Source organism: Hippopotamus amphibius, chromosome 1, assembly GCF_030028045.1.
Source record: "Hippopotamus amphibius kiboko isolate mHipAmp2 chromosome 1, mHipAmp2.hap2, whole genome shotgun sequence".
NCBI classification, from domain to species: Eukaryota; Metazoa; Chordata; class Mammalia; order Artiodactyla; family Hippopotamidae; genus Hippopotamus; species Hippopotamus amphibius.
In genome coordinates, this window is record NC_080186.1 from 25932546 (window position 1) to 25984194 (window position 51649).

At 46.4% G+C, this 51649-nt stretch overlaps 1 protein-coding gene and 1 long non-coding RNA gene across 6 annotated transcripts; one reads left to right on the plus strand and one right to left on the minus strand.

Annotated features, from left to right (window-relative positions):
- The first annotated feature begins 1772 nt into the window (after positions 1-1772).
- Positions 1773-39428, plus strand: AZIN2 (antizyme inhibitor 2). 5 transcript variants are annotated; one of them, XM_057706284.1, is made up of 10 exons: positions 1773-1914; positions 2007-2127; positions 4408-4581; positions 13550-13722; positions 14670-14804; positions 15592-15757; positions 16960-17122; positions 18294-18406; positions 35593-35694; positions 38945-39394. In XM_057706284.1, exons 4-10 carry the CDS (start codon positions 13556-13558, stop codon positions 39239-39241), a joined length of 1143 nt encoding a protein of 380 aa, XP_057562267.1. In that variant the 5' UTR covers positions 1773-1914; positions 2007-2127; positions 4408-4581; positions 13550-13555; the 3' UTR covers positions 39242-39394. The 5 variants fall into 5 exon arrangements, with proteins under 5 accessions (XP_057562267.1, XP_057562251.1, XP_057562249.1 ...); XM_057706268.1 differs by lacking the exon at positions 1773-1914 and adding an exon at positions 2770-2947 and having other exon boundaries at positions 2005-2127; positions 35593-35807; positions 38945-39428; XM_057706266.1 differs by lacking the exon at positions 1773-1914 and adding an exon at positions 2770-2947 and having other exon boundaries at positions 2005-2127.
- Positions 36887-38489, minus strand: LOC130835071 (uncharacterized). Its single transcript, XR_009048829.1, has 3 exons — positions 38382-38489; positions 37956-38300; positions 36887-36988 (listed from the first exon to the last, which is right to left on the minus strand). It is a non-coding gene; the product is annotated as an uncharacterized LOC130835071 (long non-coding RNA).
- Positions 39429-51649: the final 12221 nt, after the last annotated feature.

Genomic DNA, 51649 nt, shown 5'->3' on the forward strand with positions numbered 1-51649 from the left:
TTTTCTTGAGAGCTTCCTTTGAGGTTTCTGCCATGCCATCCTAGTCTACCCCCTCCCAGTCAGGAGATGCTTATTCTTAGGAGGACTTTAGTCACTGATTCATACTATGGTGCAAATGACCACAGAAATCTCAAAGAATGGATCTGCAAATGACCCCTCCTTTGGAGGTGACTCCCTCCTGAAAGGCTGTTCCTAGAGTAGAAAGCAAGAGTGTTCCAGGCAGAAGGACCTGGAGAAATCATTCAGTCTGAACCTTCTCAGATCATGGGGTGGGAATCAAGCCAGGCAGATGTGACCCTGCTCTCAGCAGGATGATCCAACCAAGGACATCCAGCAGTTATGTGGCCAGGCTGGGTGGGGAGCAGAAAATGGCTCTTCCAGATACCATAGTCACTGCTCTATACCATCCGTGTGCTGAGGATGCTTTGATTAGGTTGTGCAGGATGCCCTAAGGAGATACTGATGCAGAACAAGAAATGCCTCTGGCTTTCAAGAAATCTACAGCCTGACAGGGGACATGAGCACATACGTTAGCCCAAAAGCTCTTTGACCACACTGATTCAAAATGCTGCCTTCACTGTGCACCAAATTCTCCAATATGCACAAGACTGTTCGAAACTCTGTTCTGTTCTATCACTGCCTTTTCCTGCACCAGCACCATGCTGTTTTAAAGACCAGAGCTTTATAAAATATTTTGATATCTTGTAAACATCCTTTTCTTTTTCAAGAATGTTTTGGCTGTTCCTGTACAATTACTGTTTCAGGTGAACTTCTGAATTAGCTTTTGAGTAGCACAGATATTTAATCTTCCTCAGCAATCTTATTTATGCCAGGTACTGGGCACTCTGAGGAGCCAGGCACTCAGTTCCTGCCCTTGGGAGCTCACAGACTAGCTGGGAAGTGTAACCAAACAAGAGGTGTAAAGCAACAACAGAAATCTCACACTATGGGTAACAAAAGCCAAAAGAGTGAGGAGTCCACACAGATATAAGTGCTGCGAGTTCCATTGTTCCTCCAGGCTAGGAAGGTCATGGGAGGCTCAACAGGGGAGGTGACATACTGGACTTTGATGGATGTGCAGGGGCAGGAGTTCGTTAAGTATAAAAGAGAAGAAACGCTTTGAGTTGAAGAAGTCAAAGAACGCTTCTTGGAGAGGGAGACACTGTATTTTGAGAGGTGAGTAAAAGTTTGCCCGAATCAGAAGGGATGGAGGAAGGGATTGCTTCGAGCTGGGGAAGTCACAAGAAGGATCTTTGAAGATATTTCATCTGGGTTTTGAGTTGGAGGATACTGGAAGAGGCAATTAAGTAAAAAGGATTTTATTAGAAAAGTAAAACGAGATGACATTTGACCTACGCTTCCAGGGATGAGTGGGCAGTTCACCAGATGGGAGAAGAGAGGCACCCTCGAGCTGAGGTAGTCACAGAAAAAGCTCCACAGAGCAAATAAAAAACCTCCTGGCTTCCTGCCCACTCTCTAAGATCCAGGAGCCAAGCGTCCTACCGCGTAGACGCTCGGGATTCTGAGCTAGAGGCCCTGTAGTTCCGATTTCCCAGCTTAGCGCAGCCGCGGAGGGGTCTCGGTAGGACTGCGACTCAAGATTTGCGGGGTCGGCTAGCAGAGTTGAATGCTTTATGTCGGAATCGACCAATGGGATGGCGGCACCCAGTTGCCAGGGCTACGGAGGGGGCGGCCGAGCGGAGGCGGGGCCTGGGAGCCAGGGGCGGGGTCTGGGCGGGGCTTATATAAGTGGGCGGCGGGCAGAAGGCGGGGCGTGGGGGTCGGTGGCTGCTGGGCGGGCGGGGCGCAGGCCTCGGGGCCGAAGCCGGGGGGAGCGAGCGAGCGGAGGCGCGGAGGATTCGATTCACTCGCTGGGGAGACCTATGGGCCGAAGCCGTGTAAATGCGTTTTAAGGCGAGTGCTGGGAGAGGCTCGGGGAGCCTCGGGAGCGGGCGCCCTCGGCTCCAGCGCTGACCTGCTCCCTGGCCCCTCTTGCCTCCTCTCAGCAGGGGCCTCGGCTCCGCAACTGCCACTCCTCCTCGGGGTGTTGCACAAGTTTCGAGGTCACCGGCGAACCCCCCTAGCAGCGCGCCTGTCTCTGGCCCCCGCGAAGGAGCACGGGGCTTGGTAAGGTTTTGGGGGGGCGGGACCTCGGCCCTGCACTCAGGAGGGCTCACCGAGACAGAACCTCAGCTCTTGCCCGGGAGCCCGCGCCCCCCACCCACCATGTGGAGCCCCCATGCACGCTTAGAATCCTAGCACCAGGACCAGCCCGGCCCACCTTTACAAACGGTGAAACTGAGGCCCCGAGAGGGGACGGGACGTACCCAAGGTCACACAGCAGAGAGCAGACTCGAATCTCAGCTCTCCGGCTGAGACTTCTTGATGGGGTCACCTGCAGCCACTTTAGGTGGGCGTGGTCAGGATGGGGGAGGCACCTGGAAACTTCCCCACTCGGCTTTCCTGCTCCTTCTCTCTCATTCTTTCCCGTTTAACCAAAACCCTAATTTCAGAACTAGAAAGGATATCCAAACAATTCATCCGTTTTACAGATGGGGAAACTGAGGCTCGGAGGGGCAGTGACATCTAGGCAGATAATGCCTTGTCCCAGTCCAGGATTCCTGATCGTCCCCACTCTTCCCAGTAAACCTAAGCGCCCCAGACTTGTGCTGGGGGCCGGGTGCGACAGGACTGGGCGCCCTGGCCTGGGGAGGTGAGGGGCGCAGCCGAGGCCAGCTCCCCAGCGGCCCCCTCACTCTCCTCCCGCAGTGTGTTGCATACTTTCTAAGGCAGCCGGAGGCAGCCGCAGCTCCATCCAGCCCATCGGCTCCGCCTCCTCGGCATGGCTGGCTACCTGAATGAAACGGACTTTGTGATGGTGGAGGAGGGCTTCAGCACCCGGGACCTGCTGGAGGAGCTCACTCTGGGGGCCTCACAGGCCACTACGGTGAGGGTCTGGGAGCGGGGGTGGGTCCTCTGTTCTCCCAGCAGGCTCAGCTGCCCCCTAGGGCCCTCATCTGATTCTTTCACTTATTTGGTATTCAGTCCTTGCTATTTGCAAGAGACACAATTTTATCTCCAAATTCCTGGTCCTTGCCCCCAAACCTGTTCCTCCTGTGTTCCCTGCCGTCATGAACAACACTACCATCATCTAGGTCAGAAACCTGGGAGTCTTGGCTTCCCCTCGCACACCTGGGCACCACCAAGCCCAGTGAGTCCAGCCTCCTTAAATTACCCTTCAGTGTGCTCTTCTGGGACTTCACTTTGTAGTTTAGGCCTCATCTCTCTAAATCCCCCCTAACCTTTTCCCTGCCTCATCCCACCAGCTCCAACTTTATCACAGTCCTGCTCGAAATCAGAGTTCTTTGGCATTTTCCCATTGCCTGCAGGGTCTAAGTCAGAACCCTCCTGCCTTCCTAGCCCCATTTCTGGCATTTCCCACGGTGTATGTTATGCTGTGCTCCATTATCACTCCTTTGCCCATGCTGTTCCCTCTGCCTGGAACACCCTTCTCCCAGCCCCTCTGCCTCTTACCTATTTCTACTCGTTACTTATTACTCATCCGTGTCACCTTTTCCTGATTGCCCCAGGCAGATTTTGTACTTTCCTTCTCCATGGTCGCCTCTGCAGGTTGTAGGAACCCCTGCTTAGCATTTACTGAATGGACTTGTAATTGCTTAAGGGGTTAGTTCTCTTCCAGACCCAAGCGCCTTCAGGGCTAGAGCCCTGCCTGGTCACCTCTGTACCTTATGTAGCATATTTACATAGGTATGCTTGGTCAGAAACCAAGTGGGCATCAGTGAAAAAAGTGTTGCATAAAAGGGCAACTGAGTCCCAGGAAAGGTTTAAGTAATGTGGTCTCACCCATGGCCTCATACATGTTCAACTCTCAGCAAACAGTTGTCCACAGGCATGGGTTGCAGTGGCAGTGGGACTACCTCAAGGCTTCCTTGAGCACCTAAATGTGAAAGGCAGTGGCTGTAGGCGGTCTGCAAGGAATTTATCTTTTTCTGGAGAAGACAGATGTATGTAAACACACAGTTCTGATACTTTGGAATCATGTGCAAAATGCAGTAGGAACATTAAAGGCAGAGTTGCCTTATTGCTTTGGGGGAAGGTGGCATTTCAGCTGAAACTTAAGGGTAGATTTGGAACTTGCCAGATGCACGTGGGGGAAGGGTATTCTACATGGAGGGCATGGTGGGAATAAAGGCTGGGAGGTGGAAAATGATCTAGGATAGAGCTGAGGGGAGGGGAGGGACTGGAGCTGGATCACAGAGCCTCGAATGTCCTGTAGGCTTCTGGAGCCCCAGAGACTTTTAGAGCAGGATACTTGGGAAGACCATGGATGGCACGCACTAGGAGGGAGCTGGGTGCGGTCTCATAGTAACCCTTCTTGTTGTGCAGGACGAGGTCTCTGCCTTCTTCGTGGCTGACCTGGGTGCCATAGTGAGGAAGCACTTCTGCTTTCTGAAGTGCCTGCCGCGAGTCCGACCCTTTTACGCTGTCAAGTGCAACAGCAGCCTGGGCGTCCTGAAGGTCCTGGCCGAGCTGGGGCTCGGCTTCAGCTGTGCCAACAAGGTGAGACCCTGTCCCTTCCCTGCACACTGACCCTCTCTGCCTACTGAACACACACATGGCCTGGCTGAAGCTGCTGCCGTGGCCCTGGGGAAGCAGGAGTGACCTGTAATTGGCCCCTGTCCTCTGGGAAGGCCCACCCACTTGGGAGGGGTTTAAGGGATGAAGGAGGAATTTGCCAGCCTTGAAGTTCCACATTGGAACCACATGTGACCCTGGGTAGGTGGGTCACCTTTTTGATGGAGATTTTCAAACTTCTTGGTATAGAGCTTTATGAGGTATTTTTCTAATTAAAGCAAAGCAAAAACACCTTTTTATCATTGGTTTGATTTTTTTCTTTTATAATAATAACGTGTGACTGTACATTTTCTAGCTAATCCTTGTAGAGTTTTGTTGTCATTGCCAGGTCAGCTTCCTTCCTTTCTTTTTTTTTTAAATTTATTTATTTACTTTTATTTTATTTATTTATTGGCTGTGTTTGGTCTTTGTTGCTGCGTGCGGGTTTTCTCTAGTTGTAGAGGGCAGAGGCTGCTCTTCATTGTGGTGCATGGGCTTCTCATTGTTGCAAAGCACAGGCTCTAGGCTCACGGGCTTCAGTAGTTGTGGCTCGTGGGCTCTAGAGTGCAGGCTCAGTAGTTGTGGCACACAGGCTTAGTTGCTCCGTGGCATGTGGGATCTTCCTGGAGCAGGGATTGAACCTGTGTCCCCTGCATTGGCAGGCAGATTCTTAACCACAGTGCCACCAGGGAAGCCCCCCTCTGCTTCCTTTCTGATTTGATTAATGCCATTGTCTTAATTCCCTCCTGTTCTCTTTAGATTTGTTTATTTACTGCCATTCTCTATTCATTGAACTCCTCCAATGTGCAACTGTAGGGCTAGCAATACCGTGTTGAGTAAAACAGACTCTGTTATCCTTGAGTTGAATGCATGGCTTACCTGTTTCCATTCTGTTCTTACTTGATAAGTCTTTTGGCTATAACATTTCATCAGAGTACAGCTTTGGACATAGTTATTCTTTCAGCAAATATTTATTGAGCACCTGCTGTGGGGTCAAATACCTTTCTTGGTGGGGATTTAGCAAGTGAACCAAACCAAAAAAAGGCCCTTTGCAGAGCTTGCTTTCTAACGAACCAACAAGTCAAACAATGAAAATCTATGGTATTTTAGATGGTAAATGCTATGGAGAAAATTAAAGAGGGAAAGGGAAGTAGGAAAGAGACGTGGATGTCGGGAAAGAGGATTGTACTTTTAGGTGGTTTGGCCAAGGAAGGCTTTACTGAGATTTGAACACAGATCTGAAGGAAGCAAAGGATCCGAGTCAGGTGGATAACCAGGGGAAGAGCATTCCAGGCAGAGGGACCAGCAAGTGCAAAGGCCCTGAGGTGGGAATAAGCCTGTGGGCATTGTTTTGTTTTTTTAATTAATTAATTAATTTAATTTATTGGCTGCATTTGGTCTTCATTGCTGCACATGGGCTTTCTCTAGTTGATGCGAGCAGAGGCTACTCTTCATTGTGGTGCATGGGCTCCTCATTGTAGTGGGTGGCTTCTCTTGTTGCCGAGCACAGGCTCTAGGCACGTGGGCTTCAACAGTTGCGGCACATAGGCTCAATAGTTGTGGCTCATGGGCTGTAGAGCACAGGCTCAATAGTTGCTCCGCGGCATGTGGAATCTTCCCAGAGCAGGGCTCGAACCCATGTCTCCTGCATTGGCAGGCGGATTCTTAACCACTGTGCCACCTAGGAAGTCCTGGGCATTGTTTTGTGATATTGTTATTACTGTTATTTTTTTTTTTAATGGTCAGTAATGATTGTTTTGAGGGCAAACCCCTTTTAAACTCTTGTTAGAATATGGCTGGGTGTTGTGAGGAGGATTCTAGAAAGGGATCTGGAGGAGACAGGAAGAGAGCTCACTTGGGTAGAATGACAGAGCTGGAGGGATTCCAGGTGGGAGAGAGGTGCACACCATGGTGGACAGTTGGAACGAATAGGTTCACCTTTATCAGAGACCCATGTTAGTGTACTTAGTGGTAGATGAATCTCCCTTGTGTCACCTGCGAAGCCCTTTGCATCAGCTCTTGTTTTGCACACCTAGTTTCACGCATGCCCCACCTAAAGCCCCATGAGGTGCCCAGCGGGGGAGATTGCCATTTTGCAGTTGAGGAAACTGGGAGTCAGCTGTACACAGCTTGCTGGTGGCAGAGCCAGGATTTGCCCCCTGCAGCACACCAGGTCTCTGCTCTGACCAAGGAGGAAGGGGACCCTTTTCCAGCTCCCTTGGTCTAGGGATGAACAACAGGACCAAACCTCACTGACTAGAGTCCTCTGCTTCTAACGCAGAGGCAGGGCCCAGTGCTGGCCCTCAAGCCTCAGGACTGGCCTCCAAAGGCTGGAGTTGTGGGGTGTTGGGGCTTCAAAGTCATTGGGGGATGTTAAAAGCATCTACGATTTGATGCGGGCTCCTGTTGTGCCAGGCGCTTTGCCAAGCGTTTTCTGTACATGATCTCATTTGATTCTCGAAACAACCCTGTGAGGTAATTATTATCACCGTGATTCTGGCAACAGCCCCATGAGACAGCAGTGAGCGTATAAGGAAAGGAGGCGCAGAGGTTTGAGGGATGGGGCTGCTTGGGGGTCTCTGACTTTATCACTGCTGTCTTTGCCAAGGTCCCCCAGGAGGGGATGGCAGAGCTGGGACCCCTCCCGGTAGGTGGGATCACATAGCCCTTAGGTGCAATTACTGAGAGGTGGCACAGCTTTTCTTGGAAGGCCAAGGCTGCCCTCTTCTGGTTGGCCAGAGCTGGTGGCCACTCTGTACAGCCCAATGCTTTGGCGGACACTCACCTAGGGTCAGGTGTGAGCTGGAGCTGGATGTACAGATATGCATCAGACAGGCTCCAGAGTCACGTGCACCAGCCATACCTTACATGGGGCTCTGGTCCACCCACCCACCTTCCCAAGGACCTTATGTCATCTCTCCTGCCCCATCCCTTGCCCTCTCTGGCTGTCTCCCTCGGCATCCTCCTATCTTAAAAAGCCTTCTCTGGACACCACATCGTCCCCCATTCCAATCCCTTGCTCCCACTTCGTGACTAAACTGAGTTGTCTACACTTGCCTGTCTACACTCCCTTGTCCCTTTCTCTTAGCATCCACTCCTTAAGCCACTGCTTCCTGACCTCCACTCATCATTCCAAGGACTCTCCTCTTACCACTGTCCCCAGTGATCTCTAGGATCCAGTGAGCACTTTATTTCAAACATTCATGTTGAATTATTCAAATAATACATTGACTCATCTGCCAAAAAACATAGAACATCAGCTTTATGTCTCCAGAGATAATCAACATTCTGAGTTTGAGTTTGGTGGCTATACGGAATTTGAAAACTACTTACAAATATGATCCATAGAAAACATACAAAATATCTTGTGATTTTGTAACAAAATATAAGATGTTCATGGGGTAGGTACTCTGCCACAATAGCTTTAAACTCAGCAGGTTTTGGAGATCTGTTCGTGTTGATGCATTTGACCTTGTAGGGGACACTCCTTGGTCCTCCTGTTTTTTGTTCTCACCACAAGAAAGGTGTGTGTGTGTGTGTGTGGTGAGAACACTTAACGTGAGATCTACCCTCACAAATTTTTAAGTGTTTAGTAAGGAATTGTCAACTCTAGGCACTGTGGTGTACAGCGGATCTCTAGAACTTACCTTGCAGAACTGACACTTTATATCCATTGAAACACATTTCTTTTTAGTTTTTTTTAAATTTATTTTTAAAATTTATTTTTTCTGGAAGTGTAGTTGAATTACAATGTGTTAATTACTGCTGTACAGCAAAGTGACTCAGTTATACATATGTATACATTCTTTTTCGTATACTTTTCCATTATGGTTTATCCCAGGATATTGAATACAGTTCCCTGTGCTATGCAGTAGGACCTTGTTGTTTATCCAGTCTATATACACCAGTTTGCATCTGCTAGTCCCAAACTGCCAGGCCTTTGCTCTCCCACCCGCCCTCCCCCTTGGCAGCCACCAGTCTATTCACTATGTCCCTGATTCTATTTCTGTTTCATAGATAGGTTCATTTGTGTCATATTTTAGATTCCACATGTAAGTGATAATTATATGGTGTTTGTCTTTCTCTTTCTGACTTACTTCACTTATCGTGATAATCTCTAGTTGCATCCATTGAAACACATTCTTTTTAAAAACACAGGCATAGCTTAGCGATATTGTGGGTTTGGTTCCAGACCACTACAGTAAAAGTGAAAACTGCAGTAAAGTGAGTCATATGAATTTTTTGGTTTCTCTGTGCATGTAAGAGTTATGCTTACACTATACTGTAGTCTAGTAAGTGTGCAATAGCATTATGTCTAAAAAAAAATACCTTAAGTAAAATGGACATACCTTAAGTAAAACATATTTTATTGCTAAAAAATGCTAACCATCTTCTGAGCCTCTAGCGAATCATAATCCTTTTGCTTGAGGAGGGTCTTGCCTCGATGTTGGTGGCTGCTGACGGCTCAGGGTGGTGGTTGCTAAAGTTTGGGGTGGTCGTGGCAGTTTCTTAAGATAAGACGCTTCCTTTTACTTGAACACCTCGAGGTCATTGTAGGGTTATTAATGGGCCTAATTTCAATACAGGTAGGTTGTTGCGTGTCAGGGAATAAGGAGACCCAAAGAGCGGCAGAGTGATGGGGAATGGCTGGGGGTGGAGCAGTCAGAACACACATTTGTCCATGAAGTTCACCATATCATATGGGCATGGTTCGTGGCACCTCCAAAACAATGACAATAGTAACATCAAAGATCACTGATCACAGATCACCATAGCAAATACGGTAACACAGAAAAAATCTGAAATATCTCAAGAAATACCAAAGTGTGACACAGAGATGTGAAGTGAGCAAACACTGTTGGAAACATGGTACCAATAGACTTGCTTGTTGCAGGGTTGACACAAACCTTCAATTTTTAAAAAAACCGCAATATCTGCGAAGCACCTCAAAGTGAGGTGAAATAAAATGAGGTAGGCCTGTATTCAACGGGGAACATGTGCTCTTGGTTTTAATGACTTTGGAAGCATTTCAGTGAAAGTGGACACTGCTGTGAGCCCGCTCACCCTCCTGGGGTGCCTCTGACAGTGGAGAGCTCTGCACAAGACATGAATTGCAAGACAGGGCTTGCCCGGACAGGAGTGCCACAATAACCTCTGCGTTGTTCAGACAGTCTCCCCTCCCCTCTCCGCCCGTCCTGTGCTGGGCTTTCCAGCTCTCTCACTTTGTAAGAGTTCCTCTGGATTCCGGCTCAGGCTCCCTTCTCTTATAAACTCTCCATCTTCGTAGGGGATTTCATCTCCTCCCATGGCTTCAAATACCTCTAATATGCCACCACCTCCTCCGTTATGATCTCCAGCCCAGACTCTATGTATCAGGTGCTGACTTGATACCGTAGGACACTGGAACCCAGCGTGTTCCAACACACTCATGATCTTCCCTTCAAGAAGGTCATGGGTCTGCTGGGCGAGGAGTCCCCCTCAGACATCTTACTGCACATCCCCATGTACAGTCCATCACCAAGCTTGGCATCCCCGCCTCCAGATCACACCCCCCTTTTCCTAGCGCAGCCTGGCATGTTTCCCAGGGAGCTTGTGTCTATCTCCCAGAATTCTCCCAGCCCCGTCCTCGGTCCATTTTCACATGGTAGCTCGAGTGACATGCATGTAGACCTTGCATTCAAAATGCACATCTGATCATGTCCTTTTCCCTCTTGAGACCCCTCAAACTGTTTCCCACCACCTGTAGGGTCAAATATAAATCACATCAGCCTTTTTTGGTCTCCCCGTTGGCTCGGCCTGAGTCCCTCCAGCCTCATCGTCCCCGACTCCGGTCACCTTGCCCAGGCCACCCCAGTGTTCTCTGTTTCTCCATCAGGCTGAGCACATTCTTGCCTCAGAATCTCTGCACAGGCTACTTCTTCTCCTGGAAACATTCTTTCCTTCCTTTTCAGCCTGGCCCAGGCCTGCTGTGGGGTTCAGCTTAAATTTCTTTTTTGTTTTTTTTAAATTGAAGTATAGTTGATTTACAATATTGTGTTAGTTTCAGGTACATAGCAAAGTGGTTCAATTATACATATATATGTATATATCTATATTCTTTTTTTTAATTCTTTTCCATTATAGTTTATTACAAGATACTGAATATAGTTCCCTGTGCTATATAGCAAATCCTTGTTGTTTACCTGTTTTACATATGGAGGTGTGCATCTGTCAGTCCCATACTCCCAATTTATTCCTCCCTCCCTTCCCCTTTGGAAGCTATAGGTTTGTTTTCTATGTCTGTGACTCTGTTTCTGTTTTGTAAATAAATTCATTTGTATCATATTTTAGATTCTACATATAAGTGATATCACATGGTATTTGTTTTTCTCTGACTTACTTCGCTTGGTATGATAATCTCTAGGTCCATCCACATTGCTGCAAATGACAGAATTTCACTTTTTATGGCTGAGTAATATTCTGTTGTATGTATATATGAGGGTAAGTCAAAAATTATCTGCATTCTGGCTGTAGAATTTATAGAAGTTTTAATATAACTGCAGTGAGGATAATTTTTGACTCACCCTCGTGTGTGTGTGTGTGTGTGTGTGTGTGTACACAGTGTGTGTATATATACACCACATCTTCTTTATCCATTGATCTGTTGATAGACACTTAGGTTGCTTCCATGTGTTAGCTGTTGTAAATAGTGCTGCTATGAATATTGGGTGCACGTATTTTTTTCAAATTAGAGCTTTTGTCTTTTCCGGATATATGTCCAGGAGTGAGATTACTGGGTCATATGGTAACTCTATTTTTAGTTTTTTAAGAACCTCCATACTGTTTTCCATAGTGGCTGCACCAATTTATGTTCCCACCAACACTATAGGAGGGTTCCCTTCTCTCCACGTCTTCCCTCAGCTTAAACTTCTGACCCTGAGAAAGCTGTCTGTCACCCCTGACACCGAGGTCTCCCCATCCCACATTCTCTAGTATCCTGTACTTTTTCTCTGTGGCTCTTATCCAGTTGTAATCCTATCATTATTCAGAGTTCATTCATCCCTCCCCTCCTTTCCCGTCTGCCTGAAAGCTCCACAGGGGCAGAGACCCTTTATGCTTTACTCTTTACTTGTTTTCATTAGCACTTGTCACAGAGCCTGGCAACTCAGTAGATGCTCTAGAGACACTTGCCAATTCAGCATCGAGGTATCTTCTCTATTGAAGTGCTGTGGTTAAGAGACGGTGTGCTAAAGTCACACTGTCCTGGGTCAGAATTCTAGATGTGCCACTTGGAAGCTGTGTGATTTTGGGCAAGTCACATAAGGCCTTTCTGAGCCTACTTCCTCTCTCATAAGATTATTATGAGGACGAAGTGAGATGTCTGTAAAATATTTAATGCAATGGCTGGCATACAGTAATCCTTCAATGAATGACAATGGTTATTATTCAAATAAGTATAATCAAAGCTAAACCACAGGTCCCCAAAGGGCTACCATTGCTGCTTCCTCTCACCTCGTGGGTGAAGCAGGGAGCAAAACCACATTTTCGTATCTGCTCAGACGTGGGGTCTTTGGAAGTAAGCTGTGATGACAGCAGTTCCAGCTCTAGAGGTGGACCTTTGCGTCTCCCTCTGCTACTCACTGGCTGTGTCACCATGGCAAGTGGGCTTCTTTGAACTCAACTTGTCCTCTGTAAAATGTGGCCTATAAATACTTCATAGGATAGTTACAGGCATCACATGAGATAATGCACATAAATACCTCATGCTGAAACGTTGCTACATTAAAATGCTAGTCTTATTACAAACTCGGGATGGCTAAAGATGGCCCGGTGTCTCCTACCGTGTTTCAAAACTGCCGCCTTCTTAATCATGGAGAGTCAAGCTTGAGTTTGAGAGTTCGTTCTGCCCCCTACTTGGTAGATAGCCTCTCCGAGCATGTTTCCTTCTCTATAAACTGGAGCTAATACCATCTGGTGGGGCATTTTAAGGGGTAAATGAAAGAGTAAATCTAAAGCAAGGGTTGGCAAACTATGGATGGTGGGTTTTGCTGAGTTTTATTGGACGACGGCCACACTCATTCACTTACACATTATCTGTGGCTGCTTTGGTGCAAAGGCATTTGAGTTGTTGTACAGGACCTATATGGCCCAGAAAGCCTAAAATATTTACTCTCTGACCCTTCATGGAAAAAGTTTGCCAACAATGATGTAGAGGGTGCCATTCAGTGCCTGCTTGTGGTGGGTTCTCCGTGACCATGGTTTACGCTCACCAGCATCATCACAGTTGTCTGGATCCTTAACGCAGCATCAGGTGGAACACTGTTCTGGAAAGGGGAGGAAGAGGAGGCCCTGTGTGAGAGGGCCTTGTTGGAGCCACCCAGCACCGCACCAGGCACAGAGCAGGCCTTTGGATGTTGGATGACCTGTTCAAAAAGACTCTTGGTCTGGCGAGCTTTCTAAGACATCAAGTGATATCCTCTAAACATTTAAATCTGCCAGGAAAATGTGTCAGAAACCTGTTTTCAGGGCCACCATGAATCTGTATAGTTGCCTTTGTGTGACTTACAAAATGTATCCCTTCCTTAAGACACTTAATTGTTATAAATAAACATACTGATTTTGTTAGAGCAAGATGCTTTACTGTTAGGAAGTTGTAATAAGCATACAAACCTACCATGTATTCTCTGAATGGGACCCCTCCCTCCCCAGGATTGTGCAGTACACTGCCTGCACGGCTGTACGTGGCAGCCCTCCCTGTCAGTGGTGAACCAGCGTGCATCCTGATTTTTGTATACCTGTTGTCTAAAAGTGAGGCCCACTTTTTATGGACCTCCCCAGGCATAGCTATGACTTTGCCCCTCATCTGTGCTTCCTTGGCCTCCGTGGGCCCAGCAGGCTCTGGCGCTTCCTCACCACCACCTTTGGGACCCCACAGGCAGAGATGGAGTTGGTCCAGCACGTTGGTGTCCCTGCCAGTAAGATCATCTATGCCAACCCCTGTAAGCAAATTGCACACATCAAGTATGCTGCCAAGCATGGGGTCTGGCTGCTGAGCTTCGACAACGAGATGGAGCTGGCAAAGGTGGTAAAAAGCCACCCCAGTGCCAAGTAAGCTGAGAACCACTTATGTGGGAGGCTGGGCTGTGTGTGAGGGTGGAGGGAATGGGTGGAATGGGGTTGGGGCTGAGGACCCTGCCTTGGACCCAGCCACAGTCACAGGAGGTTGGGGCAGGCGTTCTTGGACTGGACCTAGGATGCCAGAGCATGACTAGGACAGAGGTAGAAATGATGGATTACAGCCCAGGCAGAGCAAAGCCCACGGTAATGTGGAGGTCAAAGTCGTGGCAGAGGGAACAAGATGGGGTGGTTGGGAAATTTTCACAGAAGAGGTGGCATTTGACATAGGCTTTGAGGAGTGACGAGAATCTGGGGAGGGCATAAACAGTGTGTCAGAGTGAGCCAACGCATGGAGGCAGAAGCTGCATGGGGCATTTGAGGGATAAGCAGAATATACCATGTGCAAAGAGAGAAGGAGAAGTGAATGACGCTGGTCACGGGGCGGAGACTCCAGTGCACATGGGCTTTGGGAGGGGTCAGGGCTGGACATTTTGCTCAGGCTGTGCCTCTCACCTGGTCACTGGACACCCTGGGGGGCCACTCCGGTTCACCCAAAGCAGCTTCCATTTTGATTGCTTTACATATTGGGGACATCAGGGTTCTCAATAAAAACTGTTTAAAAATGGTTCCCCCCATACAAGAGAAGTTGGAAAAGCCTGGCTGGTGTAAAGGCTGATTTGGAGAAAATGGGGCTGCCCAGGGGAGACCTGGTGAGGTCAGGATCACGGCAGGGGCCCCAGGGATAGGCCCAGGGACATTTAGGGAGTGGATTGGATGGGACTCAGAAGCTAACTGGCTGTTCAGGGAGCAGAAGGGGTCCAAGGGCTTGTGGGGTTGGGTAGCTCTGAGCCATGAGAGTTCACACCCCCTGACTTAGAGAAGACGTGGCTGGGTGGGGGAGGCAGGGCCCCTGGCAGAGGTGCTGCGTATCTCTGCAGGATGGTTCTGTGCATTGCCACCGATGACTCCCACTCCCTGAGCCGCCTCTGCCTCAGGTTCGGAGCATTGCTGAAATCCTGTAGACACCTGCTTGAAAATGCCAAGAGGAACCACGTGGAGGTGGTGGGTGTGAGGTGAGTGCCCGGAAGCCCTGCCATCCCCACCCACGCCCACTTCCCACTGCCTCTTTCCCAGGGCTTAATTAATTCTGTGTGAGACCCTCAGGGTCTCCAAGGAGGGCCTGTCCCTGGACCTGGAATTCTGCCATTTGAGAGTTTTGCCCCTTTGGAAAGAAGGTTTGAAGTCTCCCACTGCCCCAACCCCACAGTCTGCAGAAGGTCCTGTCCCAGGAGGTTCCAGGAGGGACCTGGCTTTGCAGGAGTTTTCCCAGCCTGAGGCCAAAGGTCGTCTGGGCACATCTTGGCTCTGCCTCTTTCCTGGTGGGGATGTGGAAGAAGCAAGAGCAATGACCTAACAATGTAGCTTTCCTTTGTTCTGGACTTAGGATGGCCAGGCACTGTGCTGAATGCTCATGGACATTATCCCATAATCGTGGGATCTTATCCCCACTTTACAGATGGAGAAACTGAAGCATGGCAGGCCCCACTGCTGAGTGAGATGTACATCAGATCTGGCTGACTCTGGGGCCCTAGCCCTCCTCCCAGAAGGCTCAGCCCCAGGGGCAGCATGGAGGGATGGGAGGGGCACCAAGTGCCAAAGGACCTTGGATCTAGTCTTCTGTCCACTCCTCACTTGCCACGTGGCCCTTGGCAATCCATTTAACCTTTTATGCCCATAGTCACTGCATCTGGAAAATGGGCACAGCATCCAGTGTTCTCGGCCAAGGTTGCTCCTGGCTGGGACTGAGGTGGTGGTACTTGGGGCCCTGCGTGTAAGCCGAGGCTCTTCCTCCCTTCCCAGTTTTCACATTGGCAGTGGCTGTCCTGACCCCCAGGCCTACGCTCAGTCCATCGCGGATGCCCGGCTTGTGTTTGAAATGGGTGCTGAGCTGGGCCACAGGATGCACATCCTGGACCTTGGTGGCGGCTTCCCTGGAGTGGAGGGGGCCAAAGTGAGATTCGAAGAGGTAACCCTGGGGTCGCAAGCGTCACACTGGGCTTGGTGGGGGTGGGGATGGGGCCGAGGAGGGTTATAATGATCCTAGGAAGCCCACTGTGAGTGGGTCCCCTGTGCTACATGCTGTGCTTAGTGCTTTGCCTGGATTTTCTTGTTATTAACCCTGTGTTACAGCTGAGCAAACTGAAGCTCATAGAAGTTACTTCACTTCCTGAGTCCACGGCAGAGCCGGCTGTATACCCAGCTCTGCCTGACTCCGGACATGCACATATTTGAGGCTTACCCAGACCATATTTGCATAAGTCATAAGGATCTGTGAGGGTCAGGGTGTGCCCTCTTCACCCTTCGGTGAAGTGATGAGAAATCAAGTTGGGCAGAGGAAGGAAAAGTCAACCTTCTGTCCTTTCCATTGGGAAGATGAAATCAGGAAAAATGTGTCATTGCAATCCCCACTTCAACCACTAGGAGTCACTTTTCCTTAAATAAATGCCTTGTCCTGGAATATTCACATCTCAGACCTGAATTTAAGAATATAATCCTCAATGGACACTAAGGATTAGTTTCAAAGATGAACATTGCAGCATTCTTCATAGAAGTCCAGTGGACTTCCGTGGTCCATCTAGCACTCAGGGATTGGTTAAATTATGGTATATTCTTATGGTGAAAACATTTCCACACATGGGGAGGTCATTCAGTTTATTGAGTGAAACAGGTTATAAAAACATATATACTTATAGCCCTATCATGTTTATAATAAAAAACCAGGTTTTTGGTTTGTATAAAAAGGAATGAAAGGAGCTACTCCAAAAAGTTAGCATTGATTAGGTTACTCTGGGTGATAGAATTAGGGGTGACTCTGATTTTCTTTTTCCTTCTCTGTATTTTCTATAAAAAATGTGTCATTTAGCATATTGGTTATTTAGGAAAGAAAGATCCATGTCAGGGCTTCTGCATTCTGAGTGCCAAGTGTTAGATTAAGAGTGTCTTCTCCCATCGTGGGGGCATTGAAGGGTGAATTGCACAAGTGTGAGGGGCTTGAGGCAGCTCTGGCTCTGCCTACCTTCTTGTCTGTGGTTACCAGCTGGGGCCTTAGCAGCTGCCAAGTCCTGCTTCCTGAAATCAAAGAGCCTTTCAAGAAATAGACTTGGAGCTGTAGCAAGTCTTCAGCATAAACGCCACATTTCAAACGTGTAATTGTCCCCCCATCCTCAGATCGCTTCTGTGATCAGCTCAGCCTTGGACCTGTACTTCCCAGAGGGCTGTGGTGTGGACATCCTTGCCAAGCTGGGCCGCTACTATGTGACCTCGGCCTTCACCTTGGCAGTCAGCATCATCGCCAAGAAGGAGGTTCTTCTGGAACAGCCTGGCAGGGAGGGTAGGTGTCAGGTGGGCAGCGGAGCCCCACGCTTCCCTAAAGCCAGTGACAGTAGCTGGCTGAGCCGGGTCTGATTTTAGTGGGTGGGGGAATCTGGAGACTGGGTCCTTGCTTTAGGAAAATTTACAATCAAGTCTCCTCACCCCCAAGATACTCTTTTAGCATCTTTTTTTCCTATGCATGTTTATATTCTATGAAGATTGAGATCAAAGCAACCTTAGGGAGAATAGATATGTTATTAACCCTATTGTACAAATGAGGAAATTGAGAGCCAGAAAGAATACAAGTGAATTGCTTAATAGCTAGTAAGTGGTAAAGCCTGCCTTTGACCTGATGTTTGTCTTCTCTCCAAAGTACAGGCTCTTACTTGCCCTACTGCTTCTCACAACATAATGAAAATAATTAAGGACAACTTATATTTGTCTAAGCCCACTTTACGGATGACAGAACATAGGCATGGAGAGGTCGAATCACTAGCCCAAGGTCACACAACTGATAAGTAGCAGTGCCAGAGTTCAAGTCCAGGCTGGGCTAACTCAAGCCTTCTCTGTCCACACTGCCAACATCAGCGCTCTTCCCTGACCTTCCAGATAGATCAGTCCTCCAAGCAGACTCTTGAGTGAGAGGTCTGACTCTGATCTTGGGGCTTTTTTCTCTGCTCTGGGACCCCTGGGCAAGAGAGCCTAAGGTCTATATGCTTTTCCCCAGAGAGGGGTGGTGGGGCTCCAGGCTTGTGTGTGTGTGTGTGTGTGTGTGTGTGTGTAGGGATGGAATTCTTCTGGCCTCCATTACAGATCTGGGGGATTATACTTTCTAGTCCAGCCAGGGGACCTGGCTTCTCATTCCAGCTCATGCACCGCCCCACCGTGTGCCTCCAAGCAGGTGGCTTGCCCTCTTGGGGTCTTGCGTTTGGGGGGCTGCTCTTCTGCCTTTGTGGGGGCATTATGGGGTTCAGAGGCAGGCAGGGAGTGTGTCCTGGGCAGGGTTGCTCAGCTGCAAGGTGTTTCCCACACAGCAGGGAGCCAACCTCTTGACTCCAGAGGAAGCAGGAGCCGCAGGTAGTTGAGGAAGGGGCAGCCCTCGCTTCAGGAGCCTGTCTTCTTGCTGAGCCTGCCTTTGTTCCACCCCTCACATGCTGTTTGTGCCACCCCGACCCCTCCCGTCCCTGCAGAGGAAAACGGTTCCGCCCCCAAGACCATCGTGTATCACCTCGGGGAGGGCGTGTATGGAATCTTCAACTCAGTCCTGTTTGACAACACCTGCCCTACCCCCATCCTGCAGAAGGTAAGCCTAGCCTGCTGGGCCTGTTTTCAATTGTGTGGGTGCATTTAAATAACATTTGTGTGTGTGTTGTTATCTAATTTTAAAAAAGTAAAACATATTCATTGTAGAAAACAGACAGTAAGAGTGAAGGTTATCACCCATAATTCCACCACATAGAGATCGACCCTTGGAACATCAGATTTCTTTTCAATCTTTTAAAAAATGTATTATGCTTTTTTTAATAAAGTTGGGATCATATCTATTTGTAACCTGATATTTTTCACTTAATACGGGGTGTAGTTCTTTCCATGCCATTAACCAATCTTTGACAACATGTTTCTTGATGATTAGATACTATTTTAGCTAATCTAACTCTAGTGATGGTCCATTTGGTTTCCTGTTTTTGAGTTTTGTGAGTCTATCTTGACATCCATCTCTGATCTGGGGTAAATTTCTAGAAGTAAAAATTCATTTTCAACGGGTTTTTCCATGTTAACAAGGGAACAGGAATAGACAGAACATTTCTTCCTAGCCTGCAGAATGCAGCCCAGGGCCTCTGGCAGCTTTCGTGGGCATCGTTAAGAGGGGAAAGAAAATCAGACGCACTTGTATTTTCACATCTCCAGGCCTTTGTGTGGTCCTGCTTCGGGAAGGAGACTTAAGTGGCTAACCAGCACCTAGACCATCTTGAGCTTTCAATACGTGTTTTTGTCTTTCTTTCCCTTCCCACACCGACTGGCTTTTCCAGAGGCAATCAGATGTCGCTCCTGTTTGTTGCTCTTCCTGCCCCTCCTCCACGGCAGGCAGAGGGAGCCCCTCTCTCCTCCAGGCGCCCCGACCCACCCAGGACTTGACGGGTCCTCATTCCATAGCTGCACTGTTTTCTGAGTAAGCCTCCCCGCAGTGCTCAGGAATTTGGTTTTCTATGGTGATGCACCAGCATTGCCTGCATTCCTGTGGTCTCCCACATCCTGCCACACGGAGGAAGGACAGGCCAGCCTAGGCCAGCCAAGCCCCAGGTTACACAGCAGGCAGCAGCCGCTTCCCTGTTGCTCTCCCTTCCAGTCCGCCTCCCCGTCCCTGTCCCTTCTTCCTGCTGCAGGCCGTCCCTGACCCACTCCCCACTGCCTTCATCAGCTCCTCCAAGGAGCAGGGCTGTGGTCCCAGCCCAGCCCCACACCTGCTCCAGGCGCTCTGGCTGATCATTCTCCAGTTGGTATTCCTGACTTGGCACCAGGATGTTACTGACCCTCTCTGTGGTCTGTGCTGCTCCTCCTCTGGTGGGTGCTGAGGTTTCTTCTTTGGGCTGTCAACCATGTAGAGTCCTGCCAGGTGACCATACCCAGGGGGGGACCCGCGGTGTGGCCGTGCAGGTGACAGCACACATAGTCAGTTAGCTACAGGTGTGCTGGGAGTATTTCAGAGGGACCCAGCCTGTACTTTTTTCCCCAAGGAAGGTGTGCCTCACTAGCCAGGATGGCAGTTTTGTACCCTGCTCTTTGTGCCCAGAAACTTGGACCTCAGGTAGAAAATGTTGTATTAAACATAACCCTTGGTTCAGGGTATTCCTCTCATCAATTGAAATATGCTTGGCCCTTTTTTGTTCCTTTTCTTTTCTTTTCTTTTCTTTAATTCAACAAATATTTGAGCACCCTCCACATGCAGGGTGTTGGGCTGAGGTCTGCAGAAGATAGTCTGTGAGGAAGAATTGCCTGTGCCTTGGAAATACTGGGTTGGCCAAAAAGTTTGTTTGGGTTTTTCTGTAATAGCGTAGGAAAAATCCGAATGAACTTTTTGGCTAACCCAATACAGTCCTGCTGGGTAGAAACGTGTGTGTGTGTGTGTGTGTGAGAGAGAGAGAGAGAGAGAAAGTACACAAACTACAACAGTGTCATGAGAAAAGTACAAAAACTACAGAACAAATGTTACTGATTTTTTTTCAAAAATATTTTAGTTGTCCCTAAAAAGATGACTTAAAAAAAAAAACACAGTACCATCATCAAACTAAAAAACGAGCACGTCCATGGTATCCCCTGTCATCTAGTTAGTGTTCAGATATCCCCTCATAACTGGTTTTTACAGTTGATTTTACAGATGAGAAAACTGAGGCATAGGGAAGTGAAGAAACTTACTCAAGGTCACACAGTTAATAAAAAGTAGAGTTTTTAAACTATAGACCCTTGGAACAGAGTTCGTGTCTTATTCATCTTTGATTACCTGTCTGTTGCCAAAGAATAAGCTCTTAACTACTTTCCTATAAAACGACTGCCTCCCTATAAAATCACTGCTTCCTTGTAAAATCTCTCCATCATTGGGCATTTAGGCTTTGCTAATTTTTGGTTATTCTTATTCATGTTTCTATGAGTATTCCCTCTGCCTAGAATGCTCTTTGTTAGTCTCTTTGCATGATTGGCTCAACATACATGCTTAAAATATGTTCCCATTTTAAAACTATTTTCTTATGGTGAACCTCTGGAATAGGATTACTGGATACGAAGATCTGAGCATTTTTGTGCTTCTTGACACGTATTGTCAGATTGTTTTCCTCAAAGCTTGGACCAACGTGTATTGTTACCAGTTGTGCCATTTCACCATAAGCTCACCAGCATTACGTGCTGTGATGTTTTTCTTGTTGTCTAACTTATCTGAAATGGTATACCTCAGTATTTCTTTCATTTTTGTTTCTTTGACAAGGATAAAGCACTTTTTGGTTTATTTCCTTTGATGTCAATGTCTTTTTACATCCTGTGTTTGCCTAATTGGGGAGGTCTTAAAGTTTTCTTTCTTGCAAATGAAGATGAGCTTGCATATGCATGTGTCTATGTATTTAATATAATATTTGATACAAATATTGTTTCTCAATCTGATGGTTTATTATTATAGTTTTGTGATTCCTTGTTATTCTTTCATAGAAGTTTCAACAAACTATCATATGTCTTAACTAAGTGTGCTGCAATTAATAGTAAGGAAATTTGTCTCTTTCTACCTGCTCTGCTGGTTATACATTATCATATATATACATATGTATATATATATATATATATATGGTGTGTGTATGTATGTGTGTGTATATATATATATATATATAAAACAAATAGAACCTTTATTGGAGAAAATTTAGCACAAACAATAAAATAAAATAATCCACTAATCCCACCATTCAGAGACGACTATTGTTAAAATGTATTTCATTCCTTTTTTTGTGTGTCATAGTGTACATTGTTTTTTTTTTGAGTTACACCAAAGTGAATCAGCTGTATTTATATATATATCCCCATATCCCCTCCCTCCCACCCTCCCTGTCCTGGCCCTCTAAGGCATCACCCATCATTGAGTTGATCTCCCTTTGTTATACAGTAACTTCCCACTAGCTATCTATTTTACAGTTGGTAGTGTATATATGTCTATACTGCTTTCTCACTTCGCCCCAGCTTCCCCTTCGCCCCCTGCCCCCCCCAACCCAGTGTCCTCCAGTCCATTCTTGTGCACATTGTTTTTAACTTAAAAAAATTATATACTATGAGACATGGTTTTCTCTACTGATATGTTAGGTGGACTTTTTATTTATAAACATTTTAAATGTTCACTGAGTGGTCTAAAATGACATATATTTAGGGTATAAAGATGCAATTCAATAAATGTGTATTAGCACTTCGTAAATGCACGATATAGTTAGGTGTAGGGAGGGACCTAGAGGGGGCAAATACCATGGGAATTTTATGAGAATCTTGGGAAGCAAAATTCAGGGTACGAACTCTAGTCACCCTACTCGGTACAGAGATACCCTCCCTGTGTTGCCAAGATTGGATTTTCTTACTTGCCGTTGTATTTTATTCTAATTATTTATGGTTTAAAAAATGTGACTCAAAAAAAAAAAAAAAAGTATGACTCCGTCTGGAATGTATTGCAGTAGTACTTGTCAGGTCTGGATCTGGTTAGTTCTTGTCCTAAAAATTCTTAAGTAATGATTTCTAACCTTTTTGTTTGTTTTATTTCTGCTTTGCCATACTGTACATTAATTTTATTTTTTTCAGTGATCTCTAGTTTTTATCCTGTTATTTTAAGCACAGCTTTGTGCTGTTCAGAAAACTGGTAGGGTGCCTTCTATTCCAGCAACGTGGTAGACTAGATACTCCAAACAGCTTCCCCGTTGACAGCAAGGGAAACTTGTGTCCTAGCTTACAGGCTATGAGGGAATCTCCAGAGGTCAAAAAGTAAGTGAAAGCAGGAATCTCCATTTCACTTAGAGTAAAAGCCAGTCAGCCCACCAGCCTGAGGGATCTTTTTAAAATGTGAGTCAAGTCATGTCTCTTTTCTACCTAAAACCCTGCTTTGGCTCCTGTCTCACTCCAAATTAAAGCCAGAGCCCTTCCAGTAGCTCTCAAGACCCTTTGCCATCTGACTCTGTTTCCTCCCTGACCACCTCCCTCACTCTCTTCCCCTTGCTCATCCCACTCTAATCACACCAGCCTCCTTGCAGTTCCTTGAACTCACCCAGGCAAGCTCCTGCCTCAGCACCTTTGCACCAGCTTTTCCCTCTGCCTGAATCACATCTCTTCTAGGTACCTCTTCTAGAGAACACTGGTTCACTCCTCATCTCCTTTAGGTCTTTGCTCAAAGGTCATTGCCTTAGTGAGGCCTACACTGACACCTTACACCTTATTTAGTATTACACCCCCTATCTGATCTGGTTTTTTTTTTTATTACTTTATAACAAAGTATATAATTTACTTCTTTGTTTTCCTCCCTCTAGACTCAAAACCCCATGAGGACAAGGATCTTTGTCTATTTTGTTCACTAGTGTGTCCCAAGCACGTACAACAGTGACTATTCAAATATCTGTTAATTAATTAATCCAGAGAGAAAACCTAACTTTGAAACTGGCTTTCTCTTGGAGGGGCTGAATCCTTTTAGCACTGATCTTCAGTTTTGATAGCTGTGTGTATTCCTGGGTACTAGTCAAGATAGAGAATCTGATAGGATCCCTCACATAAAGCTGGGAACCCTAAAAAAGTACATCATCATTAGTGTAAGAGAATATTAGGGAAAAACTCCCACAGAGGAGGACAGTAAGGAAACTTGTCTGTTTTGATCTTATTAATGGTTGGAAGAGAGCAAAAAATTGAGAATTTGAAATCACAAGCCAGTCTTTTCTTGGATTTGTTGCCCAAATTCTTATTAACTGTGTGGTCAGAAAAACCTCAAGCCTAGAATTTATTTTATCTTGCAGAAGCAAACACAAATTCTGGAGGAGGAATCTTCAACCTAGGCTTTTAATAATTCTCACAGATAAAGTTCCAAGGTACATGAGCTCACAATAAAAAAAAATCACAAAACACAAAGAAACAAGTCACCATGAAGGGAAACAGCAGAAGCAATAGACAGCAGATTCAAACCTGCAATACTTCATGTACTGGAATTATTGGATGCTAAAAATAAAATTTTTAAAAATTTACAATGTTTAAAGAAATAAGAAATTGAAAATATGACCAAAAGTAAATGAATAGAAAATCATGATCTAGCAGATTTTTAAAAGGACTAAATAGAACTTCTAGAAATGAAATATATGAAAATTGAAATTATGCACAGGGTAAGCAAGGTATTAGAGATAGCTGAAGAGAGAATTAGGGAGTGGGAAGATAGAGCTGAAGAAACTATGCAAATATAGCACAAAGAGAGAGAGAGAATAAGAAAGGCAAAGGAAGTGGCAGATAAAGTGAGAAGACATAAATGTTTATGATTAGTTTCAGGAAGAGATTGTATCAGGATACAGAAACGAGACAAGTAATTTGAGCAGGAAAATTTTAATATAAAGAATTGCTAACTTTAAAGATGGTTAACTACTAAAAAGGATAAAAGCAGTTACTACCCTTGGTAAGGGAGAATGAAAAAGGAGCTCCTCCTTCCAAGGCTGAGATTGAAATCTTTGAGGAGAGGCTGTGACTATTACAAGGATATGCTGCCTACCAGGGGCAAAGAAACTTTCAGAGGGTTCCCAACACAACTGAACCACAGAAGCAGCCTGCTGCTGAGTGGAGGGAAGTTTGTTGGACTGCGAAGGCCAAAGTTGAGCTCTGAGGGCCACTGAGGTGAATGCAAGCAGACTCTCGTACCCTGCACCAGAGGTGACCACACAGAAAACAGGAGGCTAAAAGAGGGAAAGTCCCTCTTCCTGAACTGTCCTTGAAGTGTCTTTCCAGCAACTTCTATTGACAAAGCCTAACATAAAGCCGGCTAGCAAAGAAGAAAAGTCTCACTCCAGTATCACAAAGCAGGGCAAAGAAGGATGGATTTGGAGCTGAGAGGCAAAATAAATAAATTAAAATTAAAAAAATTAATAGCTGGCAGAGAGTTAATAAATAAAATAGAGGAACACTTATTCTCAGATTCAGGAAATCCAACAAATTCCAAGTACGTTACCTAAAAATAAATCCATACCTAGACAACATATTAGTGAAACTGAATACCAAAGACAAGGAGAAGATGATAAAACTAGTGAGAAAAATGAGACAGATAGAGGAATACCTGTAGAAGAATGTTAATTAGACTTACAGCTTATTTTTCTTCCGTAACAATAGAAGGCAGAAGACAGTGGAATAGCAGCTTCACACTATCAACCTAGAATTTCATATCCAGCAAAATTGTTTTTCAAGAATGAATATGAAACATAGGCATTTTCAGAGAAGCAAAAACTGAGAGATAGATCTTCACTAATGGATATTCTAAAGGATATAGTTCAGGCATAAGGAAAAGTATTCCAGATGGATGGTCTGGGTTGCAGGAAGGGATGAGGAGCAAAGATTGGAAATATGTGGGTATGTCTAAAGGATCATGGACTGTCAGTAACACCACCACCACCACCACCAATTACATGACTAGAATAAAATATTGAAGTTTATTTTTTACTCTTATGCAACTGTCTGGATGCAGGCAATTCAGAGCTGGTATAGTGGTTTCTTATTGACTGATTGATTGATTGGCTGTGTTGAGTCTTCATTGCTGTGTGCAGGCTTTCTCTAGTTGGGGAGAGTGGGGCCTACTCTTCATTGTGGTGTGCAGGCTTTTCATTGCGGTGGCTTCTCTTGTTGCAGAGCATGGGCTCTAGGTGCATAGGCTTCAGTAGTTGTGGCACATGGGCTCAGTAGTTGTGGCCCACGGGCTCTAGAGCGCAGGCTCTATAGTTGTGGTGCACAGGCTTGGTAGCTCTGCAGCATGTGGGATCTTCCCTGACCAGGGCTCAAACCTGTGTCCCCTGCATTGGCAGGCAGATTCATAACCACTGTGCCACCAGGAAAGTCCTGGTATGGTGGTTTCGTAGTCACATGATACCATATGGCTTCTAGTTGTACCTATTTCTAGGTGTTATCCCAGTCTTGGTAGATATAGTTTGAAGTGCCAGCCATTATAGGCAATAAGTCCCTGTGCCAGTTGTCTTTTTTTTTTTTAAAGACCTTTTATTGAGATACAGTTAACAGACAATAAACAGCATATATTTAGAGTGTACAATTTGGTGTCCCAATCTCCCAATTCATTCTCCCCCAACCCTCCCCGCTTTCCCCACTTGGTGTCCATGTGTTTGTTCTCTACACCTGTGTCTTTATTTCTGCCTTGCATTTCCTCTTTCATAGTTGTTAGCATTTGCCTTATGTATTGAGGTGCTCCTATATTGGGTGCATATATATTTATAATTGTTTTCTCCTCTTCTTGGATGGATCCCTTGATCTTTATGTAATGTCTTTTCTTGTCTCTTGTAACATTTTTTATTTTAAAGTCTATTTTATCTGATATGAGTATTGCTACTTCAGCTTTCTTTTGATTTCCATTTGCATGGAATATCTTTTTCCATTCCCTCACTTTCAGTCTGTATGTGTCCCTAGGTCTGAAGTGGGTCTCTTGTAGACAGCATACATATGGGTCTTGTTTTTGTGTCCATTCAGCCAGTCTGTGTCTTTTGGTTGGTGCATTTAGTCCATTTACATTCAAGGTAATTATCGATATGTATGTTCCTATTACCATTTTCTTAATTGTTTTGTTGTTGTTTTTGTAGGTCCTTTTCTTCTCTTATGTTTCCCGCTTAGAGAAGTTCCTTTAGCATTTGTTGTAGGGCTGGTTTGGTGGTGCTGAATTCTCTTAGCTGTTGCTTGTCTGTAAAGCTTTTGATTTCTCCCTCGAATCTGAATGAGATCCTTGCTGGGTAGAGTATTCTTGGTTGTAGGTTCTTCCCTTTCATCACTTGAAATATATCATGCCACTCCCTTCTGGCTTGTAGAGTTTCTGCTGAGAAATCAGCTGTTAACCTGATGGAGTTCCCTTGTATGTTATGTGTCATTTTTCCCTTGTTGCTTTTAATAATATTTCTCTGTCTTTAATTTTTGTCAATTTGACTACTCTATGTCTTGGCCTGTTTCTCCTTGGGTTTATCCTGCCTGGGACTCTCTGCGCTTCCTGGACTTGGGTGGCTATTTCCTTTCCCATGTTAGGGAAGTTTTCAACTATAATCTCTTCCAATATTTTTTCAGGTCGCCTCTCTCTCTCGTCTCCTTCTGGGACCCCTATAATGCGAATGTTGGTGCGTTTAACATTGTCCCAGAGGTCTCTTAGGCTGTCTTCAGTTCTTTTCATTCTTTTTTCTTTATTCTTTTCCGCATCAATGATTATCACCATTCTGTCTTCCAGGTCACTTGTTCGCCCTTCTGCCTCAGTTAATCTGCTATTGGTTCTTTCTAGTGTATTTTTCATTTCTGTTATTGTGTTGCATATGTCTGTTTGTTCTTTAATTCTTCTAGGTCTTTGGTAAACTTTGATCTTTGCATCCAGTCTTTTTTCAAAGTCCTGGATCATCTTCACTATCATTATTCTGAATTCTTTTTCTGGAAGGGTGCCTATCTCCTCTTCATTTAGTTGTTTTTTCTGGGGCTTTATCCTGTCCCTTCATCTGATACAAAGTCCTCTGCTTTTTCATTTTCTCTATCTTTCTGTGGCTGTGGTTTTCAGTTCCACAAGACGAAATACTGCTGATACTGCTTGATACTGCTTGATACTGCTGTCTGCCCTCTTGTGGAGGAAGCTATCTGGGAGCCTCCTGTGTGCTTCCTGATGGGAGGGACTGATGGTGGGTAGGGCTGGGTGGGTGGAGCTCAGTAAAACTTTAATCTGCTTGCCTGCTAATCGGTGGGGCTGTGTTCACACCTTGTTGGCTGTTTGGCCTGAGGCCACCTAGTGCTGGAGCCCACAGGCTCTTTGGTGGGGCTAATGGCGGGCTCTTGGGAGGGCTCACACCAATAAGCACTTCCCAGAACCCCTACTGCCAGTGCCCCTGCCTCCTCGGTGAGCCACAGCTGCCCCCCCACCTCTGCAGGCAACCCTCCAACACCAGCAGGTAGGTCTGGTTCAGTCTCCTATGGGGTCACTACTCCTTCCCCTTGGGTCCTGGTGAGCACATTTTTGCGTGTGCCCTCCAAGAGTGGAGTCTCTGTTTCCCCCAGTCCTGTGGAGGTCCTGCAATCAAATCTCACTGGCTTTCAGTGTCTGATTCTCTGGGGATTCCTCCTCCTGTTGCTGGACTCCCAGGTTGGGAAGCCTGATGTGGGGCTCAGAACCCTCACTTTAGTGGGTGGACTTCTGCAGTATAACTGTTCTCCAGTTTGTGAGTCACCCACCCAGCATTGATGGGATTTGATTTTAACGCGATTGCGCCCCTCCTACCATCTCATTACGGCTTCTCCTTTGTCTCTGGATGTGGGGTGTCTTTTTTGGTGAGTTCCAGTGTCTTTCTGTTGATGACTGTTCAGCAGTTAGTTGTAATTCTGGTGCTCTTGCAAGAGGGAGTGAGCGCATGTCCTCCTACTCTGCCATCTTAATCCTATCTGTGCCAGTTGTCTTTTAAGGAAATTTCCTGAAGGTACTTATGCTTTTATCTTATAGCCATAACTACCTGCAAGGGAAGGTGAGAAATATAGTCTTTATTCTAGGCGGACATGTGCCCAGCAAAAACTGAGGACTGGAATTGCTGGGGGTAGGCAACTAGCAACCTCTGTCACAAGTAAGATAGACTAAAACGCTGGATAGCAATAGAATGTAAGTTGGGAGGTAGAGTGACCAAATTGGTGTTCTAAGGTTTTGAACTGTTTGAATGGAAGATAAAGATACTGATTAATTTTAGACTTTACTTTAGGTATACGTGTTAAAATGTAAATGTCTGGAGTAACCACTAAAATAGTAGAAGTTTATTAAGATAATTTAGTTTGGAGACTGGCATAAAAATATAGATCAGCAAAACATCGTTGAGAGCCAAAAAAAAAAATCCACATAATCTGGAAACTTGATTTTGACAGGGCTTGCAAAGCATATCATTGGGAATTGTTTAATATATGATGCGAGGCCACCTGATTGTCCAAATGCAAAAAGTGAAATTGGATCCCTATCTCACACCATACATGAATATAAATTCCAGACACGAATATGGGAGAGTACCTGTTTGGCCTTGAAAGAGGGAAAAACAGTGAAGAATATCTTTAAAACCAAAAAGGAAAAGACTGATGTTTGTCTACATTAAAATAAAGAGCTTCTGCTCATCTGCTAGTGAAAGTAAGGAGGCAATCATAAATCATAAAGGAGAAAAATACTGAAAACACATATGTAATTGATAAGGGATTAGTAGACAGAATATATGAAGGATTCTTGAAAGGGAAATAGAGACAAATAAGAATCTTATGAAAACAAGAAAAAAAAAGTGAAGCAGAAAGCAATATGGGCAAAAGACTTTAACAGGCAGTTCACAGAAGAGGAGAGCCAAGTAGAAGATGCAAAGGTGCTCAACCTCATTGGCAATCAAGGAAATGCAAAGCAAAAGGAAAGCAAGATACATCTACTGATTAGATTAGAAAAAAAATTAAAAGCATGACAATATCAAGTGCTGCTGAGGATATAGAGAGTTGGATCTTTTAGACACTGCTAGGTGGAAGTAGGTATTTCTACTTTGGGAAACAAGTTGGCATTATTTAGGTAAACTTAAACATGTGTATACTCTTCCAGCAAGTTCCTAGGTATATATTGTATAGAAACTCCGGGCATATGTGTTTGAAGAGATGTCAGAATGTTCATAGGAGCAATTTATATAATACAAAACATTGGAATATTGTCCTGATGCAGGGTAATAGGTAAATGACAGTGTATTCCATGCAGTGAATTCTATGCAGCTTATAGTGAATTATGTCTACATACCTCAGTTGGGTGAATCTTGGGAATGTAAGTTTCAACTAAACAAAAAACGCAAGTTGCAGATTATATACCCTATATTTCTATTCATATGCATTTCAAAAATGTGCAGAATCAAATTCTAGACTGTTTAGGGTTAGGTGTACTCATGAAAAAGAAAGTACAGCAAGGGAATAATGAAAACAAAATTCAGGGTAACGGTTACCTCTGGAGAGGTTTGGGAAGGGGCATGTCATTGGGATGGGGATTTCAAAGATAGAGGAAATGTTCTGTTTCTTTGGCTGGTTAGTGGTACACAGATATTCATTTTATCATTATTCTTTTTTTTAAAGCTCTTTATTGGAATATAATTGCTTTATACTCTTGTACCAGCTTATGAGGTACACCAAAGTGAATCAGCTGCATTTATACACATATCCCCATATCCCCTCCCTCCCGCGACTCCCCCCCACCCTCCCTATCCCATTATTCTTTTTATTTTACACATGATACGGGTTCTTCTGTATGAATTAAATATTTAACAAAAAATTGAGTCCATCATTATTATTTATTAATATTCTCTGATAGGCTCATTTTTTTCTTCGTATTGTTTCTAACATCTAGAAAAATATCCTGGGAGTTTCAGTTAGTAGTAGCTTATTTAATCCATTCATTAAATTAGAGATAATTCTCTTTTTTGCTTTACTAAGTTTTTCCAGCTAGGAGAGGGTAGGGCTCTTGTATTTTCTCTCTCCTTTTAAGGTTTTATTATTTTCTTTGAATAAGTATTATTGTGGCTCAAGTACATCCCCAAGTTTAGTAACTTAATGCTTTCATTACTGTTGTGAGTGGAGTTGGTCCCTTGTGTGTTTGGGCTGAGATACTGGCTTGCATGCGGAAACTCACTGATCTCTTCTAGTAATTACCCCTCTCCCCTTTGGATTTTCCAGGTGGATAAGCATTATCTGCAATGTGATATTTTATTTCTTCATTTTCTCTGTATTATACCTTTTTGTTTCTTTTTTCCCCCATAATAGCCATCGCCAGCATTTCTCATGCTTTATAAAATAGAAATGATGACAGAAAGCTTCAGACTTGGAGTCAGAAGATATGGGCCCAAGTCCTGGCTCTGCCATATAGTAGCTGAGTAACATTGGGCAAGTTACTTAACCTCTCTGGGCCCTGTTTCTCTCGTTTCTTCATCTGGAAAAATGAGGGGAGTAACTTTACTCAGGTTGCTTCTAGTTCTGAAATGAGGCCATTCTAGTATATCTCCATTAAGTTAGAGTTGGCTCCTTATTTTAAATCGTTTCTCTTCTTTTGTGGAGTTTAGTTTTGTCTGTATTTTAATCAAGAAGTGATGCTGTAGGCTACTGAATGCCATGTTGACATATGTTGGGAAAATCAAATTTGAATTGTAGATCTATGTTTTCCATATTATGATGAAGCCAGTGATTGCCTTGCTCATATCCTCCCTGCCTTCCATTTAAAGATAAATTATCTGATCATTGAAAGTGATTCTTTGAATGTGAGTATGGATTTGCTTAGGGTTTCACTTTGGATTTTTGCTTATATGTTCACAAGTGAGATTTTGATCATAGGCTTTTGTTCTGTTTCCTCTTTTTCCTTTTTGTGTGCGGCCCTTGTTCATCCCATTTTTTTCCTTTTAAAGTATTTTTGTACACTTCACGCAGTGTAGGAGTTAACTGATTTATGCTTTAAAACTTGAGTAATTCTTTAGGGATTCCATCAGAGCCACGTGCCACTTTAAATGTTTTACCTGTTCCATCTGTGGATCTGCTCACTTACTGGGCCTCTTTGAGGAAAGCAACCATTCAGGGGTGGCTAGGAGGCACCTTGTTTGGGACCACCTGGAGTTCTGCTACTAACTCCCTCCAGAACCTGGAGCAGGTCATTTCTGCTGAGTTTCGCATCTGTAAAATGTGACTTGCAGCTGCTTCCCAGAGGAGGTGTGATGTAGTAGTGGGCATGCTTTGTGGAGTAGGAACCCCCTGCCCTCTCTCTCAGAGGGGGCACTGGTAGCAGACTGAGCATCTTGTATTTTTACAGGTGCTTGTTCATTTCCACTCAGTTTTCTGACTCAGACAGAGCTGAGACTTACAAGCCTGTCCCCACACACCTGTGGAACATTTATTTTGCAGATTCCTTTTTTTTTTTTTTTGCCTTTTTTTTTAAAGGCTTTAAATGGTAATCACAATATTTCCTGTGAAGTTTTAAAATCTTTCTTTCCCATCCATTTTTAATTTATACCACTAATAAGAAGTGAGAGAACTCTGATTATAGCTCAAGGGTGCCTTTTTATTTTATTGTAGAAGAATCTTTGAAACCTATTTTCTCAAGGATCCTCATGGATACATTTATGTAGCATTTCCCCTCACAAGTCCTTAAAAGTTAGCTTATTGTTTTTTAACAATTGGAGCTAAGGGAAATAATTCAGAGCAACTGAGAGGAATTTCACTCATTAACAAGAAGCTTGTGAATAACAGTGTTAAGTTATATGAACATGGGTGTATTGGTTTGTCTCTTTCCTAGAATGTGAGCTTCATGAGCACAGGAACTTGGTTTTTGTTTTTGTTTTTTAATTTATTTTATTGGCTGTGTTGGGTCTTCGTTGCTGCACACGGGCTTTCTCTAGTTGCGGTGAGCTGTGGCTACTCTTCTTTGTGGTGTGTGGGCTTCTCATTGTGGCCTCTCTTGTTGCAGAGCATGGGCTCCAGGCGTGTGGGCCTCAGTAGTTGCGGCACATGGGCTCAATAGTTGTGGCTCACGGGCTCTAGAGCGCAGGCTCAATAGTTGTGGCGCACAGGCTTAGTTGCTCCATGGCATGTGGTATCTTCCTGGGGCAGGGATCAAACCCGTGTCCTCTGCATTGGCAGGTGGATTCTTACCCACTGCGCCACCTAGGAAGTCCCGGAACTTGGTTTTTTGTGTGTGTTCACTGATGCACCGCCAGCTTCTAGATCAGAGCCTGACACATAGTAGGTGCTTAATAAGTATCTGTTGAATGAATGAATTAATGAGTATAGGATAGTTCTCATGTTTGACTTTAATAACATGTACATGTTTTTCTTTACTAATGAGACTAATGGCTTATGCATTAACTTTTTGTCAAATATGAGTATTATTTCTGCTTATAGCGTCTGTGACTGTTCCTCAGTTTGACTCATTCCTGCTCCTGGCAGAGGTACTGAAATGCCTTTCCTTCTTCCTCCATTGGTTTCCTCCCCTGCCTCCTTCTAGGCTGTGGGATGGCTTCTATTTGTACCTTTTCTTTCTTTTTTGCTCTTTCTCTTTCTTATCACTCATGTATTCCCTATTCATTTATTCATTCATTCACTTAACAAATATTATTCTCAAAAGCACCTACTGTATGCCAGACTGCTAGGCTTAGGCGTAAACAAGACTGTCATGATCTCTGGACTCATAGAATTTTTTTTTTAAGCTCTTTGTTGGAATATAATTGCTTTACACTGTTGTGCCAGTTTTTGCTGTACAAAAAAGTGAATCAGCTGTATTTATACATATATCCCGATATCCCATCCCTCCCATGACTCCTTCCCACCCTTCCTATCCCAGCCCTCTCAGTCATCACCCATCATCAAATTGATCTCCCTGTGTTATGCAGCAGCTTCCCACTAGCTATTTTACATTTGATAGTGTATATATGGCAGTGCTACTCTCTCACTTCATCTCATCTTCACCTTCGCCCCCCACCCCATGTCCTCAAGTCCGTTCTCTACATCTGCATCTTTATTCTTGCCCTATCACTGGGTTCATCAGTACCATTTTTTTTTAGATTCCATATATGAGTTAGCCCATGGTATTTGTTTCTCTTTCTGGCTTACTTCGCTCTGTATGACAGACTGTAGGTACATCCACCTCACTACAAATAACTCAGTTTCATTCCTTTTTTTTTTTTCTTTTTTTTTTTTTTTTTGGCACACGGGCTTAGTTGCTCTGCGGCATGTGGGATCTTCCTGGAGCTGGGATCGAACCCGTGACCTCTGCATTGGCAGGCAGATTCTTAACCACTGCGCCACCTAAGAAGCCCAGTTTCATTCCTTTTTATGGCCAAGTAATATTCCATTGTGTATATGTGCCACATCTTCTTTATCCATTCATCTGTTGATGGACATTTAGGTGGCTTCCACGTGCTGGCTATTGTAAATAGTGCTGCAGTGAACATTGTAGTACGTGTTTCTTTTGGATTATGGTTTTCTCAGGGTATATGCCCAGGAGTGGGATTGCTGAGTCATACGGTAGTTCTATTTTTAGTTTTTTAAGGACCCTTCATACTGTTCTCCATAGTGGCTGTACCAACTTACATTCCCATCAACAGTGCAGGAGGGTTCCCTTTCCTCTGCACCCTCTCCAGCATTTATTGTTTCTAGATTTTTTGATGACGGCCATTCTGACTGGTGTGGACTCATGGAATTTATAGTCTGACAGGGAGGACAGACACATTTCATAAATATCTAATTATAAATTATGGTAAAGGCTATGAAGGCAAAGCTTGGGGAGCCTTAGGAAAGGCTTCCATGAGGAAGCTTAGATCTAAAGGAAAATTAGAAGTTGGTAGGTTTGGGGCCTCAGGGAATAGCATGGGGATGGCTGGGGGTGGGGGAAGGGAAGCAGGGTTTACCTGGGGAGGTCAGAGCAGCTGGACTAACTGGAACAAAGGGCTTTCAAGGGCAGGATTCAGTCAGGATTCGCTCATGTCCATCTTTCAGTCGTGACTCTTCCTCTAGGTCCTGCCTGGCAGGATCCCTACCCTGCGACAAACTACATTGATTCCATGGTTGTCTGCAAATGGTCTGTGTTACAGATTTCTTTTCTGGATTTGGAAGTCACTTAAGAAAAAAATAAAAAATTTGTCTTTTTTTTTTTAATTAATTTATTTTATTTTATTGGCTCTGTTGGGCCTTTTTTGCTGTGTGTGGGCTTTCTTTAGTTGTGGTGAGTGGGGGCTACTCTTCATTGTGGTGCGCGGGCTCCTCATTGCCGTGGCTTCTCTTGTTGCAGAGCATGGGCTCTAGGCGCGTGGGCTTCAGTAGTTGCAGCACATGGGCTCAATAGTTGTGGCGCACGGGCTTAGTTGCTCCGTGGCATGTGGGGTCTTCCCGGAGCAGGGATCAAACCCATGTCCCCTGCATTGGCAGGCGGATTCTTAACCACTGTGCAACCTAGGAAGCCCCAAAATTTATGTCATTGTTAGTTGTACCTTTGGGTAAGTCACTTAACCTCTCAGAAGCTTATTTTCCCTGAAATGGGAGTAATTCTATCTACCCTGTGAGGTCCTCTGTGATTGCCTGTGGGAGGCCCGTCTTCCTCACCAAACTGAGAGCCCGAGGGAAGGAGGGTCTGACTCAGAAGGAGGGTGTAATTCTGGCTCCTGTTATCAGACCTGGCATGGAAAGAGGGGATCATGGAGACCTGCATAGAAGAAGGAGCCCCAGGGTGGGCCCAGAGGACAATCACAATTTGAGGGAGGGGGAAGGGCTGCAGAGGGGGGACACACCCAGGGTCTGGAAAGTGGCAGATACACCAGTGAAGACTGCAGCCGGGAGCTGACAGCAACACCAACAATAATAAAGACTGTGCTAACTTATTGGGCCCTTGCCACATGCCAGACACTGTTCTACACGCTCTACCTATACTCATTTATCCTTTCAGTAACCCTGTAAGGTAGGTACTGTTATTATTCCCATTTTACAGATGAGCAAACTGAGGCACAGAGGCATTAAGTATCTTGCCCAAGGTCACACAGCTAGTGAGTGCTGGAGCCTGGATTTAAGAACAGGCACTGTGGCTTCAGAGTATAGGAAGCAATGAATGCAGAGAAATGGGAGGGCCTTAAATGCAGGCTAGGAGGCCCATCCAGTCTTTATTGCATTGGCTCTGGGAGTCATGCAGGCTTTGGAGGGAGGGAGTGCTCAGGCTGTGCTCATATGCCCAGGAAAACTGACTGTTGTCATCCTTCTCTCCTGCAGAAACCATCCTCGGAGCAGCCCCTATACAGCAGCAGCCTGTGGGGCCCAGTGGTCGATGGCTGTGACTGCGTAGCTGAGGGCCTCTGGCTGCCACAACTACACGTAGGGGACTGGCTGGTCTTTGAGAACATGGGCGCCTACACCGTGGGCATGGGTTCCCTCCTTGCGGGGGCCCAGACCTGCTGCGTCACCTGTGCCATGTCCCGGGTGGCCTGGTAAGGGGGCCCTGCTGGGAAATGGAGTTGGGGGAGGAGAAGGGAGCAGGCTGGGCAGAAGCCATGCGGGGGACCCCAGGTTTGGGACGCTGCTCCTGTGTAACCCAATGTGACAAGTAGCTCTCAGCTGCTGATTCCAGGTGAGGCCTGTGCTTGGCACCTGCTTGTGGCCATGAATGCGACTGAGCTGCCCTTGAGGAGCTCAGGGTCCTGTGAGAGGCACAGAAGCAGACAGGCACTTCTGATAACACAGTGCTGGCGAGAGGGGGCAGGCTCTGGAGTCTTAGAATCTCCCCCCCACCTCCCCAAGGACCAGATCTACCTCCCTGAGGAAGGAGGCTGAAGTCAGAGCCTGGTGGATGAGTGGGAGTTAGGTGGCAGAAGGGGCGGGAAGGGGGTTCCAGGCAGAAGGAACGGGCAGCGAGCATGCCTTCGAGAAACTACCTGAGGTGGGTCGGGGCTGGAGAAGGAGCAGGGCTGAATCTGGGGAGGGCCTGGAAGGCAAGTTGAGAGCTCTGAGCAGCAGCAAGGAGGGACTGGTTTGAAGCCTGGGAGTGACATGGTCGGATTTAGACTTTAGAACCACCACTCTGACTACGAGGGAGATTAAGGGAAGACGAGGGCAGATGCAGATAGAGCTGACCAGGCGGGTGGCTGCTCCATGACCTGCGAAAGGCTGGCCTGCTCCCTGAGCTGGCCTTTGCCAGGCCAGCACTGGGATCCAGTGAGGCAAGATGGAAAGAAAGTCACGTTTTTTTGAACCTATCGGGCCCTACATTAAGCATCTTTTGATGATTTCCTTTTACTCACACAAACGCTATGGGATCGGTGTTGACACAAACCAAGGTCACTTGCTTGAGGTCACATAGCTGGTCAGTGGTGAAGAGCTTCCCCCTCTCCCGACGTTGGGGACTGGGGAGATGGTTGCGGAGGGCAGGAGCAGTTGGGAGGGGCTTTTATGCTGGGCCCTCAGGAGTGGGTGCAGCCTGTGTCCCCAGGGACATGCTGGTTGCTTGAGGGTCCTCCCAGGAACAATGCTATCAAATGCCACGCCTGATGGGGCTCAGTATCAAAGCTGCATATCATTTATTTCAGTCGACAAACCTGTTATTCCTACTCCCTGCAGGGGCACAGGATAGACTGATGCTGCCATTTTGACATCAGGGGTGTTTTGACAAGGCCTGAAAAACAAATTTAAAAAAACAACAATCACACAGACTTCCTTATCCTACGCCAGCTCCATCATCAGCAAACACAGGTGGACGAGGTTGCAGGGAATCAGATACTCTCGTTACTAGGAACACAAAATTTTCATGTATTGAAATGGCCATGTCAAAATCTCCCCATATTAAAGGGGCCTCAATGAAATGTTCTAGAGCCTGGCTCTGTGCTGGGTCCTGGGGGTAAAAGAGCATCTGAGAACATGGTGAGCCAAGGCGCGTACCTGCCTACACAGACACCAGCACAGAGAGTGCCAAGGTCACTACGGAGGGAGGGCGGGCCAGCGGGCTGGGAAGGGTGGTCAGGGCTGCTTCTCAGGAGGCACTGCCTGGTGGTTAAGGAGGAGTCAGCCAGGCACAGGAGGGCCAGGCAAGCGGACAGGAGGGTGGTCTGGGCCGACAGGGGAGGGGGCTTCAGATTCCAGTTTATCCCAAGAATTTTAGGTGGCTCTCACTGGCTGGAGTGGCGTGTGGGGAAGACTGGATCAAGAAGGACCTTGGAAGCCCAGGTTGGACTTGATCTTGAAGGCAGCAGAGAGCTAGTGAGGGGTTCTAAGAAACTTATCTTTCAAAACCCATTTTGAAAGATAAGGAGACAGAGGGTACTTGGCCTGGAGAACCTCCTACCTGCTAGGGAATGGCCTGACTGGACTCTGCAAAGATATTACTGAGTTGCTACTGAATTGCACACATCAGCAAGAGGGAGGCCTTCCTGCAACTGGGGGACTGGAATAGGCTGGAAGTATGAAAGGAGGCAAGGGAGGATGCAGGTGGAAGAGGGAGGGTCTTGTGGGGAAGCAGCACCTGGCAGAAGTAAAGGACAGGCTGTCATGCTGCCCCTATCCTGAGGCCTCTTGACACTGAACCCAGTGCTCTTCCCCTGTCCTCCCACCCAGCCTCCACCCCTCCCCACCCAGTAAGTGTTTACCATGTGCTGGCCCGCTGTTGGGGGCGCTAGGCAGTGAGTAACTCAGATACACCCCCTGCCCTGCTGTAGGTGAAGTCAGGAAGCCTTGTTGTTGTCAAGTACGCTGAGCTGTGGGACTCAGCCAAGGGTTGATGAGGCAGGCAGAGGCCGGATGTGCACAGGCCTAGGATGGGATGTGAGCCCAAAGGATAGCTGCTGTGGATGGCAACCCAGGCGGCACCGTTGTGTGTGATGGGAGAGGCTGGCAGGGGCCAGATCTTGTGGGGCCTGAGAGTGGCGGGAAACTGCTGGCGACTCAGGAGCAGGGATTTGCCTTTTCGAAAGATGAACCTGGGTCAGAATTGTCTGGAGGGGGCAAGAGACGATCAGGGAGACTGCCTTCCCAGCTAGATGGTGGTCTCAGTGGGATCAGAGAGAAGCGGGTACCTTTGAGGATGCTCGGGAACTAAGCTCCGCAGGGATCCACTGGGTGTGGGAACAAGATGCCCAACTTGTGGCGAGAGCAGGAGCCATTTATTAATGTGGGGATGTGGGAGAAACAGCTTGTAGGATTTCTGAGGCAGGGGACAAATTTTTTAAAGTACTAAGCTTGGGGTATGAAGAACATGAGCGTTGGGTTGAGTCCTAGTTCTACCACCAACTAGGGCTGTGACATTGGGCAGGTAACTTCTGAGTCTCAATTTCCTCAGAGTAAAATGGGGATGATAATGTCACCCTTACAGGGTTTGGGGAGCATACCATTAGATATTGTAAGTAAAGTACCTGGCACAATAAGGGGCATATCAACGAATGTGGGCTCCTCTCCCTCGTGGGGCAGACTATGGGGAGAAGGGAGCGGTGGGGGAAGAGGGCCAGCAGGCCTTCCCCCCGCCCCAGCCCTGGGTTCTGGGGCCCCAGTGGTGCTGGGTCTTCCAGTGCAGGGGCCAACAGGAGTTCCCAGCCTGCGGGCCCCATGCTGGCTGCCTCCAGGAACCCGCTCTCACTTGCAGGGAAGCCCTGCGAGGGCAGCTGCTGCCTGCAGAACAGGACGAGGATGCCGAGGGCACGTGCAAGCCTCTGTCCTGTGGCTGGGAGATCACAGACACCCTGTGCATGGGCCCCGTCTTCACTCCGGCGAGCATCATGTGAGCAGGCCCCGTTCCCCCCGGAGAACCCCAGCGGGGCTGCAGAGATGCCTCTGGGAGAGGTGGGGAAGGCGGCAGACAGGGGCACCCTCTGGCCCGGACTCTGGTGCTCGCTCTGCCGCCCCCCACGCTCCACCTGTAGTGTTTCTGCCCTGTAAATAGGACCAGTCTTACACTCGCTGTAGTTCAAGTATGCAACATAAATCCTGTCCCTTCCAGCTGTGTCTGCCTCCTCTGCAGCGCAAGGGGCCTGGTCAGCCAGGTGTGGGGGTGTTCTTGGGGTCTCCCTTGATCTCCTTCCCACCTTTGTAAATATGAAGCAAATAAATATTTAGGTTTTTAAATACTCCAGTGGAATCCAGCAGTTCAATTCACAAAGCAGCCTGGGTGAGGCCAGGGCTGAGACTCTCCCTGCCGCTACAATGACAACCCCGTGCCCTCTGCTTCAGTCCTGACCTGGCTGCAGTGTGGGCATCTCCCACGGGCACCCAGCTTCTCTGACTCATCTCTCTCGTCTTCACAGGCTTCCATGCCTGGCTTCATGAGGAAGTGGGAGCTGTCGGGTTGGGGGTGGGGGTCAGGGTTGCCTCCCTGTAGCACTGGAGCTGCAGCTCATGGCTGGTGAGGGGTCTCTGTGTGAATCCAACACCCAGCTTAAGTCCTGGCCCAAAGTGGGGGCAATCAAATATTTGACACCGCTTTTGGAAATTCATACCAAAGACAAAGAGCAAAGAGGTGGGTACCTGGGAGGTTCTGAGGAGACCCCATACCCTTCCTCTCCCTGCAGATCAGCTAGGCAATCAGAGTAATGCAAATACGTGCTGGTTGGTTTTGCTGATCCAGGCAGTAATTGTTAGAACGTGGTTGGCCATGGACTATTGCCACATTCAGTGCCAAGGGCCCTGATGAATGTGTCTCCTCAGACCAGCAGCTCTCATCAGGACTTCACATTGCTAGGGTCTCAAGCTGTGCATATGGGGTGTGTGAGCTGCTTGGCAAAGGAGTTCAAATTTTAGAGTCTCCCCCAGCTGCTACAGATGACCCTAAAGATTTTTCTTCTGCAGTTAAAAAAAATCGAGATATAATTCACATGCCTTAAAATTCACCCTTTCAAAGTGTAGAATTTGGTGGTTTTTAGTATATTCACAGTTTGTGCAACCATCACCAATAGCTAATTCTAGAACATGTTCATTACCTCAAAAAGAAACCCCATATGCATTAGCAGTCACTCCCCATTCTCCCCTTCCCCCAGCCCTGGACACCACTAATCTTCCATCTCTGTGGATTTGTCTGGTCTAGACATTTCATTGCAATTGTTTTTATATCTTCACTTGAGCTTCTCACTGGGTAAGCCTGGTACAATGTGTGCATGTGTGTGTGTGTGTGTATGTGTGTGTGTGTGTGTTTTCCCACACCACCAAGCAATTCTCTGACACCAGCTGGGTGTCCTACAACTCCACTCAATTCTGACCCTACCTATCTAGAGATACAATCAGATCCCACAGGTTAAGGGCTCAGTCCTACAAATTTGAACAACAGAGCAAGGAGTCTGAACTCCCTGCTGCCTGCAGGGAGCCCTATATGCTGCTAGAGCAGAAGCATGACGAGACCTTTGAGAGGATAATTGAAAGTGTATTCAAAAGGGGCAGAGGAAGACCTGGCAGGCTGGTGGTAGCATACACTTCCTTCACCTCCCAGCCTGTTTAAGGTGGGTCCAGCCAGGGAGCCTGATGGGGGTCCAAGGCACACAAGTTGTCAACTCGGTGCACCTCTGCTCAGGAAGGAGATGGTGGCTCTCTGGGTGTCACCCCCCCCAACCTTAGGAAACCCACCTGCTCAAGCCAACTCATTCCAGCTGTAAAGGGACCATATTGAAGGCAACAGATGGGGGTTCCTAGTCAATCCTTTGCTCCATTTTAAACCCTCTTCTTGGCACCTAGGGGATGAATAGCTAAGTGTAAACTTAACCTGCAAAATTATGTAATATAGGCTCCTAGCAGCCTGAGGGATCTTTTTGAAACATGAATCTGATCTTGTCAATCCTCTGCTAAAAAGCCCTTCAGTGGATTCCCACTGTGATGCCAATAAAATTTAAATTGCTTGAGATCTCCGCCCACATTCCAACCTCATTTCCTGCCACTCTTCTCACCAGCCTATTGGCCTCTTTTCAGCTCCTCACACTTACTGAATTCTTTCTTGCTTCCAGGCCTTTGCCCTTGCTGTTCCCTCTGCCTAAAATAGCTCTTCTCCCAGCTTCTCCAGTGCTGACTTATCCCCATCTTAAAGGGCTCACATTAAATGTCACCTTCTCAGAGAGCCCTTTTCTGTGCATCGTGTTCAAAGTGGGCCCTCCATCTAATTATGTGGAGTCACATTTTACAGAAATTAGATTCTAAAGGCAATATTTAAGGCAAGAAACACATTGTCAAAGTTGTCACTGAAAATCCCTGAGACAGCTACCATGTTGGAGGCAATACATCATTCTTCTCTTTGTGTTCCTCTAACACACCAGGCACATTTCCTTATAACCCCAAACAACTCCATGATCTTTCTCCCTCACACCTTCAGATCTCTGCTCAGATGTTACCTTCTCAGTGAGGCCTTCCTGACCACACTCTTTAAAACTGTAACACTCCCACCCCAGAATCCCATGATCCCCTCTGTAGCCTTTCCTTTTACCTTTGCCCCCCACAGCTCATCGTCTGACATGCATTTTACCTAGAATTAAGCTCTGAAGGGCAGAGATATGTTTATGTTGTTTACTGCTGTGTTTCTAGTACCTAAAGCACTGCCCACACACAAATGTTCAGCAAATAAGTTGAATGAATCTTTCATGTCTCAGCTTGGGTTTCTCCCTTTTCTCTTACTCTATGTCGGGGTACTGTGTCCCTGTGCTTTCACAGCGTGCTCTATTTACCCATATTAAAGACCTGTTGATCACAATGTATTTTAATATTTCTACTTGTCTCCGTGCAAATCTATTAATTCCACAGAGAGGGAATGGTTCTCCTACTTGCCAGTGTCATCTGGAGCCTGGGTTTCTGCTTGGTGCTTCTGAATAAGTGCTTTTTGAGTAAGTGCTTAGTGTCTTTTGAATAAACTAGTCTTGGAGGATGGGGGGGGGGGGTTACCCCTGAACCTCGAGGCAGGGGTATCTGGCCCCTTCTCCTCAGCTCTGAACAGCAGCCTAGATCCTGCAAAGGGCAGACCACTAACTGGAATGCGGTGCGGGCGAAGCAAGCTTCCAGGGCTACATCTAGGAGGAGCGCCAGGTCCACATACTAGTGAGTCTTAGGTGGGGAGGCATACAGGAGGTCTCAATAGCTCTTTCTGCTCTTCCGCTCAGCTGGGTGACCCTGGGGTAGGGCTGCCATATAAAATATAGGACGCCAAGTTAAATCTGAATTCAGAAAACGACGGATACTTTCTCAGTAAACGTATGACCCATGCACTATTGAGGATATCCTTATACCAAAACTCTGCTGCTTACCTGAACTTCAACTTTAACTAGGCGTCCTGAATTTTAGCAACCAAAACTCTGCTGTTCACCTGAACTTCAACTTTAACTACACGTCCTGCATTTTAGCTGCTAAATCCGGCAACCCTACCGTGCAAGTCCCTGTCTCTCTCTGGGTTCGTATCCCCCACCTGTGCAATGCGGGTGTCCCTGTGACACCTGCCTCAGGGACTCCTGAGACGCAGGACATCCCCCCAAGGCCGTTCCTCCTCTCCGAGGAGCCGCGTGGGAAGCGTGCTGGTCTCGGGAGAGGTCCTCACTGGGTGAATATGAACAGGCCCCTGCCTCCAGGAGCTCACTTTTCTCATCTGAGCCTTCGAGCCTACTGGGAGTGGAAACGGTGCCCTCAAGCACCTCCTACCATAACCTTTCACGCTCTGCTTTCAGCCGCTAGAACTGTCCCCGACACCCCTGGGTCTCGGCGGACGCGAATTTCCGGCGGTGTGACGTCACTTCCGTGTTAGCGAGCCTCCCAGGCTTCGAGCCCCGCCTTCTGGCGCCCTCTGCCGGCGCGGAGGAGGACTTCACCAAACAGCGAGGAGAGACAGCCGAGTGCATTGGTTGTAGCACGGAGAGACTCAGCTCGCAGCCACCACCAATGGAAAATCGAACCTTTGCCGAGGGCGGGCCCCCACGGGGGTCCTCCCGGGACGCAGGCGGCAGGCAAGGGGGCGACCGGGCTCCAGCCTGGCTAGAAAGGCCCACAGTAACACAGAAAATGGGCTTCTGCCTACCAGCTACTTCCGCTTCCCCTTACGAAGTAGGAGCATCCCTGAGTAACGCGACCAGAGAGCTGTATTGATCTTGGGAGGCTGGTCCCCAGTGTCCTCTCTACTCATCCATTTCATTCTTGAGAGGAGACACCTGATGAATTCACGCAGAAAATCGGGTGCTTTGAATGAATGAACTGACTTGCAGGCCAAAATGTTTTACGTTTTAAAATAATAAAGCACTCGCTGTGTGCGATGCCCTGCTCTCGCCCTTGACTCGCATTTTTTTCATTTAATCCGCACAGCCTGTGAAACGGATATTATGACACAGACTCTGACTCCTCAGTGCCTGTGTTGGAATCCTGGATCTGCCAGTTATTACCTATGTTTTCCTGTGCCACAGTTTCTGCATCTGTAAAATGGAATAATATACCTACCTCATATCCTAAGTCTAAGGGTTAAATAAACATACTTAAAGTGCTCAGAATAACAGCTGATCTGTGGTCACCATGGGAACCACTTAGGTTATTTCCATTTATAAATTAGGAAACTGAGGCTTAGATATGCAGTAACCTGTCTAGCATAGATAGTAACTAGTGGAGCCAGGTTTGGAAGCATCTCTGCCTTCTCGAAGAACCTCTCAGTGATACTCACCCAGCCGTCTTCCTATGGAAGCCTGTGAGGACCATAAATGCCTTTAGAGCAGCACATGTATTTATTTAGTAGGACCCTATTACCAAATGACTGCTCTCTGGGCATTTAATAATGCCAATTAAGATGGTGAGGTTCTATAACTTGTTCTATACATCTCCATTGAAGATGGTGAAACTGCAAGATCCACCTCCTGCTAAATCTCATTGATACAAAAATTAGCAGAAATGAACTTTTGAACATGTTGAATTTTGAGATCCAAGTGGAGTTAATTATAATTTGGTGTGATAAGTAGCATGTTAGTGCACAGGGTGCCAAGGGAAGTCTGATTAGGGATAGACATAACTGCCTGCTAGAGTTAGGATGGACTTGGCAGAAGCAATGGATGGAAGTAGAAACCTTAATGGATGAGTAGGAGTTGGCCAGGTAGAAAAGTCTGGGGAGGTTGAGGGAAGCATTCCAAACCAGGGAAATGGTGTGTAAAGGGGTAGTGATGTGATAACTCAGAGCTCTTTCTTAGAAACTGGAGTACAGAATGGAAGATGAGAATGAAATAGCAATTGAGGCATATTATGAAGGGTTATGTCCCAGTATCAGCAAGTTAACAAAAGTTTCTGAAAAAGGGAGAGAAGAGATCAGCTTTGCACTTTAGATGGCTCACTAGGAGGCAGTGAACAGGTTGTGATAGGCAGTCTCTAAGATGTCCCCAGTGATCCCAAACCCTAGTGTTCACATACTGATATAATTCTCTCCCCTTGAGTATGGACTGGGCTTATTGATTCCATTCTAATGAATAGATATGTTAGAGGTGATGGGTTACCATTTCTGAGATGAGATTACAAAAGGACTGTAGCTTCTGTCTTTGGCACCTTCTCTTTCTTGCTCACTTGCTCTTAGGGAAGACATCTGCCATGTTGCAAGCTGCCCTATGGAGAGGTTTAGGTGTCCAGAAACTGATGTCTCTGATCACTAGCAAGGACTTGAGGACTTCTAATAGCCACATAAGTGAGCTTGGAGGTAGAGCCTCCTCCAGTTGAGCATTGGCATGACTGTAGCCCTGGCCAATGCTTGATGGCAGCCATGTGAGAGACTCTGAGCCAGAGGCATCCCCTAAGCCATACCCAGATTCCTGACCCACAGAAACTTTGAGACAATAAATATTTGTGGTTTTAAGTTTTAACAAAAATTTAAGGTAATTTTAATGCAGCAATAGATAAGTGATAATAAAGAGGGATTAGAAACAAAGAGAGAAAGGGAGTGGATTAGAAGGGGACACTTGTTCTAGGTCAGGGAAGAGATGATGAGAATCTGGATTGGGGCAGTGCTTGTCGGGTAAAGAGCAGGGGACAGATCTGAGATAGGTCTGGAAACAAAGGAAAGACATTTGGCAACGGAGTTGGATATGGGAATGAGGGAGGAGGTGAAGGAGAGAACAACACCAGTGTTTGGTAACATGGGGGATGGTATTAGCTAGAGTTGCCAGCATGCAGGCCACTGGGGATGAGTTTAAAAAGTAGCTCCTTGAGATTTCTGGCAACAACAGGTTAGATCAACAAGCAGACTCTAGGTTGGACAAAGAGAACAGTCACTGTGGTCTGGGGAAAAAGTATTGCAGAGAAACAGAATCAGGGAAGTAGGAACTGGAAGGAACTCTCTTCCCTGAATTCGATTTACTTGTCAAAGTGTATGGCATACTACTCTCCCCTCATCCAGTCATTCATTCAGCAAATGTGTATTAAGTGCCTTCTCTGTGGCAGACATTGGAGATGTAAAAGTGAGCACAAAAGTCTCTGCATTCATGGCACTCATATCTTCATTGCAGGAAGAGAAACAATAAGATTTTTGGCTTCTGGCTCTTACTCTCTCCAACGTTGCTTCTGTCTTAATCTTTGAAAATTTCAATGTCCACAGAGTTGATCCTTCCAACATTGTTCTCTCAGTTTCTTGCTTCAGAGATCTTGTCCTCTTTCTACCTCAGGCACTCACTCCATGGTTATACCCTCGACTTTATCATGAATCGAATGCTCGAAACAACACCTCACATCTTTCCAGTTATTCTCCTTCCTGTTCTGACCCCATCAATCCTTCCATGCCAGGAACTGAAAACTATTAATCCTACATTTTGCATTATCTCTCTCCCTCTTAATGTCCTCTCCCCCAGTTATATCAGTCAGGATAGGCTAGGTGGTACTGCAGTAACAGACAATTCTAATATTTCAGGCTTATATTTTAACTTTAATACAATGAAGAAGGATTTATTTCTTGCTTGCACAGCTTGAACATTGTGGGTCAACAGAGGGCTCTGCTTTTTGTAGTCAGAAACCCAGGGTGATGGAAAAGCCACCATCTCAAATAATGTTGGTCACTATGTGAGAAGGAAAAGAGAACTCTGGAGGGTCTTGTTGGCAATTAAATGCTGCATCTAGAATCTATAATCTGGCCAAAACTAATCACATGGCCATACCTAGCCTCAAGTGGACAAGAAAGTGCATTTCTACCCAAAGTCCAGAAGCAAGGGGTGGGGTTGGAGAACTGGAATATTTACGAATAGCACTTAAAGATTCCCATGCCAACTTAAATACCGTGGTTAACCTTTATCATCACTCCCTTGCATTCACCCTCTACTTCCTTGTCTCTTTTTTATTTGTTGTATGTATACTCTCTCAGCAAAACCACAACTCTGGTTAAATATAATTTTCCACCTTTACCCATGCAGCTGAAAGCTCCTCTTAGAGTTGCCAGCAACTTCTCAGGACAAGATCTCCAGCTTACTCTAGATTGGGCCAATATTCCTGTCTTTCATATTTCAGAATTGGAAGTTAGACGTGGGCAGGAGCATTCAGAGAAGACTTCGTTGAGGGAGGAAAGAAACATTCATTGATTGATCTCCTACTGTGGGCCACTTTGTATGCAAAACTATCCTGGACTATGCCTTAAAGATTGGGAAGGATTTGCCTCTTTGGTTGCCAGAGAGGAAAGGGAAAGATAGGTGGGATGGAGCGATGGGGAGAAGATACACAAAGATGTGCAGGTGGGAAGTAGGTTTAGTGTGTAGGGGCAGCAATGATGATGAGGCATGTTGCTCCTGCCTTCTAAGCCTCTCTTGAGTTCAACTGTATCTTAATATTCCTGCTGCTGCTGCCAAAGTCTACCATCATCATCTTTACTTCTCATCTCTCTTTAACTCCTCCTAACTGATGTCCCCAACTCTAACCTCAATTCCTGTCCAGTCCATTCTTTAACTGGGAGTCAGAGTGATCTTCCTAAAATTATATATATATATATCTCTTATTATGTTACTTCCTGGCTTGAATCTCTTCAGGGGATACCCACTGCTTTCAGAATGAAGCCAGGGGACTTCCCTACTGGCACTGTGGTGAAGAATCCACCTGCCAATGCAGGGGACATGGGTTTGATCCCTGGCCCGGAGAAGGTCTCACATGCTGTGGAGCAACTAAGCCCGTGTGCCACAACTACTGAGTCTGCACTCTACAGCCTGCAAGCCACAGCTACTGAGCCCATATGCCGCAACTATTGAAGCCCGTACTCCTAGAGCTGGTGCTCCACAACAAGAGAAGCCATGGCAATGAGAAGCCTGCACACCACAATGAAGAGTAGCCCCTGCTCGCCCCAACTAGAGAAAGCCCACGTGCAGCAATGAAGATCCAAAGCAGCCAATTAAATAATAAATAAATAAATAGATAGATAGATAGATTTTTTTTTTTAAAAAAAGAATGAAGCCAGGACCACATAGCAGGTCCTTTGCCACCTTGAAGGCCCTAATCTGTGCTGTCCATTATGCTAACCACCAGCCTCGTGTGGCTATGGAGCACTCAAAATGTGGCTAGTCTGACGGGAGATGTGCTGTGAATGTAAAATACACCCCAGCTTTCAAAGACGTAGTTCAAAGAGAAGAATGTAAAACATCTCATTAGCAATTTAAAAATATTGACCACATAATATTTGCCTATATTGGGTGAAATAAAATACTATTAAAATTAATTTCACTAATTTCTTTTTACTTTTTAAAATGTGGCTACTAGAAAATGTAAAAGTACATGTGTGGCTCATATTATACATATATTGGACCATGTGACTGTATACCCCACCAGCTTCATCTCTCTGCACTATGTTAATTTTAGTTAAAGTTTTTTCATTAAAAGTAACAGAAGCTGACTTTGAAAGATATGAAAATTAAAAGTTTGGGGAATTGATTGCAAGGGCCTTCAGAATCAAAGGGATTGTTGATTAACGGGAAAGGAGCAGGGCAGCTCTAGGGGCCTCAGCAGCAGAGGTTCACAGACATTAGTGTAACTCAGCTCCATTTCTGGCTCTCACATTCCACATTTCAAATTCCTAGGAAGAGAGAATCTGATTAGATCAGTTTAAATCAGGTTTGTCTACTCCTGGATCAATCCACTGTGGCTAAAGGAAGAAGGACTCATTGTGAACTGCCTGCTGCACAGTTCCCACCACCAACCCTCCAGTCACTATGTTCCTAAAAGGCAGCATAAGCTCTCTAACCTCTAGGAGTCAGCAAGCTTCTTCTGTGAAGGATGAGATAGAAAATGTTTTATGCCTTGTGAGCCATAGCGTCTCTGTGACAACTATTTCACCCTGCTGGGTACAGTGAAAGCAGCCAGAGACAATATGTAAGTGAATGGATATGGTTATGTCTCAATAAAACTTTATTTATAAAACTAGGAAGTGGGCCATAGTTTGCCAACACCTTACACTGTACTTTCTGTTCCCTCTGCTGGTACTATCCTTTACCACCTTCCTTCCAGCAAGCTCCTAGTCATCCTTCAGGTCTCAGTTTCAGTGCCACTTCTTGGAAACTTTCCCTAAATGTCCTCCCCTGGCTAGTTAGTGGTCTCTTCTTTATGCTCCCCCAGACTCCTTACTCTATCCAAGCACGTCTCATACTCTGCTGTCATTGTTCTGTTACAGCCACTAGATTACTAGTCTGAGTCTCATTTGTTGTTATAAACCCAGCACCTGGCATGCCTGGCACATGGTACACATCTGGGTATCACTGGATGAATAGAAGAAGCTGAGAACCTGTGGCTGGCAGACAGAGCAGGTGTCCTGAAATCGTAGGGCAGTGGTGAGAATTCTGGGCTTTTGTACTAGCTTCATGAAACCCATTTCCTCATTTTGTTTCTCCTCTTAATTCCAGAGCTCAGGCAGTAGACAAGGAGAGTGGAGGCTCCAGGCTGGGCAGGGGTCCAGGGACCCACCAATTTCCATGCCATCCATGCCTTGCCTGTCAGGGGCCTTAGGGCTATGTTCCCTCTAAAAACCATGTAATAAGCTGAAACTCCGTGACCTCAGGAAAGCACTGGTGATGTGAGTGTTTAAAGATATGAGAAGTGGAAAGTTCTAAGGACTGCAAGCCTTGGATAATATGATAAGCCACGCCCCAACTAGGGTGAAACCAGGGGTGCTCTCATCCAGTCCCTGGAGGAGGACTTCCTGCTCCCTGGTCAGTTTCCCTGTGGAGGCCCCACCAGGTAGGGGGCATCGCAGGGAACTAAGGGGGCCAAGGGCAGCTTTGGTCTCATAGTCAGTCACCCAGGGCCACAGTTACAGGGGCTGATGAGTAATGTCCAACGGGACCTGAACAAGGGTATGGGAGACTAGGAGGCCACATACGTGCTTGTTCATCCATCTCAGCACATCATCTCTTGTGGCCTCAAGAGAGTAAGGAGAGCTTCTCCTCTTAAGGGAGACAAAGAATAAAACTGAGATAGAACTTCCCTGTCCTAATGATCCTCAGGTGGCTTACCTGGGCGCCTCATGTAGACGGCAGGCTTGGGTGGGCGACCCGAGACCACCGACGGCAGGTCTTCCATAAGATGCAGCTTATGATCAGCAGCGTGGATGACGAGAGCAGGGTGGGGATGATGATCACTGCAGCCTGCAAGCCACCCACATCTGGCAGAAGGGACAGAGGCATCAGGGCAGGGGTAGTGGACTGCTCCCCGGGGACAGGCTGTGCCCCGGCCCTCAGTAGCTGTGGCCCACGCAATATTGTGGTCCCAGGTCTAAAGGAGGTATGGTACAGAGCAGGAAGAGGCTTGGAGGCAAAGTCTGAGTGACCTTGGATAAGTAGCCAATAATAATTTCCCCCTAGTGTTTGGCACTTGGTGGTTGGTACATGTTTGTGGACCACAAGGGAGAGAAGTGATGCTAAGAACACCAGGTGCTTTATACACCTTGTGTTATTCAACTTGGCAAGATGATGCTATTCCCATTTACCAGATGGAGAAGCTGAGATGCAGGGGCTGCCCCTTTGCCTCATATTCAACCCTTAACCACATGACCTCATTTCCAGTCTCCTATCCCTAGCACATGCTGTTCCCTCTTCCTGGAACACTTTCCCCAACTCTTACTCATGCTGCAGGTCTCAGATTCTGTGATACCTCCTCCAGTGGCCCATCTTCTCTGAGTTCCTGCGCCTCCCCTCTTGTCTTAGCCCAGCCCTCCACACATGTGCTATGACTGCCTGGTCACCATTGGCCCTTTAATGGAGACCTGGGATGCACCTGTCCTTGCTCATCTCAGAGCTAGCACATAGTAGGCACTCAGTAGGGATTTGTCAGGTAAGTGACTGAACGGGAGAGTGAGGGAGTAGAGAGCAGAGTGAGGCTGTCTAGGAGGAGAGTAGGGAAGGGGCTCCTCTGGCTTATCTCTCCCCCACCCACAGGTAATGTCACCTTTTATCCTTCAGGACCTGCCCAAAGTCAACACTTCCCTGGACTGAACTGGGGAAGGGCAGACCCAGGCTGGGCTGAACAAACACAGCCTTCCCCACCTGAGTGCCCCACCCCCAATCATTCTAGGCATTTGACTCCAGTCCAAGGGCTGTTTCCAGTTCACCAGCTTCCCTCTTTGAAAACTGGTCAGTGCTGTGCAGGAGGTAAGGGTGGGCTGGGAATCACAAAGCCTGGATTCACCTAGCTCTGCCATGAACATGCCATGTGACCGTGAGGAATTCACCTCCCCTCTCTGGCCTCAGTTTCCTCAACTCTAGCAAGGGAAATAATCCCCGCATAAATCACAGTGGTATGGGGATGGGAGGATAATAAGGAGAGTAGGTTTGGGAGTCACACAGCCCTGGGTTCAAACATGAGCTCTACCACTTAACTGGAAAATCATCTTAACTCTCTGGACTTAGTGTTCTCATCTGTAAAATGGGAATAAAAGTGGTGCCTCCTCTCAGGCTTGTCGGGAGGATTAAATGAGATGACAACTAATAGTATTCACTATGTTAATGATCCCTCAAACAAGGCCTGGTGCATAATTAGATTTAACAAATCATAAGGTGTTCAGGGGCTTGGAGAGAAAAGAGAACATTTGGAAACATGGGTTCGAGTTGGGTTACAGAATTCCAGATCTGGGAAGATGCCTTAAGAACCACGTGGTATGTTGGTGAGGAGACCAAGACCCACCCCCAAACCTCCCCCAGAGTGGAGTAGAGTCTTCTTCAAGATCACACTTAATTTCACACTATTTGGCTGGTAAATTCCTGGGGCAGAGCATGGGCTTGGGCTGGGAAGTTGGGTATTTGCTTTCAGGACCAGAAAATTTTTAAGTGGCTCAGCTCCTCCCCCATTCTCCCCCTACCCCCATCTGCCCCTCTTCCTCCCCCAGTCCCGTCAGTATGAGGGAAACCTGGCTGAGGATCTG

What these genes read in the sequence shown, in the direction of transcription:
- AZIN2 (XM_057706266.1), top strand. Translation starts at nt 2,843, where the DNA reads ATGGCTGGCTACCTGAATGAAACGGACTTTGTGATGGTGGAGGAGGGC. An exon ending in AAAAGCCACCCCAGTGCCAA is followed by an intron (nt 13,723 to 14,669) that starts GTAAGCTGAGAA and finishes GTATCTCTGCAG; the next exon opens with GATGGTTCTGTGCATTGCCA. An exon ending in TCTGGCTGCCACAACTACAC is followed by an intron (nt 35,695 to 38,944) that starts GTAGGGGACTGG and finishes TCTCACTTGCAG; the next exon opens with GGAAGCCCTGCGAGGGCAGC.